The sequence below is a fragment of the Pseudonaja textilis genome, chromosome 5, assembly GCF_049901715.1.
Source record: "Pseudonaja textilis isolate UNSWEBS1 chromosome 5, rPseTex1.2, whole genome shotgun sequence".
NCBI classification, from domain to species: domain Eukaryota; kingdom Metazoa; phylum Chordata; class Lepidosauria; order Squamata; family Elapidae; genus Pseudonaja; species Pseudonaja textilis.
This window is the reverse complement of record NC_141994.1, coordinates 40,108,617-40,180,705: the sequence shown is the minus strand read 5'-3', so window position 1 is coordinate 40,180,705 and position 72,089 is coordinate 40,108,617. Positions and strand designations below refer to the sequence as shown.

Genomic DNA, 72,089 nt, shown 5'->3' with positions numbered 1-72,089 from the left:
CAGAAGACTGCAAGAAGACTATAGAAGACCCATGATCTGCAAAAAGGATGGCATTCTTTTTTGTGGGATACAGGAACCAAAAAGCAATTATATTTCCACAGACCCTTGATTAGAGATTCATTAATACAAAATTGGGATTAAAATTAAAAGGAGACACTATATGAAAATTCTGATTTGGCTATCCATGATGGAAGCTATGATACATCCCAATAATTTGGACTTATGTAAAATGACTAAATACAAAGATGTTTTAGATGAACAGGGGAAATTAAAATCTAATCAGGATTTGCAAAGACAAGGAATACATATTGACTGGTGGCCATATCTTCAGTTACAAACCAGACATAAAAAAGAAATAGAAGATTATGGAATATAAACAGAATTACAACAATTGGATAAAATTTAATAGGCCCCAATGAAAAAAAATACTACGAAAATTTATAAATATTTATTAGAACTATAACTAGAAGAAGAAACTGTTAAGGGATGTATGATAGCTTGGACATAACCTAAATTTAACAGAATGGGAAAGTATATGGAACCAAAATTATAAATTAACAAAATCCTCAACATACAAAGAAAATATTTATAAAATGTTCTACAGATGGCATCTACCTCCAGTGAGACTGGCAAAAATATACCCCAACATGAATCTGGCATGCTGAAAATGTAGTAAGAAACACGGTACTTTCTATCATGTAGAATATGATTGTTGTTCAGAAGCCTGAAAATATTGCTTAAAATAAAACAATTCTTAAGGTACGAATTAAGTTGGAACCTGAAATATTTCTGTTAGGAATACTCAAAAAGAAATATGAAAAAAAAAAAAATATTACACATCTTAACGGCCGCCAGAACATCTTACACACAATGTTGGAAATACAAATGTGTACCCCCTGATGAACTGATTATTCAAAAAATTATGACCTTTGCTGAAATGGCCAAACTGACCCTAATGTTAATGACAAGGATAAGTCTCAATATTATAAAATTTGGGATATGTGGTGTAATTGGATAAAATTAAGACAGATAGAAAATGAAGAAATTTAAGATAAGCAATTTATTGAAAATTCTATATAATCACATAATACCGTATGTATTTATAAATACGCACAAAAGATGGAAATGGATGAAATGGATGTCACAGAACATTTATTGCTAAGATTAAGTTTTTATTTTGTTTTTAAAAGACATGAAAGACCAATAAAGTTTATATTTTTTTAAAAAAATAAAAAGAGTTTATTGTCTCCTTTAGCTTCCTCTTACTGCTGGCATATTTAAAGAAAGTCTGCTTGCTAGAATATCATGCTTCATTTTGACTGAGATGAAAGGAAATCCCTTCTATATTTGGATTTTTTTCCTTTTCTGTAGGATATGACTGTAGGATATGCTGTAGGATTTTCTGTAGGATTGACTTGTACCATCTTTACATCACTAGTAATAATTTCGATCACATACCAGTTCTACTCCCTGAAAGTCTCCGATTGCTTCATCTGCAAGTATGCCATAATTTTCATTGTATTTTGGCTCCATATGCATATACATGCCTGCCCCGTTTGCCTGTTGGAAGCTATTCCTAAGCTTGGACAGTAACAGTAGTGTTGTGTAACATTATTTCTTTCACAAGTAATATATTGCTTTAAAAACATGGCACATATTATTTTAACACATAGTAATAGAATATAGTTTCATTAAGGTAAAGTAATAAATATATCGTGACGACCCAGGGTGGGATACAAAATAAACACAGTCACAAAAAACAGGTGAAGCCCCTTTGATTCCTTCACTTTGCTTCCAAGCTCCAAATATCCCTTGACTGGAAACAAAAAACTCCCACACAACCAGTTACAAGAAGGAGGAAATGCCATTTAAATTATAAAGAATGAAAAACAACACAAGCCAGGCAAGATAAGGGCTGGAAGATGTCCACAGATATCAGAACACACACTGGGAAGGATGCCAAACTCAGAGAGGAACAATAAACTAGAGCTATTTCCATGCTTTGTTTCCAGCACTGGTCTGTACGCATGTCCGTCCTCTTAGCCAGTTTTCACAGCTGCAGCCCATGAAGAGGATCAATGCCTTCCCCTCTCCTGCAGATCATGTCTCTCCCTTATCCTCTCCTCCCTGCATGCCCTAGGATGGAGAGGGGATGGGCCTGGGTCCTCCTCTGACTGCCCAGCCGGCCTCTGCCCTTCCCCAGCTTCCGCCGCAACCTCTGGAGCCACAGTTCCACTCCCTGTCGGCTGTTCCTCCTCTCCCTCAGAGTCACTCTCCACCAGGGGCATGACATATATACTTAATCAATAAAATATGTACTGATTCTAAGTACTATTGACATACACAGAGTTTCTATATGGTCTTGTAAACAATCCAGGTAGTCCTCAACTTACAGCAGTTCATTTAGTGGCCATTCGAAGTTACAACAACACTGAAAAATGTGACCTATGACCATTTTTCACACTTCTGACCATTGTAGCATCCCCATGGTCACATGATTTACATTCGGATGCTTGACAACTGACTCACATTTATGATGGTTGCAGTGTCCCAGAATCATGCAATCCCCTTTTGTGACTTTCTGACAAGCAAAGTCAAGGGGGAAACCAGATCCACTTAACAATTGTGCTACTAACTTAACAACTACAGTGAGTCACTTAACAAATGTGGCAAGAAAAGTTATAAAATGGGGCAAAATTCACAAATTTCTCTCTTAACAACATACATTTTAGACTCAATTACAGTCATAAGTTGGGGACTTCCTGCAGAGGGGAGCTGAAATGATTGGTGAAGGGGAAAGTAGAAATCTTAGAAAAGCTAGGTATTCGTGATTACCATTTTACTATTTTTGATTGATTATGTGCCATTAAGTAGATGTCAACTCTGTTAGAGATCATATAAGTGAACCTTTTCCAGGATGATCTGCCCCAAACTAGTTATTCAGATCTTCCAATGTTGTATCCACCGCTACTGAATCTGTCCACTTTCCTGTAAACCATCACCTTCTTTTCTTTTCATCATTATAGACTTCTCGATACAGCTGTCTTCTCATATTATGTTCCAAATTTATTCATCTTAAATTAATTAAAATTGTAATAGTAAAACTATAAAAATCCAATGTGAATAGTAAATGAATCACATTATTTTGATTTTGATTATATTTTATATTCCCAACATATGCAAAACTATTTTACTTTTTTTTAAAAAGAAAGACCATAAGGGCCATGCTGGACAAAATCAAAGTTTCATAAAGTCTGCAATCCTTCATTTAAACTGATGCCAATTAGAGACAAAACTATTTTTCATTAGTTTGTTTAATATTTAACATTAAAAAGGCTTGTGTTCTTTTGTAGAATTGTGAATTCTTTATTGGAGTAAAACAGTAATATATAGGGCCAGTACATAATAAAATTCAATCATGTGAAACAAGCTTCATATATAGAAATAATAAAATCATCCATATGTCTCAGTCAACACATTTTACCTGTAACATACTAGAATGTATCTATGCTTAGCATGCTGGAGTCATATATACATAAAATGGGCCAGAATGAATTTTAAATTTGCTTAAATATGGATTTATCATGACTTGGCATGTGCCACCATAAAATGGGAAAGCCAGGAAATGTGAAAAATGTGGATAAGCAATATGTGCAGTTTTTTTTCTTTTTTTCTTTTAATAATAATAACTTAATTAACTTAAATTTCCCCAACCCATAATTCTCCAAACTCCCATCAGACCTATAATTAAGAAATGGAGACAACATAAAAATGAATAAATAAAAAAAATACTTCTCATACCTTCACAGTAAAACTGAGCAAATATATTAAATACTTATAGAAACCTAACCCTAACCAGACACATAGCATAAGCTATACGAATGTTGTTGTTCATATATTTAATATTGTAATAAGTGAGATATTTTCAAGTATAAAAGTTGGTTTCTTAAAAGCTTAAATTCTTAGAAGACCAAGATCTTTTTGTAAGGGATAGGCATGTCCTTAAAGTCTTAGTTCCTACATCCCTCATGATTTTAACGATAGTTTATCATAGTGTTAAGGATGCATGTGATATATACTAACATGTGGTGGACCAGAGGTTAGAATGCAGGTTCTTGTGAAGAAAAGAGGAGGAAGCGGTATTAGATATTTGAGTTCTTTATAAAAATGTGATAAAAAGAAGGATCTCCCTCTCTCTCTCTCTCTCTGTAAGTGTTCTACTGTGCTTCATTTATATTTATATCATGATTATTTTGCAGTCTAGTACTGCCCTCATGTGTTAAGTCTATCTACCAACATAAATTATGAGAGTTGTATTCCAACACATCTGGAGGATGGGTAAAATGCTATACTATAGGACTGTGTCAAAATTTATATGCTCTTTGATGAACAAAGTATCTAAGGTGATGTTTCTCAACCTTGGAAACTCCCAGAATTCCCCAGAGTGAAAATCCAACATCTTCAAGGCGTTAAGAGTTGAGAAACACTGACCTAGAGATGGTCTAGAAAATAAAATTAAGCAATGTAGATGAAGTTAGAAAGAGAGAGGGTGAGAGAGATTCCCTGTATGTTTTTGTAAAGTTTCTTTTTAGGGGAAAGAAACAGAATTTGTTTTTTAAAATGATTACTTTCAGTTCTAGTGAAAACTGTCAATGCCAGGACATGCTAGAACTAGAATCTTTGCATCTCTTAACTGCCAAATTAGCAGAAGTTAATGCTCAAATGTTGCTTGGAATGTTCAGAATTATACATGTCCAAAATATACAACTAAATACAGGCAGATGATAAAGGAGATACATAATGAATGGCAGATTTTCACTCTTGTTTGAAAAAAAAAATCCTATAATTTTCAAAATGCCTTGCCTAAAAATTTTGTGGCTCAAGCACACAGGATGACATAGTATTTCCATTTCAACTGGCAGTGTATTTTATTTCAACAATCTCGTACATCAAGCTTAAAAACCAGACAGGTCATGTGAATGGCAGCTTGGTTTGGTTTAATCACTCAATATTTGTTGCCTGAGATTAGTGTCTTACTTTGTCTAAATACACATCTGGCTCTGGTTCAAGCAATAAATTTACCATCTATTCTAGGGGAATGAAAAAGGTTTAGCCCTTTATTCTACTTTACATGGAAGCCTAATTACTTTAGCTTGCATTTACTGGAATTATTGAGATATTTGATCATTGTTTAAGCCCATATTCTAATGGCTTGGACCTTATGTTCCTTGTGAAAAGTCTTATTTAAGATTTATCTTCCTGCTTCTCGAAGAAGTCTCTGTGATTCCTAAACCTAAGAGTTGAAGAACAGTTTGAATGAGATGCAAGGATCTACAAAGAAGATGTCAGCAAAAACAAGGGAGAAACATATTATGCTAAGTTAGAGTTCCAAAAATTATTTTGGATTAAATTATATTCGGCTAGAACATGTACATTAACATGCCTATTATTGCAGGTATATAGGACAGATGTTATAGAGTCTCAGGCAAATAAATAGGTTTTTCTTTCACAAGGTTTCAGACAAACAATACGACTAGCATTAGTCCTATTTCAGTTTGCTGACCATTGGAATGCCCAGTTTCAGCCACGCCCATTGCTTTATGATTGGTTCCCTGTTGTCTAGGGTGATGAAGATGCTTTGTTCAATCTACACAGCAGTCCCAAGAGGAAAGAAGTCACCAACGTCAGTGCTGTGACAACAAAAAACCCACTGAGTCTGGGTTGAAGCAATACCTCAGTTCAGCATTTCATTGTGTTACAAGCACGATACAAGGCTAGGAGGAGAGTCATAAATGAGAAGGAAAACAAAAAAGTAAATCAGGAAGTGAGACAGTTGGACAACTAATAGTGGGAGCCCATCTCATTAAAAGCAGAAGAAGCAAACTGCATTATACATAACAAACAACACAACAATAACAGCATAAGAATACCTTGGTAAGGAGATCTCTGGCAAGAGAGCAAATATAAATTGTGGAGAAGATCCTATTTGAAACAAAGTTCTCACTATTCTCCACCTAAGATGTGGAGACAAGGACGGCTGTGTTATCTGCAATTGTCTTTGCAACATGGATATCATAATCAATGGCCTGTAATGGCAGGGAGAGCAGCAAATGCAGGAAAATACAATCCTCAAGTGTCTCACTGCAAGCATTATAATACTAAAATTCAGCGGTACAAAGGTAATCTATCCTCACAATGGAAGAATTGTAGATTTTCTAGAAATGGTAGATTGAGGAAGAAGAAAAGAAGCTATTGGAGGGGAAGGAGATCACAGAAGAAGAATCAAATAAAGTATTGCCACATTGCAGCTCACCAGCGAAAGCCCAGATTCTTTAAGATCTGTCAAAAACAGCATCATAAAATTAATCGAAAGCGTTTCATCAGAAAACAGCGTTTGATGGCATATATGCGTAGTGCAATAAAGGGACGACTCCGTCCAATGAACCTATGTGAGTGGAGAGCTCCTGGGATGCGAGCCCCTCGAAATACAACACAATTTATCATGCATCAGGTATATCAAGATATGCATCGGGAGAAAAAAGCAGCAGCTGCAGCAGCGGCTGCAGCAGCGGCTGCCAGTAAAACAGAAAAAGAGAAATCAGATTTACATCTCTCCCTCGGAAATAATGATTACAACATGGGCTCAACAAGTGCCAGTTGCATGGCTACCATATTGGCTATAAGCCCAGAAGGGAACATTCTCTCAGGATATGAGGAGGTTGGAGAAAATGAAAACAGGCAGAACAGTTATGCTTGTGAGAATAGTGCTCTGGAATCTCACCTAAGCATTTCATGGGAGCCATAAAGCATACAATATTGAACAAAAATGCATTTGAAGTTGGATTCATCAGTAGTTTAGAGTTGCTGTTGATGTGCAGTGTTTTAAATAAATTTATACTGTACTATCTCTATGCCACTTCATGGCTGACTGTGTCTGTCATATATTTATACATAAACATAAGAAGGTAGTCAAGTAAAATTTTAGTTTAAAAATTGATTCAATTGATTAAATTGATAAGGATGCCAACTCTTATCTTATAATTTGATTGTCATTCATGTTTTGATATGCAAATTCCACTCTGTTCAGTAGAAGCTACACATGTTGTGTTGTAACCATCTTTAATAGGTTCATGTGATTTACTGCATTTCAGGTGAAGTATACAATTTTGTTATGGAGCCAGAATCTTCTGTTGAAAACCCAGCAGTGATAGAGTGCTTCAAACTTTATGTTCGCTAGGAAGTGCCCTAGTAGTTCTCAAAATTAATCCAAGAAGCAAAATGGTGTCTTAAAATCATAATTAGGATTCTATCAGACTTAAATCAGATAATAGTTATTGAGAGAGAAACTTTACATTTCTGAAGCTGTTCCCCTTCTGCAAAGAGCTTTTGCACAGACTTATGTATCATCATTCTCTTTTAATGACCCATAATCTCTTGCAGGTTGGAGACTGGCTGGATACCCTTCCTTTTGCCAATGCGGAGTTTTATTCAGCAGATATATTCTCAGTGTGCCCAGAGAGAGAAATATCTGCCTCTACCTAAGATTGAACTCACAGTCTCCTGATTGTGAGGCTACCACACCACTCACACAGACCTATGGACAGCATAGTTTTATTAGTAATTATACTTTTGCTATGAGTTGAAAGAATAACCTTTGCATCAGAACTATTGTATATAAATAAAAAGCCCACCTTTTGAAAAGGAGTATAAAATCATGAAAAAAGTGATTAAAAAGTACAGAGAAGAGCAAGATTAGTGCAGGGATACCCACAACCATACAATAAAAGTCAAACAAGGATATAAGGCAGATCTAGAATTAGAAACATATGAACAACCTCTGATATTTAGATTTACGCAAAATGAATAAAAAATTTCCCTGATATTTCTGCTGTAGCAGGCATTCAGGAAGGTTTTTATTCAGGTTTATTTAATGAAAATGCTTTTGAAGTCAGATACCTTTTAGACTACAATATATGTTGGATTCTACCGCTCTGTAGTTCACAGTGTCTGCATAAGGGATTAACGCTTCAGTTATTAAAAAAAACAAGGCCCATGGGCATAGTGGACAGTCAGAGAATGAAAGATACAGTCTAAGAAATAAATGTACATCATTTAAAAAACAGTTAATAAATGTTCATCATGAAGAAAAAAACAGAGCTGTTCAGGTGTGATTTAAAGTGCTGGTTATCATTTATAAGACCCTACATGGCATGGGACCTATTTATTTGAGGAACCGTCTTCTATGGCTTCTGTCTGTCCAGAGCAGACAAAATGGGCATTCTCTTGATCCCTTTGATTAAACAGTGTTATATTTAGGAATCTAGGATCACTACTGTAGGATCTGCTGTGAGGTTAGAGCAGTGGTGGTGAACCTATGGCACACATGCCACAGGAGCACTCAGAGCCCTCTCTGTGGACACATGTGCCATTGCCCCAGCACAGAGTTTGCCGATTGGGGAAGCTCCAGTGGGATCAGGCATCTCGTGGGGCAGCCTGGGAGTGGTCCTTGCCCTGGAAGAAAGTGAGAGGAGGGGGAGAGAAGAGCCTGATGGAGCTGGAGCTGCAGAAGCAGAGACCGATGTTTATAGCAGGCAGATGTAAACATCAGACAAATTCCCTCACCTACCCCAAAGAAACCCAAGATATATTCTAATGGTTCTAGCACTTAAAATTAAGACTCTTTTTGCCAATAAACACACTAACTTTTAATTGCTGTAAATCATCCTAAATCCATAAATTCTCAATCAAGTGGCTAAATTGATAGGGAAGTCAGCCATTGTTAGCCCATGTGTAAAAGGACCTGAAAATACCCTTTGTGGACTCTCTAGCACCAAGTCTTACTCTACTGTTCCCTTTGGACTGCTGTTTTGCATGGGCCAGCAATGTACTCCTTGAACCTGCACTATTATCATTATTCAGTGTTTCTAAATCACTGTCTCTTCTATGAGTGTATTGTTTTTGATAGAATTACTTTGCATGGAAATTAAGAAAGTTAGATTATTTTCATGATAACAAAAGACCTGATAGATATTTCTGCTCCAGCTATGGTACAAGTTTACCAATCCCTCTATTTTTTCCTTGGTATAATTTTACCCGCTGTCAGATTCTTCACTAAATTTTCATTTCACTGTTGGTTTATAAAATTTAATTCTTACCCTATGAAAAAATATATTGTAAAGAAGACTAGGTTTATGTAGAAGAGTGATTCCTTTTTATTCAGTAAGACTTCCACAAGTAGAAAATCAATTCCTATTTCCTGTTTTTCATTATAAAGAATAGATTATTGCAACCTTCAGGGCACTTATTCTAAAGCAGACTTCTTTAGACTGTTTATAAAGGCTTTTGTTTATGTGACTACAGTTTCAACAGAATGACATTTAAAAATGAACTTTAGATAAAAGATAACTCATCTAAGTTATCATGAGGGTGAAACAATTTAAGGAAAGGGATATTGTTCAGGGGATGAATATGTTGGTAAAACAGATCAATATATCACGTATATATTGTCCACATAATGTAGTTTGGCATTCACAAAGATTTTTTTTTCTTTAATAATCTTTAATAGATAGTGAACACCCACTGAAACATTCTTGAGGCAAATAGCTGGAAAAATTAAAAATACAAAGCCAAATCTCTTAACCTGGTGACCTCTAGATATAATGAACACCAACTCCCCAAACATAGATGTTGTTCATTGAACTGGGAGCTATTGTGCAAAAAAAATATCTACTTTTCATAACACAATGTCTTGAAATATGTTTTTATAGGGGGTGGGGGAAGTAGGAAACATGGAGACAAAACTATTTCCTGTGGAAGTTTGAGATCTAATCAGTTTTGAACCCCACCCTATCAATGTTCAATGTCACATTTGGTAAAAGCAAAATATCTTCCATTAATGATTTATCTCATGAAGAAACATTATTATTCCTCTATCTAAATAGACTGATGATCATTTTAATTGGGTGACCCTGAATTATGTTGTGAAAGAGACATTTTTCTTTGTACACTTTCACTACACTCTTATTTAATAAATGTTGAGGTTTTTCTTCCCTTTTAATATTTTTAAATGTTTCCATCATTCCATGTAGGGGAATCATTTTTTAATCTCTTGATCACTTTAATTCACTTGATCACCTTCTTTATTTAACGCTCTGTTTGGTTCTCCTTTTTCCTTTTTGAGAATTTTACACAATATAATGTAATGGAATATTTACCACACTAGATGAGTTCATCTTAAACATCTTTACCTGTTCAAAGTTGATTCAGCCTTCTATCTTTCTAAGGTTGGAAAAATGATGACCTAGATGTTGGGGACAATATGCTGATTCTGAAAATGACTTAAGAGAGGTAGCAAAGCACTATGAAGTGGTATAAGACTAAGTGCTGTGGCTATCTATTCTGTCTGATTGTCTTGCCTCTTCCCTGGTGTAACATACCAGGTATAAAAACAAGGCACTCCTTTGGCATGGCCTTGTTCTCTGAATAGTTAAGACAAGGTAAAATAAATTTCTCCTTATTTTGGCAAGGCAGGTAGCTATCTTGCTAGTGACCTTTATGAAGAAAGCAAGCATTCCCAGATGTGATTGATTATTGTCTGATTTATATAAATTGGTCAGAAGCGTCTCAGTATAGATCTAACCTGGAAGGTCCTGTTTTGAGAAGGGTTAGGTAAGGTCACTCTCATCAGAATTTTCTGACAGTCAAGGTTCCTCTCCAGGGGTGGGATTCAAATTTTTAACAATGGGTTCTGTGGGTGTGGCTTAGGTGGTGGACATGGATTGGTGATCATGTTATTGGCTGGGTGTGGCCAACTCAATATCACTCACATTGAGGTACACATCTCCTCGCCTGGCCTCTCATGACTGTGGGGATACTGCAACAGTCGTAAGTGTGAAAAGTGGTCATAAGTCACTTTTTTCAGTGCCATTGTAACTTTGAATGGTCACTCCACACAAGCAAAGTACCAGCAAAGGAGGGGAAAAAATCTCCAGAGCAGTTCCTGAGACAGGAAGTCTAGTCCTGCCAAGAATGTAATAAGGGTTAACGGAGAGGCAGTTTCTGTAAGCAACACCAGAATGTTTCCTTCCTGCTTTCCTTACAGGATTAGGTCAGTAATTTCTTCTAACAACCGGTTCTCCAAACTGCTTAGAATGTTAACAACTGGTTCTAGAGAATAGGTGCGAACTGGTAGAATCCACATACACACACACACCTGGTTCCTCTCTCTTTCTTAGAAGTTAGCATTATACTTTTAAAATTTTATTGCTTCCTAGAAGTTAGTATTTTATTGTCTTTCCTTATTTTTTCATAAACAAAAGGCTTTCCTTGACACTTCTGGTTGTCGGCTTTGCTAACAGCAGGGATTCGCCTTCTCTGCGATTCCTGCTGTGCTAGCCGCCTTGGTGCCTCCGATCCTGACGGATTTGGAGGCTAAGGCTGCCCTGTTGGGGCAGCTGAAGAGAGGGGGGATCCAGACAGGGATGAGAGGCATCGCAACCCCCCCCCAGCCGGCAATAACCCCCTTTTCTCAAGACGGTTCCAGCGGTGGCCTTTTTATGGCCACCATAAAGAAGCCGGCAATTGGATCAAGAATGCGCAGGAGGGAGAAGGAGTTTTCTTTTTTTTTTTAAAGAAAGTTTTTTCTTGGTTGAACTGGGACCTTAAGGATATATTTAACACCTGGGAAAGTAATGACTTGGAAGCTATTGTTCCCGATTGATGTTTTCAGCTGCGAAGAAAAGTGACGAAAAGGGGAAGTTACTCTCCCTCCCTTATGGAATTAACAAATGGACAAGGGAAACCAGCCTTTTGGTAGAAGGTAAAACCTAAACTCCTTTGTTATAAGGGGGAAGGGAGAGGCTTGGGAAAACAAGTTCTTACTCTAAGACTTTGCTGGAGGAGATGCCTTGAAGATAAAGAGAATTTTCTTTCCCTAATTTGACTTCACCCCTAGAAGACAAACTGTAAAAAGAAAAAGCTTTTACTCTGCCTGGATTGTTTGATGACTATGGGACTTTGGGATGTTTGGGAACTGTTTTAAGCCTTGAAATAACTGATTGGTTTAAGAAGAGGATACAGAAAGAGAAGAAGAAACTTTAAAATGGCTCTATCTCTTGATGAACTAAAAAAACAATATCTAAAAACAAAGAAAAAAGGCAAAGATGTTATGGAAGAAGCCCTTTGTTTCCTAGATATGGCGCTTGCTATGTGTCAGCAAATTAAACAGCAGCTGGAAGAAATCGAGGAAGAAGAAGCCATTTTTAATGAACTAAGCGGTGTGACTAAGAAAGAAAGGAGAAAGAGAGGAGCGAAAAGGAAGGACTTAAGAAATAAAAAAATATTTATGAAAGAGAAAAAGAAGATGCAAAAACAACAGAATGCTAGAAAGCAAAAGGAAAGAGGAATGCAGAAAGGGGAAATTAAGAAGACAGAAGTTTTGAGAGGAGGGGGTAAAAAGTTTAGGCAGGCTAAGAAGGAAAGGGAAAAGGGGGAAAAAAGTTACAAAGATATAAGACAAGATGGAGATAAGGAAATTTTTTTCAGGGATAATGGGTAATATATGGGTTTTTTTTTTTTAAAAAAAGGGGGGGATTCTGCAAAGTACACATGAGTATTGTAATAGTGGTATTTGTATTATAAGTAGATAACCAGAACTTTTTAAGATCTAATAAAAGGCTAAAATATCAAGGTATAACTTTTAAAGGTTTAATAATGAATGATAATAAGCTTTAATAAAATACTAAAGGGAATGTTTAAAATATTAGTTTGAATATAGAGTTTAATGGATTAATGTGTTGATTGTTATGGATTTACTATTGTAGTATTGGTTTTTGAAATAGTAGAATGTACTAAGCAGAATCTGATTGGGATTTAGGTGTTATTTTAAATTTTAACTTAGGGGAATGATAGAAAGGCATCATACTCCGATTAGTGATTCCAGGGGAAACTATTCTTTTTTAAATTGGAAATGAGACAGATGTAAATGGAGAAATGGACAAAAGATATAAAAATATTTTTTTTTAAAAAAAAAAGCAAGATTAAATATATAAAACAGAATTAAGATGAGGCAAGAGTGAAGAGGAGTTATATAATAGATATAGAATGGTAAATAAGATGGGTAATGGTATATAAGAAAAGCGTGAATACAACTGAGTCCATACAAAAAGAGGTAATCTGGGGCCAAGTTACTTTCTAGAAGAAAGCTTTATGTTTTTTATGTCTGTGTTTTATGTGTGTGTGTTTAATTAAGAATTAAATAATAAAATCTCGGAAGAAGACTAGATGAGAATAATTATAAACAAGCCAGAGGGAAATATAAAGTTGATGACTGGATAGTAGATAAATCAGAAAGGAAATATGACTGAATAATGATTAAAGAGAAACAATGTGGAATTTGGTAAAGGGAATTTATGTGTTTATATGGAAATGGGATAAATTATAAGTATGTGATATAAAGCAATATGTTACCTGCCTTGTAAGGATCTACAATGGAAAGAGGTTTTATGTTTTTAATGTTTAATGATGTTTTGTCTTGTTTGTTTGTTTGTTTGTAAAATCAATAAAACTTGTTTAAAAAAAAAAGGCTTTCCTTGATTACTATATACTGAATCCAAAGGTACCTGAAGCAGAAATAGGCCTCCAAGACTTTGATTACACTAAATAGCACCTCATTTTTCTTAAGTTAGTTTTACCATTAATTTGGTGATTTTATTATCCCTCACTTGACACTAGAACATTTATGCATAAATTAAACAGTGTAAAACCTCCCTTGAATTTTTACCAAAACACTACAAAAAGTGCATGAATAAGCCAACTCTCAAAATTTTCATCTTTTAATTTTCACAGTTGACTTATATGAGTATTTTCAAAAAAAGTATTACCATATTTACCAGCTGACAAACCAATCTGGGGGCTGAATGTAATGTTTTGGGTGTACTTTAGCATCCAAAATGGTCCACTTATCTGTGGATATGTGAGTATATGTGATATATGACTACATGTGGTATTAAGGTTTACCTACTTACTATTTACCAATAATGAAGTAGAAGAAATATTTCTAATATAAGGCAAAATTATCTTTCATAATATACTACGTATACTCTTCTGCAGTTATAATGCTAAATTAAACTACCAGTATTCATTCATTCTCTCTTTCTCTTGCAGGCTTCTCTTCTCATTATGTTTCAGGGACATAAGTATCGCTTGACTAATGTTAGAAATATTTCTACCTCTTCAGTTTGGCCATACCAAAATTTGTATATTTATTTTTCAACTGGATGAAAAAAATGCATTTTAAGTCAAATGGGAAATGGAATTGATTTCTTCATTCAATCATAGCATTTGATTATTCATATCTTTGTTATACATGCAGAAGTGTGAATGCTTGAATACATTGGTATAGATATAAATTTCATTCTTTTTTCCAAATGAAAACATAATGCTTTTAACCATGTAGATAACTATTAACTAAATATAATTCCACTTGGTGGCACTATTTTCAAAACAAAAATAAACTGATAATTTTGCAGGAACTATGCAAGTTTTAAAGAAATACCTTCAGCCTAAAAAAGAAATTCTGAATTTGATTTGCACACTTCAGCAAGTGCACAGAGAGAAAGAGAGAGAGAGATGTCATTGGTCTATACAAATTTCAGGCTTCCTGAATCTGATACTCTCTGAATATTTTAACTTCATCTTTCTCATTGTCTGTGTATGTGGTCCATACTATGTAACTTAATTTTGAGCCAGAGCTTCATTTATTCTTTGCTGTCATCAGCTGTACTCTGAAAAGAAGGCAGGACAAACTAAAGAAATGGTCAGGAAAAGATCAAAATTAAATTAGTAAAATATTTTCCTTGCTGATGGAGAAATTATGAATAAAGGAGACCCAGACACACCATTCCTTTCCATCAATATCAATAACTTTTCTATCTATCCTTCTCCTCTTAAAATGCCCCGCAGGGAGGTGGCCAGAGGTTTTTTTTTAATGCATGTAATTCAACCTTCCTATCCTTCTTGCAAAGATATTAGTAGATTAAGTACCTTTCTATGACTTGAAGATTAATTTTAAATTAGCATGTCTCACTGAGTATTGCATTCCAAGATTTCATTTCTGACAACTCATTTTTACAGGGTTGCATTTATTAAAGGGTATAATAAATGTCCTAAACATTTGCTAAATTTTTGTTTAAATTTTTCCTTAAATTCCCCCCCCCCCCAAAAAAAAACTAAAGAAAATAAATTTATAATCACTCTCATCCTGAGGGACCCCAGGGACTCAAAAAGAGTCCTGGACTGTCAAATATAAGCATCACTATACTTTGTAACTGTATTGAAGATTATTTCATTTTCAGAAGAATCTTTCCACAGCTGGTACAGTCATTCACCAGTGTCATATTTGGTCATTGAAAAATGGGATAAGACCTTAGAGGAGGATGAGGTGAATTCTCTTACTGACCTTAGTGTTTGTAGAGGTCAAGAAGAGATGGATAATCAACTTAATGCCAATCCAGCATGCTGTACCAATTGACGAGATCAGGAACAACCAAAGTGCTAAGAATGGCCTTTCTCATGATACCATGGCAACCTGTTCTGCAGTGCTTGAGCAATGGAAACATCAGCTGTGCACTTTATTTGCATTTCATTTCACCTCCCCTTTTAATGTTCTTTTCTTTTTCAGTGAAGCCTATGCAGCACACATTTTTAGAAACATATTTTTCCCTAGATGTTGCGCTTGGTATATAATTGCCCCAAGATGTCCCACAGCTGGAATAAAGATGTTCCACTCACACATGGATTTTACAGCTTTTGTTTTCAAGTTTCTTTCAGAAGAATGCAGTATTCCAAATATATATCCCAGGCATCATCTACCTAGATACTTCAGACACCCATCTAAGATAACTTGCTGAGAAGATATAATACTTTAGCTTACAATATATAGTGGGCTAATGGTGAAGATGCTTACCTCCCATTCGGAAGGTTGAGAATTCAATCCTAGGTAGTGGTCGATGTTTCTCTCCTAGGGCACAAAGAAAAAATATCTGCTGCAAACTCTGCATAGGTGTCAGGAAAGATATCCAGCCACTAAATGCTCCATTCCATCTATCTGTCACCCTGAGTCTATCCTGAATAGAATTTACAGTATGGGTGTCAAACTCACAGCATTACATTTCATCACGTGACATTTTATAACATTTTCCCCCTTTGTGGAGCAGAGGTAGGTGTGACCAGCACACGACGAATCTGGCCCATGGGCCACCAGTTTGACACCTCTGGTCTACAGGCTCCAAAAAAGAGGAAAAAGAGGGAGTCTATTATACTATAGGATTTAATGAGCAATTAATCTCCTCTGTAATGACTCTGATTCAATGTATTTCTTTTGAGGAGACTGCTTTAATAAATATAGAGTTGTAGTCACAACAAGAAACTGTCAGCCCTGGAGCCATTTTTCCTGGCCCTTGGCATCTCCAAGACGGCCACAGTAGAGGTGGAGTGAGCTGTGGGAATGGGAAAGGGGAGGTAGAGATAACAAGGGCTTTGTAAAAAAAAATAAAAGTCTTCCCTCTGAGGACCAAGGACATTTCCACTAGATGTGAGAAGGCAGGACGCTAGTCCAGGTGAACTTTGGATTGTGACTTGATTCAGCCATGTGATGGTCTGCATGGGCAGGGGGAGGAAAAATGTATTTTTAACTAGGGGGAAACCCAAGGGACTTTAGAGTCAGGTCTCCTCAGATGTGCCAACATGACATACTTAATAAATCTATGCTTTGAGAAATATGCCTGCCTCAGAGTTTTGATTCTCTTAGGGGATGTGACTTGGAACCCCGACAGTAACATTTGGCACTTTAATGCAATTTTAATGCAGATTTTTTTTCCTGATATGTAAAAGACATTAGTAGCTGGTTATACCAATTAATGAGAGTCTATATAACATTTTTTTCAAAGGAAGTCATCTTAATCTAGTAAAACATGCTTGTATAATTTATTCCTTATCATGATTTCAGGTTTGGGGGGGCATGAAAAAAATGTCACAAATATTTACAACTATTTTTTTCCAATGATGCACTCTATTCAGAGACTTTCTTTCAGAAGAATGCAGTGTTCCAAATATATATCCCCAGCATCATCTACCTAGATACTTCAAACACCCATCTAATTAATGAGATGGAAAGTTCCCCTAAACAGGCTCTCAATAGATAAAAATGCTGACTGATGCAACAGAAGCCCATTATTTCTTAATTTTATAAAAAGCTATTTGGGAGTATATTGGAATCAATATCCTGATTCTGACAAATCCTACTTAACACAAAGAGCTATCATTATAATTATACATAGCTTAAGATGCAAGAGATCATTTCTGTTTTTTCCTCTTCACTTCCCCCCACTCTTTTGGCACCAGGCCTCATGTATCTAATTTTGTTGCATAAACCTGAGAAATGGGATAAGCAGCTAAATCTTAGAAAGTTGACTGTATTCCAGCAGACTAGATACTGCCTTATCCAGAATGCCCTGCTTTAACCATCATTCCTATTGATTTTTGTCTACTCCACCAATGCCCAGTTAGCATTCCATGTGCACAGGGAAATCAATTTGATTTTACAGTGGTATCTGAACAGGTGTTCTTCTACAACCTCGTGTCTCTCCTGAATTTGCAACATGTAAGATGTTTTGTCTTGTGGACTCATTAGATTCAGGGGTGGGATTCTACCAGTTCGCACCAATTCGCTAGAACCTGTTGTTAACATTCTAAGCAGTTCAGAGAACCAGTTGTTAGAAGACATTACTGGCCTAATCCCGTAAGGAAGGCAGGAAGGAAACATTCTGGTGTTGCTTACAGAAACTGCCTCTCCATTAACCCTTATTACATTCTTGGCAGGATTAGACTTCCTGTCTCAGGAACATCTCTGGAGGTTTTTCCCCCTCCTTTGCTGGTACTTTGCTTGTGTGGAGTGATCATTCAAAGTTACAATGGCACTGAAAAAAGTGACTTATGACCATTTTTCACACTTATGACTGTTGCAGCATCCCCACAGTCATGAGAGGCCAGGCGAGGAGATGCGTACCTCAATGTGAGTGATATTGAGTTGGCCACGCCCAGTCAATAACATGACCACCAAGCCATGTCCACCCAGTCACATGAACACCAAGCCACGCCCATCACCTAAGCCACTCCCACAGAACTGATTGTTAAAAATTTGAATCCCACCCCTGCATAGATTCATGTTAATTTTATGAGCATTGCTCATAATGCTGTAAATTAACCTAATACATTTACAAGAATAAAGTTAATTGGGAGATGATATAGGTGACCTTTCACATTTGTTTATTTATTTATTTGTTTATTTATTTATTTACTTACTTAGCATATGGCATATAATGTCAAGGAAATCTATAAATACAGTTCTCACAACCCTAATTGCTAGTTCACTCTGTTTATCTTTGGTGCACCACAGGGCCTAAACCAGCTTTACACCAGCTGACTAGCAGCTCTTGGGTTGTTGGCTCATCCAGGCTCTTGTCTCTCCTCACCTTGCCTTATGTTGTATGGCCTTGTGTTCAGCCAGGTCCAGCACCAGCTTCCACTCTCTGAACACATGAATGCAACTAGGTTTTCCCCCGAACTGATACCCATTTATCTACTTGCAATATTGCATGCTTTAGAAGTGCTGGGGATTAAGTGCAAGGGTGGGTTCAAATTTCTTAACAACTGTTCTGTGGGCATGGCTTAATTTGTGGATGTAGCTTGCTGGCTGGGCGTGGCTTGGTGGTCATATGACTGGCTAGGCATGACTTGGTGGCCATGTGACTGTGTGGGCATGACCAACTCAATGTCACTCACATCAAAGGGTGCCTCACCTGGCCCCTCCCCTCCCAGCCATTCCTTGTCATACCCAGGCTCAACTTATCTATAGTTCTGTAAAAATGTTGTTCACCATTTTTTGACTTTATTATCTACATATAATAGATGTACTTTCATGGGCCACTTCTACTCGCCTGTGCTTAGTCGTCACCTCTTCAACTTGCCTGAAGCAGCTGGTCCTTCCCCTCTCTCCTCCCTCCATCTCTCTCTCTCTCTGTGTTTCCCTCTCTCTCTAAAAACCATGGCTGGGCCAAGCCAGCAAGCTCTCCTTGGCACTCTTCCCTACTTCTTTCATTTCTTCTTTTTGGAATCATCTTCCTCTTCCTCCTCCTCCTCCTCCTCCTCCTCCTCGTGAATAGAAGCCTGGGAATGGCAGCTCCCGGCTCAGCCGGCCTGAGGGGCTTTGAGGTCAGACAGCCTAGAGTGGCTGAGATCTGAGTGAGCATTGCACCATGGGTTCATTTGAACACCCACTTCTTTGGTGTTGGCTTTACGGAGCCTCGAAGTGAGGCCTGGGCTGATGTGCGGCAGCAGTGGCTTTAGCTGCACTTGCTTGTAAGTGTCCAAATAATCCAGTGAAGTCACTGGAGGAGTTGCTCGGGTAGACCTCCCCATCACAGTCCTCCTGCAGAAAATGCCTGTTTCCTGAGCTAAGAAGGCAAGGAGCTGCGGCTCGGCTCATCCAATTCCTAGGCTGAACGGTCTCAATTCGGCACAGAGAGGGCGGCTCCCCCTGGCAATCCCCCTTTCCCTCGATGCTCTGGCTTTCCAATGCCTACTGGCCTGAAAGCCGGGTCAGACCACTAGAAAACCACTTTCCCGCTTCTCAGTGGCACTCCTGTGCCAGCCACTGCAGGACCCTCTGCCTCCTTCCCCATCTTCTCCCTCAACTTCAAATGATGACATCTGTTGCTGACATGGGTGTGACTGGGCAAGCATGGTGAGGCCAACCAGCAATTGTTCCAGGTCCAACAAAGGGGCTGCAGGAGGGAGAGGGAAGGGGTGGCAGGCAAAGGTGCATCTGGGCAGCAAAGTGGTCACCCAGGTTAGGGTGGCGGCAGCAAAAGGCAAGTGAGGGGGTAAGGCAACTGGCAGTGGCAGGTAGGCGACTGGGCCCTAGAGCTTGCAGAGACTCACTCACCCATGGAGATCAAGCAGGGCCACAGTGGAAGGCAGGCAGCAATAGCTGGCGTGGCAGGTGGGCAAAAGCAGGCTGCAGGCAATGCCGTGCATGCACGACAAGGACTAAGTGGGTGGGGAGGGGAGGGGTGGGTGGAGAGGGCCGGGGCCAGCCAATGGTGTGATTTACCAGTTATCTGAACTGCACAGAATCATAACAACAGAACTGGTAGAATCCCACCCCTGATTAAGTGACAGCTCACTTAATCTCACAGAGCTGGGCTCAGACTGCCAGTGTACAAACTACTTCTGACCAGCAGTTCCAGCATCATTAAGCCTCTGCATTACTGTGTCCTCATCTTTCACATATTTCATGTGTGCAGAAAGGTTCTTTGAATCCCACACATAGAAATGCTTTATGGACATTTGTTAGCAATCTTGTTTGATTGAGTTTCTCTTGAAATATTTTGGCAAGTATCACATTGCTGCTTTCCCCAGATACTAGGGAAATAGATGTAAAACATATTTAAAAGTTTGTGAGCTTCATACAGTTCTGATACTAAAAGCTAAATCTACATCTGTTACACTAATCTGAACTATTTTTAATGTTGTACTTTATTGTAAAGGTAGTCCTCAACTTACAACCATCTATTTAGCAACCATTCAAAATTATACTAGTATTGAAAAAGAGTGACTTATAACCAATACTCACATTTAAGACCATCACAACATCCCCCATGGTCACATGATAAAAATTCAGGCACTTGGCAAACAGCATGTATTTACGATGGTTACAGCATTGTGAGAATATGTGTTCAATATTTGTGACCTTCCCAACTGGCTTCCAATAAGCAAAGTCACTGTGGGAAGTGTCAGAGAAAGAGGGAATCAAAGACTCTCTGGGCCTGGGAGAATCAGTCTGAAATCCTTACATAAGCTCACTGGGGCAAGGTCTGACCCACCCTTGAACGCCATTAATCTAATCTGATGATTGTGCAAGGGCAAAAGTATGAAGTCAAATAAATTTTGGAGTGTAGATGAAGGGACAAAGGCATGCATTATTTGATCCATTGGAAAGGTTATTCAGTCTCTGAACAATCCTGGGAAAATGCCAGACATGTGGACCCTCAGATTGGTCCATCAACTTTTTGCAGAAAGGCCACAGCCTTCCAAACTTCTAAGTCCCTGCTCTGTATTAGAGCAGGCAAAGGAATCTATAAGTGAACAGGTTAACCAGATAGAGGGGACCTATTTGAGGGAAGACATGGTAATTAATGAGGCCCTTCACTTTCTGAGGGAAAGGAACCTGCTGATTATTTAGGTGTTTTACAGACAGCAGCACCTGTTCCAACAGAGGCAGAGGATTCCATTAAAGTGGTTTACTTCCATTTCTCCCACGTTCTATGAGAATTCAGTCCATGAAGACATCATGGAAGAAGGGAAGAATTGTTTTGATGAGAAGGTGATGTCTGACAGACTGGCCAAATCTGGGAGAGGAGTCAAGCAGGGCATTAATCTTGAATCCTTTACATGGGCACAAGAGGGTAAGGTCTCACCCCTGCCCCCTTGAATGCCATTGAACTTTATCTAGTCTGGTGCAGATGTAGACTATCAATCTGGGACCATTCCTGTGTAATAGACATGACCAATAACATAGCTAACTGTATTCTTCACATGTGAACCTAGCTGTTCACACCTAAAACGAAGCCAAATTCATTTAACAAATGAATGATTCACTTAACAACTATAGTAATTTGCTTAACAAGCATAGCAAAAGGATATTAAAACTGACCAAGACTCACTTGCCTAGCAATGGAAATTCTGAACCCAGTTGTGGTCATAAGTAGAGGAAAACCTGTATACTGCACCTACAGTAGTTATAGGTGCAGGAAAAATAAAACTCCTCTTTTTATTAATGTTGGGTCACAATAATATATTATGAAGAAAATAAAATTAAAAAATGAGATCTGTTCACTTCAGTTCTAAGAATCTAGAAAACATCTAGGATAGAAATATTCAATGAGTGAATGATACATAATTTTAAAATATAATGTTGTATTTTTACATTATCTTCTAAAATTCTATATTTACAGAGAAACAACTTTTAATCTTTCCAAATTCATGCCCTGAAACCAGTGGTGGGTTTCAAATTTTTGTATTACTGGTTCTGTGGGCCTGTCTTGTTGGGCATAGTGTGGTTTGATGTGCATGGCAGGGGAAGGATACTGTAAAATCTCCATTCCCACCCCACTCCAGGGGAAGGATACTGCAAAATCCCATTCCTTCCCCACCTCACTAACCTGCTTTCCAGCTCCGCTCTCCTGTACAGGGCAACAAAAGAAGACCCAGCCAATCAGCTGGGACTCGAGTGGCAAAGAATAGATGGGGGCAGGGCCAGTCAGAGGTGGTATTTGCCAGTTCTCCAAACTACTCAAAATTTCTACTAACCTGCTGAATACCACCTCTGCCTGAAACTACATTTTAGGTTCCATCTTATGCACAGAGTCCATACTTTGCTAGGTTGCTATTATTCCTGATAACATGGATATGGAAGACCCAAATTGTTGGGGGCAAATCAGACTTTGTAATCCACTTAGAGAGGGCTGTAAAGCATTCTGAAGAAGTATATAAGTGCTATTGCTATTGCTATTCCTGCATTTCCTTACTGATTTAGCTGGTACATTTCTTAAAAGAATAGTAATTTATCACACAGAGGTTTTATTGGCTCACAGCCTCCAGAACAGATAACTACTTGGCGTGTATTTGGCAGAGGAAGGGAACATTCTATTTGGCTGGCTACATTATAAATAAAGTAATTAAAATAAGAAATGTCATCCATTTCCACACCTACAATTTTATATAATAGGTCATAAAAGTTTCCCTATTTCCAAAAAATATGGAAAATGCACCCAATTCTTAAACATTTTCTTAAATTATACTTGTGGGGAAAAAATTAAGAAATCTTGGGCATACCTAGTTGTTGTGACTCCGAGACTTGAACCTGATCAATCAGCAGATGCGGGTTCGAGCGAGAAAGGTGATCTGGCACTGAGATTCGAGCCTGCATTATTAAGTGACTTAGAGGGGAGTCAAGTAGAGGGAGAGGAGTTGGATTTGAGAGATGAACCTGATTTACTGGAGGATTCAGAGTCCACTGAATCTACTTCCCTAATTACACCTCAGGTGTTAACTGTTAATCAGGAAAGTGTATCAGAGGTTTCAAGCTGTGATGAAACTGCTGGATGCTGGATGGATGCCAGAACTAGGAGAAGATTGAGACGTCAATCTCAATTAGAAAAGAGACTTCCAGAAAAGGATTAATTAATGAGACTGACACGCCCTTTCTTAGAGGATATAAGGGAGCACACAGCTTTGAAATCTTTGCTGGAAACAAAGTGAATCTTGCCTTGGAAAGACTTGCATCTGATTACTGCATTGTGAGTTACGAACTTTACAGTATTGCCGGACAGATTCTAGGAGGATTGCCAAAGGACTATGATAACAGAGCAATTGAATCTTCTGCCTCTGGTTTTGTTTACGTAAAGTATTTGAACTATATAACTTGAAGTTTCATCTGTGGATACAGGTAGGACAGAATACCTAGTCATCTAAAAATGTGGGGAGATTACTTATTAATTCTACCATATCACTAATTGGGCTACATAAAGTATCCTACAGTTTCACAGATTTAATATGTATTTTCATATCTAGTTTAAACAGATGTGAGGTAATGGCACTCATATGGAAGACCATATTCATTTTATGTTCCAGATAAAATTTAAACTCATTTACTTTAAGTTTATGTTCAGCTTTTTTGAAAATCCAAATTCTGCTTTAACAATTTCTCCTTGGAACAAAAACATGTCATGGTCTGAAAGTAAAAGATTGCCATGGACTAGCTAGCTGGACAGTTCAGACTTATTCCAGTTTGTAATTATTACTTGGTTTTGTGTAATCACAAAGAATTAAGTTTCAAGAGAACATCACAATATACATTTGATAGGAAGAGCAATCAAACTTTGGGAGAGGATCAGAGGTGATATTCAGCAGGTTCTGACCAGTTCTGGAGAACCGATAGCGGAAATTTTGAGTAGTTCAGAGAACCGGGAAATACCACCTCTGACTGGAGATTTTACAGTATCCTTCCCCTGCCATGCCCACCAAGCCATGCCCACAGAACTGATAGTAAAAAAATTTGAATCCCACCACTGGAGAGGATTCTCCACTATTGGACGTTCCAAGCAAAAGACCAACTGCTATATTTTGTATGAACACAATAAATCTCACATTGAACTCATTTGAAACAATATAAACAGGAAGCTATTTGAAGGAGAGTAACTGAAGCTAGGCTATCTCCATTCAAATAGATTTATTATCTGTCCATTACCACATTTAAATCTTGGAACTGATCAGGAGATCACTAATCATCCTAAAAATAAAATATTACATGAAGACAGGCAAGGATTCCACATATTTTTTAATCATTTCCTCAGGAATTCATAATCCTATGTTTAGGAGAATTATCCACCTGCCCTAAGTATTGATTAGTGCTTTATGTACATGGATAATATAGAGGCATCATTAAGAGTAAAAAAAAAAAAGCCTTTTAAACGAACGCTCTGGCTCAGCCTCGTATCTCCGCCGCTCCACAACAGTATGTGCTAGCATATTATGCTAGCTTTTGTTTCTATTGCTACTATTGTGTTTATAGTTTTGCTACTTGTGTGCTAAAATCTTCCCAGCAATCCTGTCATACCTACCTGAAAAAGGCATCTTTTTTTCAAAATTCTGAAGGTTGTTAAAAGTTTCATTTAAAACTCTATTGGTGATATTTTGAGCTTACTTTATAGTTGAATATTGTTAAAGCAACAAGTTTCTATTTAAAAAAGTAATAAAAAAATCTGTCACAAAGCATTCCTAGGATATGACAAAATATAAAAATGACTACAACTCTTTCCCAAGGGCTCCACATTTTCTTATAAAGAAGCCAAGAGTAATTATTTAATAATGAATTCTTTATAATCAATCCATCACCAATTTCATTATGAACCCAGAATTATCAGGTCAGGTCAGTCATTTCTTCCAAACTTATTTATAAATAACACACTGAGTAGTTGCTGGCAAGGTTGATGGAAAATTCATGAGCTTCTAAAAATTTGAGCTCCAAAAATGCAGTAAATCTTAGAACTCAGATTGTAACAATGCTATTTTATTTTTAACAAAATGAATCACCTTTACTTCTTTGCTTCATTGAAATGATTGATTTCTACAATTTTATTTGTAGTTTATTGCCTGGTTATCAGAGGGTTAACACAATTCCTTAATGATATAGAAAACTCTTGAAACTGAGAACATTGTTGTCCCATTTCTAATCTACCCAGCAAATGTTTGTATTCCTGATATGAGTAGCATTTTTACCAGCTGTCAAATTCAGAAGAGTAATACAGTATAACCTCTGGTGATGACCGTAATCAGTTCTGAGAATTTGGTCGTCATCCAATTTGCTCACCACCGGAAGTGCATGTGCATAAAAAAAAAGACTCAGTGCAGAAGAGAAAATTGCTGCCCTTTGGTCACCACCAGAGTACCCATTTGCGACCAGAGGTAAGAACTTTTGTTTGTTACCCAGAGGTTCCACTGTATTTGGCAAATAACAGGTACCCTGCCCTCTCCTTGACTCATCCATACCTTATTGGTTTGTTTTCATAGATCAGGAAAATAAAAGGCCCAAGGAAGCAGAAGAATCATCTTTGTTCCATCAAAATAATAGTTGAAAATATGGCAATTTCCATAATCTCTTGATGTCAGCAAAGAAAAGAGATATGTGAAGTGGATTTATATTGCCACCTATTCACACATAGCGACTCAATGCGACTTACAGAATATAAAACCCCATATAAAAACAATGAAACTAATAAAAGAAGTCACAAATTAATATACTAAAATCACTCCCACCTTGGTGACAGCACCTCAAATGAGCCATTTAATGGGCTTCATCCTGCTCTGGGTTCCACTGGCCTGCTATGAGAACCAGCACCTTCTGGAAGAGTGCTAGAGTGGGAGCCATTCTAATCTCCGGGGGAATGATGTTCCAGAGAAAGTAGGCCATCACGAAGAAGGCTCTTCTTCTGAGTCCCACTAGGTATATCTCCACCTCGTCATCCTAGTGGATGGCACCTGCCTCTCTGTTCTGATGGATTGGGTATATGTGACCGGCAAGAGATGGTCCCTCAGATAACCTGGTCCCAAGTAATGAAGGGCTTTAAAGGTGACAACCGGCACCTTGAATTGCACCCAGAAGCAAATTGGCAACCAATGCAGCTCCTGCAGGAGAGGTGATAGACTGGGGTCTGGACAAAACCATGCAGGCCACTGCATTTTGCACTAACTAGAGCTTCCAGATGGTCTTCAAGGGCAGACCCATGTAGAATGTGTTGCAATAGTCAAGACAGGAAGTGATTAGGGCATGTAAGTAGGGACTGTTGGTCCAGGAAAGGGCATAACTGGAGCACAACCCAGAGTTGCAAAAAGGCCCTCCCAGCCACTAAAGTCCTCTGAGTCAAGGAGAACCCCCAGATTATGCACAGGGTCTATTTGAGATAGTGCCGCCCCATCCAAGACCAGACGTGACAATTCTTCCTGAGCCAACAAACCCCAAACCCAGAGCCACTTGGTCTTGCCAGGGTTTAGTTTCAACTCATTTAACATCAGAGTTCCTCCTGCCTCCCCACCCCCTCCCCCATGGCAAAGGTCCGGTAGACAGGTTGCAGAAGTGTTCTTGTACTTGGGCTTCTTTTGCATTACGGTTGTGCTATAATAAACTTAGCTTCAAACATTCAAAAACATTACAGAAGCACATAGTGTGGCACCAATTCTGAATAGTATAAATGTCACAAATGGAAGGGTAGCTTCTTACGATAGATTCAGGCCCTGCCAAGATGACATTCCACACCATCCAATCAGAGCTGAAGAAGCTTCTTGGATGGAAACATCTTCAGAGAAACAATGTCGGACTTTTGGGGCAACTATATCCTGGATGACTGAGAATCTCCATAGACATCTGTCAAGATGAAAAAAAATCAATTAAATTCCATTTTAATGATAAAGTTCATTATGATATTGGACAGTCATACAGTCTTAATCTAACTTGCCTCGTCATGGGAATAAAATGAGAGTGAAAATGGGACCCCTTCCCTGACAAACTCTCAAGACACATTAAAGTCCTGAGTTTCATGGAGAAAAGGCTGATTAAAGCAGAATTACAAGAAAAATGTCTCTGGAGGGGACAACAAGGACATTTAATTAAATGCTTTTTCAAATCTTGTATTTAAATGCTGTGACTCTAGGATTTTGATACTCAATCAATTCATAAGATATTATATTAAAGTAAGATAACTGGAATGCCATTCATTTGAAGTCCTTAGTACAAATTAAATACATGCTATCTATTCCCACATAAAGGTGTTGAAATAGATATTGGTCAGGCAAATAGCTAAAAAAGAAAAAAAATCCATACCAAGAAAATTTTCAAGAACAATTGTTTCTGCAGACTACAAATGTTTTTGCCAATGTTTCCAAGGATGGCCTAGCAAATTTAACCGTTTTTTTTGGCGGGGGGACGGGGGGGTCATAGAGATTATAAGTATTCCTTGCTTAGTGACTGCCTTGTTTAGCGATTGCCTCATTTGGAGGTTGCAGTTACAATGGTAATGAAAAATAACTTTCTTCACAAGTCTGTACAGCAAAGGAAAGCTGAAGTAAGATCATAAGCACAGTCCCGGTTTCACCTAGCAGCAGCTTAGTTTAATGTGTTCCCAGTCCCAATTTTGATTGCTAAATGATAATTATCTATATTCATGTCCCAAAAGTGCTTTTTCAGAAGGCAACTGGACTTTCTTCTTTTTCTTTTGAAGACATTTTTCTTGTCATCCAAGAAGCTTCTTCAGCTCTGACAGGATAGTACGGAATGGAAGGATTTAGATTCCTTGCAGACAGCCGGTAATTTGCATCCTTATCCTCTACAATTTTTTCTCTGGAAATCCATTCCTACTCCCACACCATTCAGAGGGCGTTCATCTGAAATTGTACAGTTAAAAGTCTGCAAGATATTCTCAATCATCCAGATCATGCTTTTTCATGGACTTTCTTGGTTTTTTCCTTTGAATCCTGAAAAATGACCTGGATGACTGAGAATTTCTACAGACTATCTGTATTCATCTATAAAAATACATCATGATTGTTTTGGAAATGCCAACAATTCTATTTATGCCTATTATTGTTACAAATATGTATTAAATTGTTCATTTTGAAAGAAGTAATTTTCAGCAACTTTCATAGGAGTAAATTTGCATATTTTCAGAGACTTTGGGATTTATCGTTATGAGAGCAAATAGTTAATTTTTTGTTAGAGAAAGTGTAGTTTTATTTTATTTTACTGCTTTTGTATAAAAAATAAAAAGGGGAGGATAAGAAAAAAATATTAAGTTACATATAATACATATTAATTTATTTAAACTAATTTTTAAATGCATGAGATAAGCATGGCCGTGCAGAATAATACCAATCAGTTTTGTTTTGTTCTGTTCTTTCATCATATTGCTGAATCATATTGAGAGAGAACCAGAAAGTGAACATACAAGATTGAAAATCTGATGTTGTATGTTTTTGCAATCCTGAAGCACAATTGTTTTTGCTGTTTCTCATGATCGGTGCATTATGTAATTTATCAAACATAACCGTTTACATAATGATTAGCATATCAACACACATTTTATACTTTCTGCTATGAAGATGTATAAATACCTGCATAGGAAAAGATGACAGCTAGAATCAAAAGTATACATTGAAACAGTGACAAATATAAATATGCAGAAAATACAACTTTGTCATTTTTAAACATTTCATTAGAATGGCCTTAGAATAGTTGCCACAAGGGCAATTCAAGATGGAAGAGAATTTTCCATGCATAAAGCAGGACGTTGTTCAACCTGATGACACCTAACTCACCAGATAAATTTATTTTGTATCTATTTTATATATTACACATATATACACATATGTACATACCACATATCAACGTTGTTTTGATTCAAAGCTTTAGGAAACAGCTTTGCACAGGAAAAATTTTGGGGGGGGTTGTGACAAATGATTATAGTAGTAGTGAATGAACCTCTCTAGCTATGATTTGCATTAGTTAATTGAAGATAGAACCGTATTAGTTAATTGAAGATAGAACCGTACACAATTCATTGTTAGCTTTCCACATCAACTTCCTCAGGGGTGGGATTCTTAACTGGTTCTGTGGGCATGGCCTAATTTGTGGGTGTGGCTTGGTGGTCATGTGACTGGGTGGGTGTGGCCAACTCAATGTTACTCACATGGAGGGGTGCCTCGCCTGGCTTCTCGTCACTCCCCCCTCCCAGCCAGTCATCACTTTCTCTTTCATGTTGTGGTGAGAGAGGAAGCTTTTTCAAAGTCATCTTCCCCTTGATATTAGCCAATAAAATCAGATTTTGCTATCAGAAGACCTGATGGACATTTCCAAATATTGTTTATCACCATTTTCTTGGAAAGACTGAGTGGAGAGTTTTATAAAGAATAACAGAGTTGGAAGAGAACCTTGGTGGTTTTCTAGTTCAACCCCTGCTGAAGCATGAGACCCTATACGATTATGGACAAATTTCTTCTTAAAAACTTCCAGTGATGGTCTATACATTTTTTCTTGCCTGTGTAAAATCTTACTTTACTCTCCATTAAATATTTAAATTGTTCTACAGTGGTATTCAGTTTACTACAATGATTTTTGCAAAATGCATAAAAGCTTGAAGAATACATTTCTGCTTATACTGATAAAAATTATTCTTTTTGTACACTAAAGCATACAGTCAAGCAAATATTTCCAATCCTACAATTAAAAACACCATTCTTTCTCTTCTCCTTTAATTAAATCTTTCTGCTTTGCATATTTTTTTTCTTTGGCCTTATTGCAATATTCCAAAACTTTCACAGATCGTTTACAAAGAACCATTTCTAATTTAACTGAAATATAAAACAATCTTTCTGGTCTGGAATTCCTTGACTCACACTCACACCTCTCAGCTCGTCAACACTTCTTAATGTTTTCCCTTCCTTTTTGTTATGTACAGAAATGTGCTTCTCTTTTACAGCTCTTTTCAAATTAACCCTCCCCTGATGCCTACACCTGCATTTAATTCAAGTAAACCCAAAAGACAATAATTCTTTCCTAAATTGTCAAAATGGAAAGTGCTCCAAAGGATTACACAGGAAGGTGATATTAGCAATTCATAAACATAATTATCTTCCTCTCAGAAAAGATGGGGACTTAACCAACTATTTCAGCAATGCATGATTAATTGCATAGCACCAAAAGGCAGATGAGTTGCTCATTGAGACTAACAGTGATACAAGCAAAAATCAGTCTTGTTAGGAAAGGCTGTCTAATAAAAACATACCTAGGTCTTCTCTTATTATAAAATCATCCTGGACAGCTGTGGAACTTCTTCCCCTCCCTCTTTTGGGAAGAGTTACAAACAACTTCCAGCCAGTTTTGCCCTGCAGCCTTGGCCATCCCTGCTGGCAACTCTTGCCTGGGCAGCAGTTTGGCTTTACCTTGTCCAACCTTCCTCCTCCCACAGCTGGTGGTGGGGAAGGGGAAGGCCAGCCCCCTCAGCTCCAGCAATGCCCTGTTTGCCAAGTCCTGATCTGGGGCTCTCCATACCTGGGATGTGTGTGGCAGGGTGGCGATGGCATGCTCCAGTTGTTTTCATCAGCGAGAGGGCTGCAGAGCCTCTCTCACCAATGGGAAGGCTTTTGCCAAGAAGGCAAGTGGTGGTGGCGCATCCCGGAACTTCCCGGCAGTGGGGAGTTTTCTTGGGCAGCTTCAGTAGAGCAGCTGCGGCAGCAAAAGGCAAAAGGTGAGCAAAGAGGAAGGCAGTGGCAGTGCGTCCTGGAACTGTGCCGGTGGGGGGGAATTTCCTTGGGTAGCTTCGGTGGCAGCAGAACACACCAGGGAGACAATGGTGGGGTGTTCCCCTGGGGGGGGGTCATTCCCCCAACTGGATCCAGCCACAGCAGCATCGGGGTGGGTGGGGAAGAAGAACATTCCCTTCTCCCCCAGCCAGTGCCCCACCATGGCCCTGCAGTGGCTTCTTCCTGGCCAGGGGGAGAAGGGAAAGTCCTCCTCCTCCCCCTGGCCAGTAAGAAGCCATCGGTGCTGGCTGGGGGAGAAAGGAACATTCTCCTCTTCCCCCAGCAAGCATGGACACAGCCCCATGGCTTCTTCCCTGGCCAGGGGGATGAGGAGAATGTTTCCTCCTCCCCTAGCCAGCACGGACATGTCCATGCAGTGGGGTGGGGGGGGCAGCTAGATAGCTAGGTCGCAGTGAAGCAAGCCAGGTAAACTCAGGGTGGGGAGACACCACAGCAGCCTAGGCCAGCCCAGGAATCAACTCAATCGGGGCTTGCTTGTAGGCTCACTCACCCAGGGAGATCAGTGCTGCAGTGGAAGGCAGGCAGCAATGGCGGGCAAGATGAGGAATGACTGGGCGTGGTGAATGGGCAGGCAGGGAGGGGCAGGACTGGTTCTCCAAACTGTGTAGGCTCTTAACAACCAGTTCTACAGAACCGGTCTGAACGGGTAGAAGCCCACCCTTGAACTTCCTTCTCCTGCATCAAATGTAGAAAAAACAATCCTCACTTTTTCAAGTTCACTGCTCACTTCATATTCATTTCAAGAAAACAGATACAAAAAAGCTTGACTATGATCCATTTCCCAAGATTCATCCCCAAATTGCTACATTCCTAAGCTATGAAAAATACAGCCAAGGCCCTGTTGGTCCCTGGCCTTTCCAAGATTTATCCATTCATTCATTGAGGCCACCCAATTCCAGATGACTCAGATGACTAAGGCCATAGACTGCTCTACTATGCTTGCATTTTAACTTAAAGAGACATTGTAACTTATTGTAATTTATCACTATATGAAAAATTAGGAGTTTATTGAGCATGGAGAGCAGCAAAAATATTCATGTTCAGCATTAGAAAGACAATGCAGGGCACATTTACAATATTTGTGCTTAAGGTGAGACCAGAACTGATGGTTACCTAGTTTCAGCCCTGATGCCTTAACCTCTATAACAAATTGGGACTCTAGAACTTTATTACTCTGATAGATTGTGTGTGAAAGGGGGGGGGGGGGAGAGAGGGAGAATCTCAGATTGCTAATGTTCCACATTTATTTTCTTTTGGTTTCTTCTCTTTTAACAAATATATATAGGGTATTGTATTACAGTGAGTTGTGCAACTCTGTGATTATCTCCTTTTGTACTGAATCTCTACATGCTAATTCTTAAAATTAAAAAAGGACAATGGCATTTTATCATTTTTTTAAAAGTTTGACATTTTATCTTTTGTGAGATTGCTTTATCTTTCAAGAAGGAAAGGAAGAACTGGATTCTCTAATCATCATGTGTCTGTGCTACATAACAAAAGGTGTCCCTACAAAGATTAAATTCACATACTCATTAGAAAGCAGTATAAGAACACTATCTGGTACATTTGGGTTATAAACATATCTAAGGTGAAAGACATCTTAGAGATAGGTAGTGTTAGCAAGAGTTATCATGTCATAAGACCTAAAGCAGAAAGTAGAACCAGTGTGTATGAAGACTTGGCATTTCCATTCTTTCATCCTATAGATTTCAACTTTACTATAAGCTCAAAGAGGTATTTAGTCACCCTAAATGACTAGTGTAGTCATCTAAATGTAATTGTATTTGCATATTTACTCATTTGGTTTAAAAGGCACATAATTTAATATCAATAATAAATTATTATTAGTCAATGGACAAAAGTAATGAAAACATATTACTAGGCAAATATGTGCAGCAACTAGGGGTTTTTATGGTATTGAACATTAACATTTATAGTATTGATCATTGGAAACAGTTTATTCTCTGAACTGTTTAATCACATATATAATTGGTGGTAGATGTAGCTAATTTCACTGCAGTTTACATAGAGATTATTAGATTTATTTGACAGTAATGAGAGAAAGATGACTTAATTCATTTACAAACTTACAGTCTGTTCTTCATTGGGTCTTCAAATTCACTCAGAATAAGTCATTTATCCAATTCTAGATTTGAGAAACAGAAGACCACAAATTCAGCTATAGGCTTATGCCCAAAATTTAGCCCAACATTTTTGTTGCTAAGCAGGACAATTGTTAAATGAGTTTTGCCCCATTTTACAACCTTTTTTGCCACTTTTGTTAAAGTGAATCACTGCAATTGTTAAATTAGTAACATGATGGTTAAGTGACTCCGTTTTCCCCATTGACTTTGCTTGCCAGAAGATCAGAAAAGGTGATCACATGATCCTGGGACACTGCAGCTGTTATAAATATGAGTCAGTTTCCAAGCATCTGAATTTGATCATGTGATCATGGCAACATTGCAACAGTTGTAAATGTGGAAAAAGTCATAGGTCGTTTTTTTTTTCAATGCCACTCTAACTTTGTCACTAAATGAACTATTGTAATTCAAGGACTACCTGTATTTAATGGCCTCACTTCATACAAGACATTACGATTCCAGACAATAGCCAAATGCCTTAAAATTATACCGTTGTGGAGGAGGAAAATGTTGGCCATTCTTACCATAATTAGCACATTTAATTCAAAACTATCTGAAGGCTGAGTACAAGAGCTTCATACAGATTTTAAACAACATGAAGGATAAAATATAAGCCTTCAAACCCCGTATCTTAACAATGAGGACTCATGCTGAGATCCTGGAATGCTACCATTTAAAACATAGTCTGTAATGTAGAGATGAAGCCAACCAAATGCCATTCTGCCAAGTTCCCACTTACTGAGATTATTGGGATCAGAAGAACGGGCCCTCCAAATCCTCACTTGATTGGGATAGCTACCATTCTAACTACAGCTAAGATGCCTGTGTCCACACAGATATAGGTGACTTTCTCTTCAAAGTACTGAGCAAATTTGTAATAGTGATTCATCTTTTTTCCCTCATTCTAGGAATTTAGAACTCTCGGTTAGATTATATTTTCAGGAGTTAACAGAGGGAATAAATTTATGGTATATTTGTCTCCCTTATTGTCATATAGTAAGTTCAGTAATTCTTAGCTTTTCATATATTAAATCCCACACAACACATTTATCAAACAACTATTTTCTTCTTGCTTTGATTTGGAAAGGATGACTGGAAAGTTAATATCAAAGATAATAGCAACAATAAAAGTTAGCATCTGGATAATGAATGCTAATTTATTGATGTAGAAAAATAATTTAATGTATTGTTGTACCAAAGTGCTTATTGGCAGAAATGCAAATATAGTTGTAAAGTACTTTCATTTTCCCAGAACACAATTTAATTAATGTTGTCATTTACCTCTGTGAATCAGACCACCACTCTAATAGTCCTCAAACACCAGAAGATCAATGGAACCCCATAGGCTACAATAGAAAGAAATTAAAATCTGCATCAAATTTATCCTTTATGTATTTTTAAAGAAGTTCTTTTCTATTATTCCTTATAAATGGCTGCTCAGTAAAAGAAGTAAAGTATAAGGAAATAAACTCTTCTCTGTAAAAGAATTGCAGAGTTTCTAGATAGATTCTGAGCAATAATGCTTTATACTGTACTATTTGCTTTAAGCATATTAAGGCTACTGCCTCTCCTTAAACTCAAACAGTTACAATCCTTATCTTCCATTTGTCCAATCTATGTGATTCTTCTCTCTTGCATGCTATGCAATGTTATCCTTGCATAAGATCTTTGGTGCATTTCATGGCGGTGATGCTAACCTGTTGCTACAAGTTTTTCTCAATCCTCGCTAAAGGTGGTATAAACAACATTGAACATTTATTTCAATTACTTTTAACATGACTTTAAGTATATTTTCTGATAACATCACTGGGTCATTTGAAATGCTAGTATAGCAGTGCTACATTGGAACATAAGAAACAGACTTCCAAGATGGATAAAACAAACTCTTCCCACAGAGAAAGATACATCCCACTTGGGATAGGAATTTGAAATGCGGGTAGCTGAACTTACAGCTCTGAAGGCTCTTTCACTACATGAGACCCATCAAGTATGACCTCTCAAATAATCAGGCAAAAATATAATATAATATAATAGAACAACAGATTTGGAAGGGACCTTGGAGGTCTTCTAGTCCAACCCCCTGCTTAGGCAGGAAACCCTACACCGCTTCAGATAAATGGTTATCCAGTCTCTTCTTTAAAATTTCTAGTGTTGGAGCATTCACCACTTCTGGAGGCAAGTTGATTAATTGTTCTAACTGTCAGGAAATTTCTCCTTAGTTCTAGGTTGCTTCTCTCCTTGATTAGTTTCCACCCATTGCTTCTTGTCCTGCCCTCAGGTGCTTTGGAGAATAGAGTGTGCCTCTAGCAACTTCACAGAATCTGTATAGCCCATATCCAACTTCAGATGAACCCAAGTGATTTTATCTGACAGATATTTGAAATAATCCTCCCAGGAGCCTTGCAAATGTTCCTTTGTCCTTCCACAGTCAAAAGGGGCCAGGATGTCTTGAAAAGAGTAATTAGTTGGCTCTCTGATGATGCAACAAGAGTAGAGAAAAAAACTTCCACTGCCCTAACCACAACCAGGAAATATTTAAGAAAAGCTCTTACTCAGATTTAGCCAGGTTAGCGCTTTGTCTTCGTCCAGTTGAGTTGTAGGAATCTCTTATTATTCACCCAGAGTTTCTCTGAAAATTATGGGGCCTTTTGGAATCTATGTACATAGAGAGTTCAGATAGGCAAGATCCAGTCTAAGGTCAAAGTAATCAAGTGTCGGTTAAAGCCTCAGTTGAACTGGGCTCCAGAGTTCCAGGAACAACCCCAGATTACCTCTGAAATCATTAAATGACATTAAGAGCAGGTCATTGGAATAGGTTCTGCCTCCCAGAAAAGATATGTGGAAGCAGAAAGCTCCAGAAGTAATGCAGAGTGCTCTGTCCATGGTAAAGGAATAAGGATAATTTTCTCCAACTCTAGATGCCATCAGCCCAAGATAAAAGCTAGGTCTAATATATGATCTCCCTTCTTCCCTTTTCCTAATTTTTTTTTGAAAAATTAAAAAAAAATGCATATTAAATATCTGTTTTTTTTTAGTCTCATTGTTTTTGTAAATACATCTCATAATAACCCTTTTCAATAATGCTACTGCTCCTTTTGTTTTTTCAGGTTGCTTGAAACCATGACTTACATTTCAAATCGTAGAGTTGCTCAGAGCAAGAAATCAATTTAAAGCATCTAGGCAGGTGCTTGAAGGCTTCTGATAAAGGAGAATTACCCTCTTCTCAGGTAATTGGTTCCAATGTTTGAACTATTTAAACAGATAGGATTTTTCTTTTCTAACTTTCAATGTAATCTGCCTTCCTGTAAGTTAAAACCATTATTCTGCATCCAGCACTTTAGAATGAAAGAGAACAGGTCTTGACCTTCCTTCAGGTATTTGAAAAACATTATGATACCCATCTCAGTTATTTTTTTTCAATCTCTCTTCACAATGCCTAGCTACTGATAATCCCTCTAATCTGAACCTGTTCCAGTTTTTCTGAACCTTTCTTGAAATATGAGTTCAGAACTAGACATGATAATCAAGGTGGGGCCTGATCAAAGCAGAATGAAATTAAATTACACCCCACGATTTGGGGTGATAGAATTATTATTCTATGTATGTCTACAACTGTTTATCTTTTTTGGCAGCCACACCATTGCTACTTCACATTCTGTTTGCAATCAATAGCTACTCCTAGACCACTTATAGAAGGGCCTTTAGTACCTGCCTTTAGTACCTGCTAAGCATGGAAACCTGCTTATTGTTCTCTGAGTTTATTAGAAATTGCTTAAATCCAAGATACAAGTTTAACTATCCTCTATAAGTGTTATTGGTCTTTGGGTTTTATTTAGAAAAAGATGTCTGCAATATTAAGTTATGCTGTAATCTGGTTGCAAACAAACAAAGGAAAGATACATAGTGGCCCAATTAGAAATTAGTCTGGATTTGGACAAATGTTGGATTTTCGGTAAAATAAGCTGATAAAAAGTTAAGATTACAGCCTGGAATAAATTCAAAAGCATGAAAATTCAAATATATAAATACTGCCATTTTGGTGGTCCCATGATGTGCCTCTGCAAATAATTATGCTGGCCACATGACCACAGAAGCATCTTCAGACAAAGCTAATTCCCTCAGCTAGGAACCAGATATGAGCACTGCCTTCTAGTCAGACACAACTGGAACAAACCTTTACTTTTTTACATGAAAGGCAAATTAGTTCAAATGACAATATTGCTCCCACTTCTTGACTTAGCTTAAAATAATAAAGTGAACATAATGAGAATGAACTTTTCACAACATCATAAACAGAAGTGTGGTAGTCACAGAGCTTCTACAATCTCAAGCTTGATTCAACAGAAGCTTGATTCTACAACTTTATTTTGCAATTCAAATTTCTTCTATTAAGTGAGTTAGGATTTGTAATAGACAATCCCAAAATAAATATATTCCTGTTTTTCATACAATCATCCAAAAGATACTGTGTAACTGTTTCCTTTGCTTACATCAACAACAATTCAACTGAGCATGGGAAAGCTTGATGCACTTCCTTCTGTTGAAAAATGACACACAGTTAAGATTTGTACCCACAACATTCACTTCATCACGCCTCTTGACTACAGACCTCTATAAATTCTGTGGCAATGTGTCTTTATTATGTATAAATCAGAGGGTTTGATTCAAGTGATTCTGTAGGTGGAAACTAAGAAATCTTTCATTTATCAAGCTCTGTGAATAATGCTTCTATATAATTAATATTAGGACTACTTTGCTAATGCTTTTAGTTTCATCAATCATTATAGAGAAAACATTAGTTAACTTTAGTTCCTGGCTTGGAAGTTTAAAATACCATTTCTGGTATAATGTGAATCATTTCATTTTGTTTTGATGAGTGGGTGTATTGTAGATGGCATAATCCATTTTCACTTTTTTTTCTTACTGAATCCATTTTTATCTGGCTAACACAGTAAAATGTTCAGACAGTTGCCCTTGTAAGCATTGCTTTCAGATTTATTATTTTTGAATAACCAGAATGCAGTGAATGTTAGACTAGTTGTCACCCTTTCAATGTACAGCTAATTCCCTTGAACTAAAACAATATATGAAGCAATAAGTTTCAACTGACCTAAAAAGAATGATATCATTGTGTGAAGACATTAGCATCTGATAGTTCTTGTGGTTGATATCCATGTTTCTTTGTACAATGAGCATGTGCATGTGCAGAAGCACTTGCAAAAATTGTAGCTGAGAACTTTCACAGTGTTTGTATTTAGATTAAATGGTGAAGATGTCATGGAATTCAGAATTATCCTTAGCCACATCTTGGGCAATTACATATTTCATTAAAAACTCTGGGGAACTAAGTTAATATGCCTATAAAAGCATAGGTATTTTTCTAGTAGCAGTTTTAAAATAAACAATAGACTTTCATACTATGATTTAAAATAGAAGAACTTAGTGTTTCTTGACTATAAAATCCATGGGTACAAGCATTACAATGAGGATTTTATGAAGATGCTTATGTGTACACTTTTAAACATTACCAAAGTTCTGACTTTAGAAATAAGAGAGCTATCCATAAAATAGATTACGTTTTTGTCTGTAGCAAGAAGGGGCGGAGCTAGCGTGGCCATCTTTGGTCTGTGCGTCCGCCGCTCAGTCTGCATCTAGTCGTGCTAGTGGGAGGTTTGTATCGTTGCCTGTTATTTCACAGCAAATGTTTGAAATGTGTGCTGCAATTGAAAATCCCGCGAGTTGTGAAGTGCAATCAGTGATAAGGTTTTTGTTGGCAAAAAAACATAAACTGATTGAAATTTTAATTGAAAAATTGAAAAACTAAGAAAAGCAATTCAGAACAAGCGTAGAGGAAAGTTAAGCTCAAAAATTTTGTTTTTGCATGACAATGCCTGACCACACACAGCAAATTGGACTCGAGAAGTCCTGAATGCTTTCAAGTGGGAGATTTTTCCTCATCCACCCTACAGCCCCGATCTTGCACCAAGCGACTACCAATTGTATCCGAGGATGAAGATCTGGCTTGGAACAAAATTTTTGAGCTTAACTTTCCTCTACGCTTGTTCTGAATTGCACGACCTAATGGTAAAGGAAAAATTTCAGTGACTCTTTAAAAAGTGTTTGGTTCTTTAAAACTGGAACTTGATACAAAATAAGAGGAACTTTGTTACAATAACACAGAAACCCCGAAAAGTGAAAAAAATAGAACACTATAAAGATAAAAGAAAAAGAAGTGTAAAGAAATTTCCCTGGGATTACTTGGTGACTTTGGAAAAAAATTAAGGACCCAATAAGAAAAACCTAGAAATAAAACTTATGGACATTGGATTATTTGATGACTCCAGAAAAATTTAAAGAGGAATCAGCAAAAGTTGATTGCTGGAAATAAATATTAAAGATTGCTGGAATATAAATATTATAAAATATAAATATTAAAGATTGCTGGAAATAAATATTAAAGATGCTGGTTGAATTAAATTACTGGACAATTAGATTGGACTAAAACATTAAACAAGGAATAAATAAAAATTAAAAGAAGTGCACAAAAATGGCAGAACTTTGTTTGGAAATAAACTTGGACTTAAGTATAAAGGAAGTGTTATATGAAAGAATGGAAATGTGCAGTATTGTTTTACATAAGTTAGAAATGGTGATACAGGAGAACAAAGAAGAACAAAGAGAGCCAGAAGGGAAGGGGGTTGATCAAAGAAGAAGCCAGCCTCAATGAACAAATGGAACAACGAACACTAAAATGAGGGAGAAAAAGAATGGAAATTAAAAACTGGAGGTTTGAGGGGATAATTGGAAAGTCAAACAAAGAAAAAGGAAACAGCAGAAAAGGGAATTACAAAAGAAAGCTCAAGAGAGGGATGGGGATAAAAACTGGAGCAAGAAATGGAGGGGAAAAAATCAAGGAAAAAGAGGGAATAAGAGAAAAGACCAGAAAATAAAGGGATATAGAATGAAAAGAAATCGCACAGTTAAGAGATTTAGAGATAATAGGTAGATAAAGGATAGGAAAGGGGATTCTGCAAGGTAATGTGTGGTGATATATAAGAATATAGATATTAAAAGTGAAAAGATTGGAACTGATATTTCCTTTTTATTTGAATTTCTATAAGGATTATTGTCAAATCACGTATAAATATAACTGGAATAAATGTGAAAATGGGAAATTATGATAAGAATACTAATTATATTTAATAAAATGAAGAATATAGTTAAAATGAATTATGAGGATTGTAGTAAAAAGATTAATATCAGTTTCTACAATTAATTGAATTGATTAATATATTTGAAATAATAAATGTTTAGAATGTAATTGAGGGAAAGAATACCATGTGGAATCTATCTTAAAATAAATATATGCTTATGTGACATGTAGTAGCTAGGAGATTATTGTTATTAAAGTAGAATGTGATAATTAAAAAGCGATTATACTATGGTAAATTTTTACTATGAATTAAAGGGGAGTAAACTGAGTGATGTATAAGACAAAGGGGTGGCACACTCGAATTGGTAATTAAAGGGGGAAACTTTTGGAATTATTAGAATTATGATGGAATTTACTGAATAATGAAATAGAAGTATGTGATAAAATTGAAAATGTGACAAATAAAAGTATAATGAATATAGAATAAGAAATAAGAATTTTAAATATAAGAATATTAGAGAATATGATATGAACTTGAATGTACAAGATAAATACGTAACTAAAGTCATGTTTGTATTGAAATGTTAAAATCTGGAACCACAATGTTCACCAAAAGAGATGTTTTTTTTTAAAGATAAAAATAAAAACTTATTACAAAAAAAAAAAAGAACCAGTTCCTGGTGCCCAAAAGGTTGGGGGGAATACTTATTTGTAAGACTGGAAGGCTACAAACTCTTACTTAGATCTCACAAATATATCTGACGAATGATGCAAGCCTGCTATTACTTTGTCCCTTTCATTTCCATCCATATTACTAAAAATTGTTTTAGTTACCTATGGGATCAAAAACCCAGATCATGCAGAGAAAGAAAGTTGCGGCTGTTCTTCAGAAGCCAACGGTGAAGGAAGAAGAATGCATTTAACCATTTTTACCTTAAAATGTCTTTCAAAATGAATAGAATAGAATAGAATAGAATAGAATAGAATAGAATAGAATAGAATAGAATAGAATAGAATAGAATAGAATAGAATAGAATAGAATAGAATAGAATAGAATAGAATAGAATAGTATTCTTTATAGGCCAAGTGTGATTGGACACACAAGGAATTTGTCTTTGGTGCTCATGTATAAAAATAACTGTTTAGTCCAGTTATTCGCAGTGACCAACTAGATGCCACAAGCAGGGGAAGGAGCTATGCCCCTCTCCTGTTATTGTTCCTCTGCAACTGACATTTGGAAGCAAGCTGCTGCTTCCCAAGAATAACAATGAGCCTCCAAGATGAATAGAACTTGATAGTCTTCCATGTCTTCCATGAATTTAGCCAATTCCATTAGTTAATGAATATCACTTGGTCTTGAATTGCCTGGGTTAATTATGCACTATGGACAATGAACTGCATCTGTTAATTATGTACTATGTCAAAAGTCTTCTCTTTCCTCTGTACCAAACCTACTTTCAACCAGTTATATTAGATGACCTCTGACTCAAGTGTTTTAGAGAGGAAATGATTAGGATTTTGTATATTTCTCTATTTAGTTGTCTTTTTAAAAAAACCAAAGATTAGCCTTTTCTCATACGGCAAGTATTAGAGTCCCCTGATTCTTTGGGCTACCTTTTTAGTACTTCTTCTACTTCCATTGTATCATTCAAGAATGCAATAATAAACTGAACATAATACTTCAGAAAAAGTAATGGGTTTCTAAAGGGGCATTAATACTAATTGGTTAGTATTTATTTTCAGCCCCTTTTCTAACCAACCCCAGCATGGAAATTGCCTTTTCACAGTTGCCACATATTGAGTTCTTTTTTTTTTTTCTGATTAGTTACAGACGGCGTGGATTATGTTAGTTTGGGTATAAAGCTGTGAGAGTGAAGGGGTCTCTGTCTCCATATATGCCACTTTACATTTTCTTAAACTGAATAACATTTGCAAGCTGGTTGATTATTCACCCAATTCAAGGAGATCTCTTGGGATTTCTATGCAATTACTTTTGACAGTTATCAGCCTGAATAATTTAGTGTCATCCACAAACTTGGCTAACTGCTTATCATTAAGTCACCATCTGATAGTGGTGCCTTCTACATTTTCTTAAATGGTTGTGTTCTTCCTTATAAATTGTACAAGGGGAGTCAGGTTAATCTATGATAGACAAAAAACAGCAGGAATCTGACTGTTCAGACTTTAAAAAAATTAGAAGGTATATTCTTTTATGAACTGTAACTTATTTTATTAAAAGCATGAGTGGCTAACCAATGTAGGAAGGCCATTCCATGCATCTGAACTGTAGTTTTTTATTAATATTTGTAATTCTGAAAAAGTACAAGACTGTTGAGGTATTCCATGTTAGGAGAATGAGTGCACTCAGGGAAACGTAGTTAAACAGTAAACAGTTGTCTGTATATGGTACTGTGTATTCACACTAATTCTCAGTTATCTGGGCCTAGGCCCCATAACCAGTGTTGAGGTATTCCCCATTAGGAGAATGAGTGCACTCAGTGAAACGTAGTGAGAGTGGTGTTGAATAACACTCAACCAGCATACAGATACACTGAATAGCAAAATGTAGGTTTTACTTCCAGTAAATGGGTAAACAAAGTCCAACAAACAGTCCAAATCATACACAGTTAAAACAGTTAGTATCAATCCAGGGATAATCCAAAAATAAACTCTAGTATCATAAACAAAGTTCAGTAAACGGAGTTTGCTAAGAGTTGCAAGACTCACAGCAATCCAAGCAGAACGACGATCAGGCAAAATGGCAAAACAGGAAATGCAAGGAGAAAGAAACCAGGTTTCTGGCTCCATCTTATGGCCATTGGCAGAACCTCGGCCAATCACAATTAGAGCATTTTCTTAAAGATAAAGTATTAAATTACTATCCTGGTTTATATATTGCCTACCCAACTATTAGGTGACTATCATTCCTAACATTCTCCCCTTTGGGTAGGACAATATATAAACCTTACATTTTAAGTCCATATTCCTCACAGCAAGCCTTATGTTTTACAGTGCCTTGTGCTTTCGTAAAATGATTTGCTATGTTATTCTCTGACATACAGTACTCCAGTGTAATCATTTTACTTCGAACACATTGTCTCACATTTAGATATCTTAGATCAGTGTGTTTTGATCTTGCCTACCCAACTATTAGGTGACTATCATTCCTAACAAAGACTCTTCATCTTTACGTAGTAATTGCTTTAATAAGAATTGGTTGAATGTAATGTGATTAGCAGGGACAATGCAACTAAGCGTGCAAATTAATACAATCATATCATTTATTATTTTTTCCTCAATGTAGCTTCAATGCCAATATTAATTTTAGTAAATGTACAAATAGATATGATGTAAGGCAGACTATATTTTCCTTTGTTTGAAACTTTTTATTCATCAGAGATGAAAAAAATATATAATTAGCTTTCCTATAAATGAAATGTATAATTGGTTTATTTTAAATAAGAAAAAAGAATCGTTCTTTAACCTGAAAACAAAATATCAGTAAAGCACAATGATATATTGCTATCAGTGTGAAATTTTTGATCTGTCTGACTTCAAAGCAGAGACTTTCATTTTAATTTAAAAATGGAAATAATGGAATAATTCAAAAAGTTGTTGTCCCAGTTTCTTTGAAAGATATATCAAGAATCTAAAAAGAGATCTATTGAAAAACATGCAAAGAAGTTATTTTTAGAATCCAGAATGTCATAAGAAAAGGAAAGCAATTCTTTCAAAACCACAAAGAGAAAGGATTCACTATCTTCAGAATAATGCTGCTTAGCAACACATATGGTTTTATCATCTCTAGTTTTTCAAGTTCCTTCCTCCAGATAATGTTGATTAATCAACAATTTAGAGTCCTAGAACTACCAGACTTCAGACTCTTCAGTTTCAGCCTACACTGGATCAAATTTACATAAAAATAAATAAAATATGTGACTTTGTGAATTTTGTGACTTTGCTATATCTATGGAGTAGATATTGACACCTATTGTCCAGTGGCCTTACTTAAGATAACTTTTTGGAAATGATACATAAAAAGATCTATCCAAAAGCTCTTATGATATATTTGTGAATCACTCTGTGATAAAATCACTTGTATTCCCACATAACTGTACATATATCATGGATGAATCTACTGAAATGATTAAAGCCATGGTTTGTTACATTATGTGTGATACTTTTGAATCTGTAAGTGTGAAGAAGTGGACAGGATCATTTTTTATTTATGTAAGCCACCAAGGAAAGAACAGATGTCTGCATTTGAGGGATTGTAAACATGTCTTTTAAAGAAAGAGGCGGGCATGCTCCCTCCTGAAGAAGGTGTCTTTTGATCCAGAGATCTAGACCATTTTGTTTCAGTCACCAACTTTCTGGAAAAAGCTATTGAGGAGGTGGTGGAAAGGAAGAAGTACGTACAGACAATTCTGGAAAAACTGGATCGTCTGAATCACTTGCAGCTAGGCTTCAGATCTGCATAGGACTGAAATGATCACTTTTGCAAATTCTTAAAGTGGACCTTGGATGGAAGATGAAGAAAGGGCTCTTGGTCTTGCTTGACTTCTCAGTGCCATTCAGTACCTTTTACTGTATTAAAGTATACTGAAGGCCACTTCTGAGACACTCTATTACATTTCTTTCATTCCTTCCTGATCAAGCTTGTCCAGTTTGTGATAATATGGAATGAAAGGTTGACATTGACTTGAAGACACATGCACACACATTACAGATCCAAGAACAACATTACTTTTATGAAGATTAAAGATTTGATTTTGTTCTTTGTTAAATTTATTTATTGCTTGCCTATCTACCAAAAAGTATTATGTAATTTGTTCCCTAGTATTAACAGTTTACCTTATTTGGATTTTCATAACAGTGGAATTGTTATTGGGAGCTTCTTGGTATTCTTTGAGCTCAGTTGTTTTCTTGCAGATGTTTCATTACCCAAACTAGGTAACATCATGAGCTATAAATATTTGTAACCCTTAGTTACAAATATTAAGAAAAAGATAGTTTAGGTAAGTAACTTTTAAAATAATAACAATTCCAATAAAGCATGTGCTTTATTGGAATTGTTATTATTTTAAAAGTTACATACCTAAACAATCTATTTCTTAAATAAATATGAATCTGCATTAAACAACAGTGATGATCATATTTACCCTCATTACATCCCTGTTTTGAGTAAGCAAAACAACTGGTTTTGTCTCTATGCATTTTAACCTTGCAAAAGGTGCTCTCATAAAAGACAACAATGACTTGGACAATACATTGGAGTTTTCAAGTACTTCTCTGACAATGAGAATCTAGTCTATACTTCTAGCCATAGCCTTGTCTAAAGCCACATGGCTTTTCCTAGAAGATTTATAAAAGGTTCTTATATTGGCTGTAAGTGTGCTCTGAACAAGGCCACCTTTGAGACACTTTCTCTGTAGGAACAGAAGGCTGATTCTTTGACTGTTTTTACATTTTATTTTATTATCCTTTTAAAATGAAGGCATAATGTCAGCAGGTCTTTGCACACATACTGTTGAGAGTAGACTGTGAATGTAATTGAATACTAAAGAGCCTTTCCCTCCTCCCTCCACAATGACTCCATCAGGTTTTTCAGATTTGCCATTTTTAAGCTTTTTGATAGCTTCAGCAATCTCTGTTTCACCTGACTCAGCTTCATATCCAGGGTGGTCCTGGATCATCCAGTCCCTGATCTAATGACACTGATGAATCATAATTTGAGAACAATAATAATTTAATAATAAGACTATTAAATCTATGTGCCACTGAACTCTCAATGACTCCCCACAACAATAAAACAAAGAAACTACAGTAAATTCAATAAAAGATAAAGATAAAAGATGACAAGTGTAAAAGATGGCCAGATGGAATGAAGTGAGGGATCCCCCTCTCCTTTGCCAAAGGCCTGAGTGAATGTGAATTGAATAGACCCAGATGCTATTATTTCCAGCACTGCAGCTTTTCATCAATCATTTTAGCAACTTGTACAAGCATTATGGATGCTTGTACTGAATCAACTGTACTTACTTCATGGTGATTTTCAGGTTGGCAAGAAGATCTTCTGGTTACTGCACTCAGCTGCTGCCTCCATTTCTGCAGCTACAACAAAAGTCTCCTTTTCCTCTTTTTGCTAATTGTTTTGTCTTGTTGGAGTTGCAAGCTTAGCTGTATTGCTTTCTTGTATCAAGTCAAAGGGGTCACCCATTTTGACACCATCTTTTCTCCTTGCGAGGGCAGAGTGTTTCTGTCACTGAGTAATGGTGTCTGCAAATTCAGATTAGTTCTATCTATTAATAGAACTTAATTATAATCCAGTAATTCAGAAGACTTAGCAGGAGTTAGAGACAATAAACCAAAAAGTTTTCATCAATAGATGGTATTACTAAATAAATATTTGCCACATATGCATATTCTAAATTCTAATAATTATACTCAGAATGACATACAAACTAGACATAGAAACTTTGTTTTATTTATGACTGAAAAGTATTAAATATTTGTTTATGTGATATTTACTTTAGCAATTAACTTAATACATCACATGACCCTATTCTTTAGAAATTCAGTAGCCAAGTTTTTCAGCCACTTGGACACTTTTACAGAGTCAAAATCATAGTTTTATATAGTACTCTAACATTTATATGCCTATGCTAAAGATGTGGAACAGGTACAGAGCAACAATTTGGGCCAAATATAAGACTAACATCAATAATATACTGTTCAGAGATTCAAGTAACAAAGGCACAAAGCAATTTTACACTTGGCTGGAACATAATGTGAGTGAAATCTAGAGTGATTTCACTAAAGAAGGAACAATTATTTCTTTTAATGAAATGATTCATAAGTCTATTGGTCAGTTTGCTCTAATCTCTCCAGATACAAGTTGTTTAGAAGCTTTGAAAAGTTTCTTACTATTACAATTGTTTAAAATGTTAATGTTCTTTACACACACACACACACACACACACACACACACACACACTAGAAACACTTTTAGATATGACCCATGTTGTTTCTTTTTGGGGGTAAGCAACGCTATGCAGAAGATGGAAAAGTAATAAAAGTACAATCAACGATACAAGAGGACGTGTTAATAAAGAGAATAAGAAACAGTTAATTTAGCGTGCACTAATGCTATCATTTACATTTCTCCAAATATTTGTAATTTTTCATGAAGTGAGGGTTCTCCTTTTCTTTTGCCAAAGGCCTGAGTGAATGTGTATTGAATAGACCCAATCCTTACTTTCACAAGTCCATGCGCTGCTTCAGACATTGTTCTTTTATTTAAACAGCTCCCTTTTGGGGAATATCATTAACTCCATCAAACCATGACTTTCTCAGTCTTCTTTCTCTTAAGTGTTTGCTTTTCCTTTACGTGTTTGTTTTATAATTGTATTTCCTTGCATCCTCTTTCATGACCAAGCCATATCAATGGTGAGCACATGGAGGGCTGTGTGGCCCCCTAAAGAAATGCCACCCCACACTATTACTGACCCACTGCCAAACCGGTCATGCTGGAGGATGTTGCAGGCAGCAGAACATTCTCCACGGCGTCTCCAGACCCTGTCACATCTGTCACATGTGCTCGGTGTGAACCTGCTTTCATCTGTGAAGAGCACAGGGCACCAGTGGTGAATTTGCCAATCTTGGCAAATGCCAAACGTCCTACACGGTGTTGGGCTGTAAGCACAACCCCCACCTCTGGATGTTGGGCCCTCATATCACCCTCATGGAGTCTGTTTCTGACCATTTGAGCAGCCACATGCACATTTGTGGCCCACTGGAGGTCATTTTGCAGGGCTCTGGCAGTGTTCCTCCTGTCCCTCCTTGCACAAAGGTGGAGGTAGCAGTCCTGATGCTGAGTTGTTGCCCTCCTACAGCCTCCTTCACGTCTCCTGATATACTGGCCTGTCTCCTGGTAGTGCCTCCATGCTCTGGACACTATGCTGATAGACACAGCAAACCTTCTTGCCACAGCTCACATTGATGTGCTGTACTACCTGAGCCACTTGTGTGGGTTGTAGACTCCTTCTCATGCTACCACTAGAGTGACAGCCCTGCCAGCATTCAAAAGTGACCAAACCATCAGCTAGAAAGCATAGGAGCTTAGAAGTGGTCTGTGGTCACCACCTGCAGAACCATTCCTTTATTGGGGATGTCTTGCTAATTGTCTATGCTTTCCATTTGTTGTCTATTCCATTTGCACAACAGCATGTGAAATTGATTGTCAATCAGTGTTGCTACCTGAGTGGATAGTTTGATTTCACAGAAGTGTGATTGACTTGGAGTTACATTGTGTTGTTTAAGTGTTCCCTTTTTTTTAAGCAGTATATTTCCCATATCTCATGCCAGAAGGAAAAATGGTACTTTAGGAACACTGTAATTTGTAGTTACTTATTTCTTTTTCTTAATGATTTATCATAAATTTTATCAGTGAACATTTCCAATAAATACGTTTTGAAAAATAGTGACATTTTTGAGAAAGGAGAATCAAAAATATAACTTCAAACAAAGCCCTAAGATTAATTGACCAAAATTATTAAATGCTTTTAGTTATGGTTATCCCCAAATAATTTGACAACAAATATATTATTCCCATATTAGCCAATTAATCACAGCCCAGTAGATAACATATATGTCCTGATTAAAATTATAGTAGATTCCTGGCATTCAGTGCTCTTTTCTTTCCACTCTGACTTTAATGGAGCCTATCCAGTGAAGAGGATTTTAACCAGAAATACATTTCCAAAGATTAAAGCAAGTCATTTAATTTCAGTCACAATTTCCTGATGCTACAGTCTTTACCTCTAATCCTTGGATGTGCACAAGAAAAATATACATCTTATGTCAGTGTTCCAAGTAATGCTTCAGAGTTGACATTTTGTACATAACCTGTAATAGTTGCTCTTCTCTTTTACAGATAATTGGTAGGTCACTATTTTGTTACTTTCCAATAAGCATTTTTGACAGCTATGATCTCATCTTTGCTACATGGAACAAATAATCTATAATAACTTTTATAATACTCTGTTTTTTAGTTAGCACATGAAATCAATATTCTTAAAAATGGATCAAAGTCCAGGTGGGAATTGAATTTTCTAGTCAAAGAAAATCTGAGCTCAATTTCTTCATCCATCGCTCATGTATAAATATCATATTCTATAACCCACCCCACCCCCCCACAAGCCAACCAAATGGTGTCTAGTTGTGAGTTCTAAGCCTAAAATTACAGAATAGAAATGGCTATTCCACTGAATAAAACTTTAGTCATAAGGGTTAAGACTTGAAAACAGATACCAGTGAAATTGGGGAATTTTCATCCAAAGATTACTTTTTTCATTTCAAATTCTGTAGTGAGCAAAAGAAAAAGGAGGAAAAAAATCAGATCACTTGTACAGTCATCACAACTGCATGATGATTTAGTCTTTCTTTCTGTAAAATCTACATGCATGATTAATATGTAACAGAGTTCCAAAAATAGGATTACATGTTCTACTATCACAAATTCTACTAGGTCTCTAGTTTGTTAACATTTCCAATTTTTACTTTTTTCCCATCAATAGCTATTTTAAATATAGTGAATGATTTAATAGAAATAATGCATATATTTATCTAGATCTTTTCATAGAATTGGTACGGCTTCAACACAGGAGCTACAGGACTATGGATGACCATTATATGGCAGCAAATATTTTTCTTTATATACTATCTAATCACCTTTTTTATTTTTACAGCCCAAATATAGGAGACCTACAATTAATTATGTTGTGATAGTAGGTGGAGACACTAAATACATTATGTGTCATTCAATTAATGTCAATTTTCATTATCTGTTACACCATATATATTGAAAATATACTTCTGGTTAAGCATTCTTTCAGCTGAAATCTGATCACAATAGAAAGTTAATCAGATTGGAAGTTCCAAAATACCAATTTATGTCACTTTTAAAGAAAAAATGTTCCCATTAAGTAAAAAAGAAGGAGAACGGCTCCAACTAACAACCAAATAACAAGAACCACAAATTGTTTCTCATTCAAGAACTTCTGGAAGTGAAAATGGTGAATGTTTGGGATACTCTACCGGACTCTATGGTTCCTTCCCCAAACCCCAAAAACTTTAACCTTAGACTGTCTACTATTGACCTCATCCCCTTCCTAAGAGGCCTGTAGGGGGCATGCATAAGTGCACCAATCATGCCTACCGTCCCTGTCCTGTTATTTATTTTTCGTATAAGTATCTATCTCATGTATTCAAAACTATATTTATTCTTATACCTGTATCTTGTAAGCGATTGACAAATCAAATAAATACTAAAATGCCACCATACTTGAAATTCTAGACCTAGAAAACTTAGAACGATACCGCCTTCAGTCTGATCTAAGTATAGTATATAAAATCATACATTGCAATGTCCTACCTGTCAATGAATACTTCAGCTTCAACCATAACAATACTAGAGCAAATAATAGATACAAATTCAAGGTTAATTGCACCAAACTTGATTGCAGGAAATACGACTTCAGCAACAGAGTGGTCAATGTCTAGAATACTTTACCTGACTCTGTGGCTTCTTCCCCAAACCCCAAAAACTTTAACCTTAGACTTTCTACTATTGACCTCACCCCTTTCTTAAGGGGTCTGTAGGGGGCGTGCATAAGCACACCAATGTGCCTACCGTCCCTGTCCTATTGTTTTTTTTTCTTATATGTATCCATGTATTCATAACTATGTTTTTACTTATACCTATTATCTTATAAGCAATTGACAAACCAAATAAAATAATAAAATAAAAAATAAAACTATATTAGCCTGAATTGTAAATAAATGTCAAAACTTCTTCTTAGCTGTAAACAAATGTTATCCTGGTTTTCCATGCCAGATGTCCATTTGGTTATGGTAACATGGAAGTATTCACACTACTATGAATTTTAAAATAGCAATCAATCAACACACAAAGTCTACTGAAGTTATATGTTCAGAAGAAGTAAGGCAAAACAAAACTATGGCAAATATGTCTCAGTACATGGGAAGGAATATATTTAAATCATTCCCATGTTAAAGTGAATCATAAAAAATGCACATTAAGGTAATTGTTTCATGTGGAAAAACAAATGTGAGAATCCAGGTCCAGATGAAGGCAATAAACTGACAAATAATACTGCCTTTTCACAATAGTAGATTTGCAAATGTTTAGCAAAAGGGGAATAAAACACAGCATTGAGACCTGAAAAAAATAAACATAAGAAAAGTAATTGAAAGAAAATTCATTATAGGAAACCATCACATTTCTCCGAATAATTCAACTTTTTTTCTTCCTTCAGGCAGATTAGAGGAACAGAAGAAAATAATAGAAGAAAATAACATCTAATTTCCACAGAAGAAACAATTTAAAGGTCATTGAACTGATTCTACATTAATGTGTCAAGATGAAATATATGGTAAGGATAATTTGACAATCTAAAATGACCACAATTGAGCCCAAACTTTCTGGTGCTAAATGTGACAGTTGTTTTTCCCCATTTCACAACCTTTATTGCCACATTTGTTAAGTGAATTATGGGAGTTGTTAAAATTAGGAACATGGATGTTAAGTGAATCTGGGATCCCCATTGACTTTGCTTGTTCGAAGGTCACAAAAGATGACCCAGGACAGGGGTAAGGAAACTTGTCTCTTTTATCACTTATCAATTTTTGACTTGAATAGGACTGTTTAATATACAAATGTACGATATTAAACAGTCCCAGTCAAGTCAAAAATTGATTTCCCCCACAACTGAAAAACCAGTAGGCCAGGGATGGAGAACTTTTTATGGCTCACTCAGGAATTCTGGTAGTTGAAGTCCATAAGTGATAAAAGAGCCAAGTTTCCCTACCCCTGACCCAGGACACTGCAATGGTAATAAATGAAACCTGTTGCCAAGCATCCAAATTTTGTTTCATGAGACCATGGGGATGCTGCTGTGACCTTATGAAAAATGGGTATAAGACATTTTTCAATGCCATTGTAACTTTGAACAGTTATTAAATGAACTATTGTGAGTCAAGGACTACCTGTATTAGAAAATACAGAAAATACTACCTTTATTAGGAAATCTATTAGGACTACCTGTATTAGGTTGGATATATGAAAGAACATGTCAATATTTGTACTTGCCGTCTCTTTCATTTTTTGCCATTAAGTTATTAAAACACAAAACACGAATCCACATTTCCCCATACAAAATTATATATTGGTATTTTATTCCAAGTTAGGGCTGCACATTTTCTTGATGTCTAATTTTCAGATACATTCTTCAGAAAAGGGTGGAATTCTTGGAATGGCCAAGATATGTCATATCAATGACATATATGTGAATTGAGTTCACTTAATTTATCTTGAAGCCTATGTATAAAGTTCAAAAATACCTTGAGTTTAGGTGAAGTTTGTATTACAGATTCTCCATTGCCTTTGTTTTTAGCTGACATGCTGACTGCAACTGCACAATAATTGGTTGAGTTATGGATCTTTCAAGGTTTATAATGATTCATTTACAAATTGTTACAAACTGGGATGAGTGGATGTTAACAGCTTCTCTCCTGGAATAAAATGACCATTTCAAAAAATGTCATGTTACCTTTAAAGCACTTGAACAATATGTGCTGATAGGTGATTTAAACTATTGCAATTTAACACAAATGTCAAGCTGATTAATTCAGGACAAGCTATATTAGGTACTGAAATAGATGGAATAGCCAGAGAAATTAGAGTCATGCAGGATATAATTTATGTCTGTTGAAGTATTTAGTCAGTTAAAACCTTTGTCTCACATAATGCCCATGAAGAAAATGAAATCACATTTTTAAAACCTGTGTTCCTGAATTATCAAACAAACAAAAAATCCCCCCCCAAATTAAAAAAAATAGAACACCTCAATAATATTTAACAGTTTGGTTGACATTCATATTTTTAATGATTATCCCTGAAGATAAAGATAGATAGTAGATTAAAAACAACAACAATTCTGGCTGCATAAGATTTAGTACTACCTGGACTGGGATAAATGGTACAATTGGGTAGAATTTACTTTCTCCAAAATTCTTTCACTTTGTTATCACTTTCTGAGCAAGGTTTGGCAGATAGATTGGAAGTGAACATTTAATTTGTTCTTACTGCCTGCTCCATCTATTACACTTCTTTCATAAACCTATACTTTTAAAGGGAATTGGATTTCTGCATAGATTTTAGCATATTTGAACTTCAATAGTTATTTCCTTGCTGCATATTTCCTATAATGAACTATTTAATACAATTTTTGCTATAAAATATATTATATTCAAATATCTATGCCACAGTCAAGACCTTAAAAGCTTTCCCCAAGTTTAAATAAAAGCAATGTTATCAATAAAATGCCTCAGAGAAGATATTAAAAATATTTTCCCTGAAAATATTTGGGAAATATTCACTTTCAACATGAAATGAGATATAATGAAACCAAGAATTTAAGCTGCAGCCTTTCACTGAAATTTCTTTCTAAAAATTGGGCTGCTTTCTACAAGTTCTGGGGTGCCTTTGCTATTTTGTCAATTCTGTCAACCATGTCAAACTGGGTTTTATTAAAGAGACTATTTGGAATGACAAGACTACTGTATACAAGTGATGAAAGGCTACAAGTTGCACCTACTATTTGAAGTGAAGTGAATGTTTGCTTAATCCCTACTAATCTTTTCCCCCACCTCTCAAAAAAGGATCTATTAGTGGCAGAAATATCTCAACCTAACTTGTGAGAATTATTTATACGGAAGAGAATAAATGCAGAGAATGTAAACATGCAGACACTTCCAATAGACAGGATGAGGATAAATGATTTTTATTCATAAGGAACATTTGCATCCTGCTTACTCAAAAACTACCAACTGTTTGATATGGCTGATGTGCATCCTATATAATAAGGAATATTTTCTAGCTGAGCAGCCCTTGGTTTTATAAATAGTCAGAGAGATGGTTTGTCCTGCTTATATTTCTGGTTTGAAATCTGAGTAATAGAAAAATCTGAAACAGAGGTTATATACTTGGGTACAGTTCACATTCAACAATTAGATAATAGCCACAGTACCTCTCCCCTCTAATATACATCCCCCATATTAGCATTTGGGGAGGTAGACAAAAATTACTAACTCCATAGACTGGCTAATTCTTCTCTCCTCTTGCTATTAAAATGTGTCTTGGATTTCTACAGTGGCTTAGAGTAGAAAAGGAAATTTATTAGGAAGGAACCACTAAAACCCCGAAACTTATGTTCTGAACTGAAGGAATGATGATGATGACAGTGAAGATGATTATAGCTTGTTCTTGAAAACTGCTGATACTGAAATGTCTCTTTAATTATCCTCTTCTGAATTTAAATTAACATTATCACTTAGTGCCATAAAGTAGCTCTAAACAGCCTAAATAGCTTAAATGCAATAATGCTGAAATTTTTGGACAGAGCTATTAAATGTTAAACTAGATAAATATTTCCTTAAAGTAATTTGAATGCATGGGAGGTGGGGACTCAAACAAGTCTCAGTGAAGGGAATAGCAAATAGATTGGAGGCTAAGAACACTGCTACTGGGAATTATAAATATTTTCAGAATGGTCCAGTGACATCAACAATTGTAATGGACATTTTATGGAAATGCTATTTTCACATACTGTGCCAGATATTAATAGAAAGATTTCATGCACACTTTCAGACAAATAACAAAGCTAGCTTTTAATCTGCAATTCTTAACAGTTCATTTGATAAAGGACAAATTCTGTTTCACTTCACCCATTTGGAAATTATTTCTGTAGACTTTCATTTGCCATAATTTAATTTCTTTAGAAAATTCGACCAATAAAAGGTTAGTTTGTTGCTTGTCCAAGATAACTATGATTGCCACAGTTAGTATCTACATATATTATCCCAAAAAGGATAATATGTGCCATTGAAATTGTTTGTTAAAAAATAATTAGGAGGTTCTACTTATACTATGTATATTTTTATGACCATTCAAAAGGAAGTGTCTATGAAATCTACGTATGTTTCATTGTAGTCATTAATTAATATTGAAGTAATAAAATAAGATAAAATAAAATAGCAATATAGCACATCTGTATATTCATGGAGATAGTCAAGAGTAATATAAACTGCCAACTGCCAATGAATTGATTTCTACCATATTTTAGAGTTAGACCAACATAAGAAGTTGTTCCCCTGTAGTTTAGTCTACTGTTAATAGAAATCATATCTCGTGAACTACTAATACAGATTTGGCAGTAATTAGCATTGTTTTAATGTTTTTGCCCAACAAGAGTTGATGTACATAAAATTAATTTGGCTGCTAGAAATGTAAGAACATCATAATGATAAAGGCCAATTGTTACAAAAGTCAAGATGGCAGTATGTTCAAAAGCTTACTCCTTTGTTCATGCATGTAATGTTGATTGATATATGTACAAAACAGGCCTATGCACTGCTACAACTGCTTTCCTGATTTTTTGACACTCATGGCAGATGCATGATTAATAGCTGTAGGAATCATAGTAATGTTTGATGTGAACAAATAATTCAGTGGAATTTAAACTACAAAGACAATTCTTTCTGAAAAGGAGATATTTCTGAATTTACCCTCAAGAACTGCTGATACTAAGAATTATGTGTGTTACATGAGGTGCTTTGGTAGTTTAAAACCATTCATTTTCCAGCTCAGATCATATACTGTCAAAGTTTTATTAATTTCAGTTTGAAATTACATGTCCAGGATCATTGTTTTAGCTTTGCCAAGGCTGTTAACCATGTGGTAATATTGCAATTTAACTGGGTTCCACTTTTAGAAAGTTTAATAGAAGTCAGCCATAATTAAAAGAATTATGTGTTGTGTTAGAACATTTAGCTTTAACCATCTGAAATTTGGTAGTTATTCATATTCAGATCTTTGTTTTATTTTACCTCATTTCTTTATGGAATGGTGCATTAAGCATATCCTGAAATAGATTCCTTTAAAAATTGGTTGAACCGTGTAAAATAAATAAAATCAATGAATGGGTATAGCTGTGCCTTATAATGGAGTTGGATCTGTGTTTCAGGTCAAAATTTAGGATATACATGGTTCACAAACTGTCTATTCAATATTTTCCACTAGTGAGATATAAAGCTGATGTTCTTCCACAACACTAGGAAAAAAAAAATTAGCAAGGTAGTTGCTAATTCTAAGCACTAATAATTTTAATGCTACTGAAAGATAATTTATACTGGAACAGTAGAGTAGAGTAAAAGAGAAGGATAATTGAATGGGCTTTTAAAGGTATTATGGATTTTTTCAGGCCCATGGATTGAATCATAATTTTTGTTTTCATCCTCCCTCTATCTTCATGGTAGATAGGAAGCTGCAGTTGATAAAATGATAGCACTAGGATCCACAAATATCTAGAAATTGTACAATTTATCTAAAAGAGATACTTTCACTATCTAACATACCATATGCAGAGTTTCCCTACTACTCTGTGATTGTAGGAAAAATACACAACCTAAAATTGAATGTGAGACAAAAGCTTCTGTTTGTCTCATTTATGTTTTATATTGCCAATAGAATAAAAATAATTATTTTTATATTCTTCATGTGTAGTTCAAGGAAGGGGCAATATATCAGTAAAAGAAAACTATGATTCAATTACTGATATCTCTCTTTTTAAGAAAAGCTCAATTCTACTTGAGACAATAAACGCTAGTGGCAGTAAGACTATTGAACAATACAAAGAAGTTTGGTTCATTTATTGGATTTGATATCAGACAGTTTCATATATCATCTATTCCATTAATCATTGTGATCCTCAGTAATATATCATTTGGGAAATTGCTATAAGCATAATATTCAGGGGATTTCCATCTTCACAGAATATAAACTTTTCACCAATATTTTACTATTGAAGTGTTCCTGTTTTAAATCATGAATATGTGTCAACTTGTAAATATGTGTCAACTTCTATGCCTGTTTTCAAGTTGCCTGACAATATGACATGAAGCAATAAAAATATAGTATATTATAAACAATAAATATCCATGACATGTATATAATGATATGATCATGGAAAAATTGCAACTACATTAAAGAGAAGAATCTTTTGAAAATATTTTTCCTATTTTTCTACAACTCTTCCTAAAGATGATCACTTTTGATGAAAATAATTAAGATGCACACATACTTACAAGATAATTTTTGTTTTTATAAAGTGTCTTTTCCATTAAGCAATATTAACTTGATTCATTTCTAACAAGTAAAATCTATAAACTGTTTATAATTCTTTACTTGCTTTTTCTAGCAGAATATCGTTTCCCAGACAACTGTTGCTTCTCTTTTGTTCTTTCCTCTTTCCAGATAAGATAGCAACTGCTCGTATTAGAATCAGATCCCACCATAAATACAGCCCTCTCTTGAAAACATATTCACAGAATATGTTTCCAAGGGTTAATCATTTAAAAATCCCAGCATATGAGAAATATCTTTGTAAGTGGAAAACCCATTAACCCCTTTTTCCTCATCCTGGAGCCAATGACTGGATGAAAATTTGGGGAGCTGAACCTAAAACACTTGCAGAATATCAGAAAGAAGAAAACTGAATTTAGCTTTTAACCATAAGAAAGATTTCTAAAGAGGGTGTATTTTCCAAGAAATGCATATGGAAGTAGCAAAATTCCCATGAGAGCTGTACAGGACATGTAATAAGCACCTATATGTTTGAATCAGTCTTCAATTGACAAGTATTTTACATATTTACCATCAATTAACTTTTAGAGTTATTTTAAGGAGCTGCTTCCTAAATGCTTTTTTCTGTTGTCCCTTTTACTTACTAAGAGTCTCTACATGTAATTATGGATAATAAAATGAGTCAGTAGATGCTGGGTGCTGGTAGGATTATTTTTAAACCAGACCTACTGATTTATGGAAATGCAGTAAGTGGGTGCACAGGGGAGGAGATATTTCTCCCACTGGAACTTTTGTAATGTAACTTCAGCTGAAATTATCTTAAACTCAGTAGCTCTCATGGACGAGGAGGTAACTGTCTTTTTATAGCTCTAGAGAGATTGCCTTTGGGACAACCTCACAGGACATAGAAATTTGCAAAACTAACACAAGGCTGCGCAATTATTGGCTTCAAAAAGAGGATGCCTGAATCAAATATTCCATGTACCAGCTGGACCGGGACTAGAATAAGCATATTAGGATGTTCTTGCCCACATAAAGTGAGGAAGGAGGATAGAATTAGGGAAGAGTCAAGTTGTCTGAGGTTACAAAACACCAAGAAGTTCATATAAAGTTTCTACTAAAGGAATTATCAAAATCAATTTATGAGTCAACTAATAACAGAATTATGAACTCAAAAGAATCAGATATGAGTGAAATTAATATGAAAAGTTGTATTATCTAGAAAAATAAAAAAATATTAAGTTTTTCTGGATAAAAAAAAATGAAATAGCTTGCTAAAAACATTGCCAATAAGGTGCTTAATTTGATATGCAAGTTCTCAAGTAAAATTTCTCCTTAGTCATGTTCACTATCACTTTTCTTAGAAATACATTTTGAAATGCTATTATTGGATGATGGCTACCAAATCTGGATTGCAAAAATCCATCTAGTTTTGAAGAATTCATCCTTGTGCTATGTAGTCATCATCTGCAAACTGAAAATCACTGGAAGCTGCTCAAACATGGCTTCATCTTTCTTGAATTTGTTCATTTGACATAATATTTCTCCAGAGTCACATCTCTTGTTATCTCATTTTTCTAAGTAGATGCAGCCAGGAATCATCATCCAACCAGCTGTATACAAAACATGTGATGTATCAGTTAGGAATAAGAGAAATAAGTGAGTTATATAAAGGAATTGTCCTTATTTGAAGGATGAAGTGGAAAGCTTGGTAATATACTTGAAGATTTTATAGCCATCCATTTATAATCATGATGATGCAAAAATGTATGCTGACGTGATGTAAGCTTCATCTTTTTGTATGTGCATCACAACATTACATGAAGGGATTTATCTTGAGTCATCAAACTATACAGCACATTTCATCATGTTCCACTTTACCATTCCAGCACATGTTTATTGGAGATTTGGCTTTTTCCTTTTAATTCCTAAGTCTAAGTTTTGATCTGCAGAGTCATTTTTTTTCAGTAATGATTTTAAATAACAGATACTCAAGCACGTGGAGAACATGAACATTCAGGAAGTGAACTTGAATAGGCAGATGAACTAGACACCAGATGTAAGTTTTCCTTATGTTGACTGCATATTATGAAGTAGAAATAAAAATAGAAGTATGCTTAGTTAAAGATAATACTATCAGAATTATGGAGGAAGTAAAATAAGGTGTCCTTGCATTTGCTTTCTGTCATTCAATTTGGCTTCCTAGGTTGGATTCAATAATGAAGAACTTTATCAGTAAGTCACATTTGGAAAGTGATTTTGCAGTGATGGCAGACACATTATTCTTTTTCAGAGTATGATTTTGTCTTGTATTTAATAGTGATCATTGGTAAAGCATTGCCCTTTATGTAATTATAGTTAACAAATTGTCTGTTTGAGCAATATCTGCAGAGATGTGAAGTAATATTTGTCAAGTGTGTATATTGCTTATTTTCAGGCTATATATTTTGCAGCTCTCTAAACTGTCACAAAATAACTTATAAATATTTCATCATTTTCAATAATAAAAAATGTAGAATTTTGTTTCAGCTAGATGGCATAATGGCTGAACTGTCTGTGATGATTATTATTAAACAATTACCAAGCTCAGCCAGGATTGTTTTAAATGGGGTGTTGGGTTTATATCAGCAACTGTTTCTGTTACTGGATATGATCTAAGAATATGCTTTAAAGCATCTGCACAAAATATAACATTCTCTGTAATTATGAAACATAATCAACAACACTGAACATTTAGAAGCCTAACTCTTTCTATTCACATGCCACTATTTTTAAAGGCACTCTAAACATTAAATGGTAAAGATATTAAAATCATTGAATTAAGTTATCTTTAGTCTTGCAGGGTTGAGGGGAGCTGCATCTCTCCTCCCCAGTTGGCCATTACTCCCTTTCCCGAAGGCAGTTGCAGCGGTGGTCAGAAATGGCCACCTCAAAGAAGAACTCAACCAGAAAAGAATGTGCAGGAAGAAGATGAGAAGAGAAAGTTTTTGGCTTACCAGGTCGAACTGGAAAAACAACAATACAAGGTACCCTGGTATTTGAATTATAAAGAACAACATTGTTCCCAAAGAAGACTTTGAAACTGCAAATGAGAGTGGGAAGGGAAAGGATTTGGTTTTTTTTTTCTTTTCTTCCCTATATTGACAACTAAGAGATTTAATCAAGAAATCAGCAAAAATCCACTTTGACATTAACAGGTATTTAAGCTGAAAATAAAATGTCAAAGGGATAATAAAGATTTCTGGATTCTCAAAAACTTTTAAAAGAAGGAAAAAAACAAAAGGGTGGGATCTGGAAAAAGGGAGGAGACCACCTGGAAATGAAAGGAATTAACAGTGAAACTTTAACAAGATTCCTAAAAGATACATTTTAACTGAAATTTTGTAACAAGATAAGAGAAACCCAGGAAGGGAAAGTGAAAAAAAGAAGCAAGAAGAAACAGCTTTGGATTATTTGGATTATTTGGTGATTTTTGGATTTTTGGCTATTGGATCTAAAGGACTAAAATTAATCGGGTTTTTGTTTAATTTTTTTTAAAAGGGTATCACTCTTGGAAGAATTGAGAATGGAACTTAAAAAACAGAAAGAAGATACACAAGAAGGAAGAGGTTCTTTTGGCTTCGTACTTCAATTTTTAGAAATGGAGATCCTGAACTATGAGAAACAACAAGAAATGCCTGTAGAACAAGAAGGCAGGACAAAGAAGAAGCCATCTTCAATGTCCAAGTATTCCTATGTGGGGAAAAGAAGGGAAAGGGGGGAAAGGGAGTGAAAAATTTAAGATCCAAAAAAACTACCCCCCAAAAGAATAGTTTGAAAAGTAATTATAATATTAGGAAGAAACAGAAGAGAGGATTACAGAAGAGAGAATCAGAATTAGAGAGAGAAGGGGTCAAAAAGAGAAGGGAGAAGAAGATGGAGAAGAGGGAAAGGAAAAGAAATTATAAAGGACAGAATCAGGACATAGGGAAACAGGGAAAACGTACAAGAGACAGGGTGAAAACTTAATTGAAAGGGGGATTCTGCAAGGGTACATAAGATAGTATTGTTATATTAGAAATATAAATGAACTTTGAAAAAATGAAACAAGTGTGATTAAAATGACAGATAAAATACTCATTGTAATGGAATGGAATGTTTAATAAATAAATGAAATAAAGAGAATGAGAGAATGAAATTAGGAAAGGAGGGGAACATTTTAATTATTATAAATGTGTTATAAAAATTTAAGTGAAGAGGAATATGAAAAACATGAAAAAATTATGGAAATATTATAAGTGTTTCTAGAAGTATGATATCCTATTGAAAAGGAATGTTAAAGTTGTTAAAAATCATAACTAACATTAATGATAGAGCTGAATTGGAATAGAATAAGTATTTTATTTATTTTTGTTAGATGTATATATTTTCTCTTTAAGAACTTAGTGCGTATTTTAAGAATGTACCAAGCAACTGGAAGTTATGTGTTATATTGAATGTTATAATTGTAAAGGCATAAATTGAAGTTTAAATAAGAGTTGAATGGATAAAAATTAAAAGATACAAAGGTGTCATACTCCAATTAGTAACTACAGGGGAAAATTTTGTTTAATAAGAAAAGAAAATATGAAATTGAAACAGGACAGACAAAAGTATAAAAATGGTGAGTAGAAAGATATTGAAACTTAGAAAAATGTATGTATGTATGTATGTATGTATGGTATTCAGCTTTGTTCGGGTATTTTCCCACGTCATTGTAGTTGTGCTTTTAAAGTTGTAGCAACGTTTTGGCAGAATCTCATCTACCATCATCAGGCTTCTGTATTGTGTTCGTCAGAATACAGAACACAATACAGAAGCCTGATGATGGCAGATGAGATTCTGCTGAAATGTTGCTACAACTTTAAAAGCACAACTACAACGATATAATAGAATTTAGAAAGGAATGAGATAATTAAAAGTAAGATTGAGAAAACTAAGGGAAGGGAAAAATTATTGAGAAAATGTTAAAATATTAATAAGATATGGAATAGAACACAAAGATGAATATGAAATTGAATTTGTGTCTGTATGGAGATGTGATAACCCATGCTATTCTCAAAAAAAGAAATTTTACTTGTATTATGTTTTGTGAAAACCCAAATAAAATTTTTATAAAAATAAATATTGAAACTCTGCTATCATGTCTCCCCTGGTCCTTCTCTTCACTAGACTAGCCATGCCCAGTTTCTGTAAGTGTTCTTCATGTGTTTTAATCTCCAGTCCCCTAATCATCCTGGTTGCTCTTCTCTGTACTTTTTCTAGAGTCTCAACATCTTTTTTTATAATGTGGTGACCAAAACTGGATGCAGTACTCTAGGTGTGGTCTTACTAAGGCTTTATAGAGTGGTATTAGTACTTCCCTTGATCTTGATTGTATCCCTCTGTTAATGCAATTTAGGATTGTGTTGGCCTTTTTTTGGCTTCTGATTAGGGTTCCAATGTTATGAACAAATTGGTTTTAACAACTTGAAATGTTTAGTTTCAGCTAGTTGGTGAGGAGGTAATCTGTCTCTATTATATTGCTTTTTAAGGCTAAATAGCTGTCTAATTATGGGATGACCATTGTTCCTTGACTGCTACTCAGTTAATGAGTTTTCTTTACTTATTCAATTTCTATAGTTACCCATGTCAGTCAATGTCTCTCACCAGCTTACTATTCCAAAATGCAGTATATATTCCAATTGAAATATTCAAACATTTAAAAAAAAACAAAAATAATAAAAGCGTTTGGACTATAAAAGTTTTATTTATTTATTATGACATTTATATGCTTCCCATCTGACCAAGAAGTAACTCTAGGCAACAAATAAAAGGAACAGAAAAAACATTAAAATATTACAATAATAAATGTAACGAAACCTTATAATTAAGAAAGATGATGAAGAAGGCAAGAAAGTCCTCATGGAATGAAAGCAGAACCGTCTTTTAGTCCATTAGCCACCTTAAGTATGATGCACCCCCATCAGGGGAAATTGGCAGAGCCCTTAGTTAGAGTTCTTATTCCCATTTTTAATTCAATAATATGTAATTTTCTCCATTTTTATAGAAATAGTTTGTGGAAAGCCAGTTTAGTGTAATTGTTAAGGCATCAGGCTAGCAACCAGGAGACCGTGAGCTCTGTTCCTGCCTTAGGCACAAAGCCATTTGGGCCAGTTACTTTCTTTCATCCCAAGAAAAGAGCCAGTGACAAACAACTTCTGAAAATCTTGCCAAGAAAAATATTGGGACTTCTCCCATCTCCAAGAATCAGACATAATTGAACAGAAGGAGAAAAAAATCTGAATAGCATCTTCAAATAGATTGGATTTGTACTTTCCTTTTCCTGCATATTTTCAAGATACTTTCATATTATGCCTTTTGTCTAAGGTTCCTCAATGGAACCATGTCCATTAAAATTGTATAAACATAATCCTAACCTCTACAAAAGAGAAATAATGGGAATTTCTTGAAAAACATGCTGCATTATGATATTATACTTCCTATCGTTCCCTTTTTTTCAATCCTGCCCAAAGTTCTTTGCATACACTCCTAAACTGGTTTATGTTTCATAGTGCGTGTTTATAGAAGATCCCATTATGATTTGAAGATAGAGTTCAAATGATAGAGATATAAAATACTGTTACTACCACTCTTATGTCATTAAACTTCAAGTGCTATATATTATGTTAGAAATATATAAAGAGACATGGTAATGCACTGTTACATAGTGCATTTAATGCATAAGGTCTGTATCAGATAATTGATCTGTCTTTTGATACTGTACTTTCCCCCTTAAATTGTCGCCTAAATTCATAATAAAGGGAAAGACATATATAAGATGAAAGGGCTTTTTTAATCCAAATATTTATTATTAAATGTCCTACAAATATGACTAAGTCAAGTTCTTGCACTAATCATGGCTGTCTTCCATGGTATGGAAGGCATGCCATTCTGATTAACAGAAAATCAGAGTTGGAAGGGACCTTGTAGGTCATCTAGTCCAACCCCCCACCCAAGCATGAGACCCTACACCATTTCTGACAAATAGCAGACCAATCTCTTCTTGAAAGTCTCAAGTGATGGCGCTCCCACAACTTCGGAGGGCAAGCTGTTCCATTGGTTGATTGTTCTCACTGTCAGAAAGTTACTCCTTATTTCCAGGTTAAATCTCTCCTTGTTCAGTTTCCATCCATTATTCCTTGTCTGGTCTATAGGTGCTTTAGAAAATAGCTTGACCCCTTCCTCTCTGTGGCAGCCCCTCAAATATTGGAAGACTGCTATCATGTCTCCCCTGGTTCTTCTCTTTACTAGACTACCCAAGCCCAGTTCCTGCAACCATTCATTTTAGCCTCCAGTCCCCTAATCATCCTGGTTGCTCTTCTCTGTACTTTTTCTGGAGTCTCAACATCTTTTTTATAATGTGGTGAACAAAACTGGAAGCAGTAATCTAGGTGTGGTCTTAATAAGGCTTTATGGAGTGGTATTAGTACTTCCCTTGATCTTGATTGTATCCCTCTGTTAATACAATTTCGGATTGCATTAGCTTTTTTGGCTGCTGCTGCACATTGCTGGCTCATATTTAGCTGTTGTCCACTAAGACTCTAAAATCCCTCTCACAGCTACTGCTATTGAGCCTGGTTTCACCCAGTCTATATGTGTACTTTTGGTTTTTCTTGACTAAGTGTAGGACTTTACTTTTCTCTACATTGAATTTCATTTTGTTAAATACAGCCCAGTGTTCTAGTCTATCAAGATCCATCTGGATCTTGAGTCTATCTTCTTGGGTGTTAGCTATGCCTGCCAGCTTAGTATTACCTGCAAATTTGGTAAGTTCCCCTTCTATTCTCTCATCTAAGTCGTTAATGAAGATATTGTAGAGTACTGGGCCTAAGATGGAACCTTGTGGCACTCCACTGCTTACTTCCCTCCATGTAGATTTAGACCCATTAAGGACTACTCATTGAGTACGGTTTGCCAGCCAGTTGCAATATTCTAATATATTATTATTATTTGGGTTACAATTTGGAAAAAATCCCTTGAAACAAACTTATATTTCATCTTTCCCCCCATTTTGTGATAGTATATTACGTATCAGAACTTCATACAGATTAGATTGTTGTCAACTCGATGTTGCCTTTACTGTGAATTCTGCAAATTATATACAGTGATGTTTATGTCACTGAAATCAATACACCAAAAGTCACCTATTGATTTAAGTCATCTGGTCTGCTTTGATTAAGTCTGTGATGAAGCCATAATAAAGTAGACTGTTTTTTTTAATTAAATTTTATTTTCAATATTTAAAAACATAAAACGTTATACATCATTATATCAACATCAAGACAACTTTTACATTTCTTTGTCATCTTTCTATATACATTTCTTTCATTATACAATTTCAACTTAATATATAAATAAATATAAATAGATATTAATATAGATATAAGTATTTATATAGTTTCTTATTCTTTACCTAATTTGTCATTTTGATTTCTTTTTATTCTTAACCATTCATACTGTTTTCAACTATTTCTATACAAGACAGAATGTGCAAAAAGAAGAAAATTAGGATGACAAACAAGATATAGAATAACATAGAATAAGCAGGTTGGGAAGAACAATGGAGGTCTTCTGATCCACCCCTGCTTGAGCAGGTTGAAATCAAAAATTACTAGGAAGAAATAAATCTTCAATGTAATTGTTACTATATAATCCTATACAAATTTTCAAGGACTTAAACTTTGCAGAATAAAATGTGGCTTATTTGAAGTTAGTTACAGCTAGTCCTTGATTTATGATCATGACTGAGCCCAAATTTTTCTTTCTTTTTTTTAAAACAAATTTTATTCAATTTTTCACATAAAAACAAAAATCTCATTTTAGTGGACAACATATTTCCGGGTCATCACTTTTGCATACAAATATGACAATAGTTATACATTCATATATGCATACTTAATTCTATTATTACCTTTTCCATTCCAAACTTTCAGAAAGGAGAGAAACAAGCAAATTAATCCTAGTCTCTTACATTGATCTCAATCCAAACATCCTTTCATTTCATTTCAATTATTTCAAATATAATCCTTTGATATTTATTTTAAAAACAAAAATAACAATATATGTTTGCCTAATAAAAAAAGTTACCAATGTCTCTCCTTCCTTTTAATAGTCTGTATTAACTTATTAATTTAGATAGCTCTTTAATCTGTCATATTTTCTTTCCATCACACATTCTTTCTACAGTCTACTTTCTTGCGATCTACGGTCTGTCAGCGAGGAGAGTTCAACCCGGAAGTCTCAGCCCAAATTTTTCATTACTAAGTGAGGCACCTCTTATTTTATGACCTTTTTGCCACAGTTATTAAGTGAATCACTGCAGTTATTAACCGAATCATGCCTTCATTAAGCAATTCTGACTTCCTCTGTTGACTTTGCTTGTTGGAAGCCAGCTGGGAAGATTACAAATGGTGATCACATAACTCCAGGACAGTGCAACTATCATAATACAGTTGCCAAGTACATGAATTTTGATCATGTGATCATGGGGATGTTGCAACAGTCATAAGTGAATAGTTAATAGCCCAACCAAAGAATCTCTAAGACCAACTCCACCAATACTGGAAGGTCAAGACACTAAAATATAAACTAAGAGCAAACCCCACTTCTTACCAGCACTGATGATGTTACATAGTTTGGGTAATGAACAGTCTGCAGGAAAACAAGCAAGTTCAAAGAGCACTGAGGACCCCTTAGTCAGAAGTGTGAAAACTGGTCATAAGTCACTATTGTAGTGATTTAATAGCAGTGTTTCAATACTGTTGTATCTTCAAATGGTCTCTAAATGAATGATTGTAAATTGAGATTATACATATATACATAAAATATTTTGCTTAACTTAACCCATTCCAAGCTATATAATTTTCTTTCCCACCAAAGTAAATTATAGAGTTAAACTCTACATATGGATAGTCAAAATGAAGTCCAGTTGAGTTCAATGACATTTATTTCTGGTTTAAGTTAGACAGCCATGACCTAGGCAAATTCATCTTGGAGAATAGAAGAGTGGGACAGAAGAATAATGGCTGAGAGAATATAAATTCCTATATCCCATTGGCTTAAACTGAGATAAGAACACATTTTCAGGCTTCCTGTTCATCTATATCTTTAATTGTTTCCTACTATTATTACTAAAAGAAGGTTTAAGTGTACTGCTTCCAAACCAAGGTTCTAGGAAAGCTTCCTGAATCCATTCTTCAGACCTCCAAGTGTCCTCTTTCTCCTCCTCTGCCTGTGGACCATTAATACTGAAGAAAAACTAACTATAAAGATTTCCAGTGTGGAACATCTAGATGCAGGAAATCAATATTGGTATATTCTAAAAGTGATCTCTTCCTGAGAAGAAAACACTGCAACTTTAATCCAAGGAGGGAAATAGTAAAAATTGTAAAAGAAATTATAAATGTATCTGTTACGGAATTACGACAACCAGGTGATTTCAAATCGACAGGGATAATCACTAGAATTAGAAGATGTGAAAAGGAGCAGATTGATATATAAAGATCACACTTAATTTGAACTTGTGTTAACCAGCATAGGTTTAACATTTCTAAAAAAAGCTTTTCTATTTCTATGCAATAAACAAGAAAAGGGGACCCAGATGCTGGCTACCACTTCAATGGATGGTGACAAGAAATTGGACCATATTTGAATGGATTTGACAAACATCCATGACAGGATAAGCAGCAAGAACCAAGGCATCTATCTTGGGAATCCATTATATAGTGACAGCAAAATCAGGAAGAAAGAATATGAGAAGCTGGAGAAGTACCAGGATTTAAAGGAGGAACAAGAGAGGATATGAAAAGTAAAGACAAAATGGTCCCAGTGGTGGTAGGAGCAGTTGAGGTTGTGACTCCTAAGCTGGGAGAATGGCTCCAACAGACCCTAGGAAAAACATCAGATCTTTCTGTCCAGAAGGATGTATTATTAGGAACAACTTAGATCATGCACATAACTCTCAAATTCCCAGACCTCTAGTAGAACCTGAGTCTGAGGAAGACACCTACCACTCATATGGGTAAGAAGGGATTTTTTTAAAGCGTCTCTCTCTCTCTCTGTCCATATTCCAAATCTACCATAAACTTTTAAAGTAAGAAATGTGCCAAATGAATCAAAAAGTATGCCAAAATCTCATCTATTCAAGCTCTGCAAAGTTAATGTTTGAATGTTTATAAATTTGCATACCTCTTTCTACCAAATCATTCATTTCCAATGTGATCTAAAGGCAGGCAAAATATACTAAAAGTATCTTTTTAAAAATCTGATCAGTTTAGGTTGACAATATCTCATTTCAAAAAAAGCTCTTTTTTCTATGAAGTGAAATAGAGTGAGCTATGATTAGAGTAAGCCTCATTTTGTTCTTTGAGTGAATACATTTTGATCTTTGCCTGTAAACAGATTATGACAACTTTTAAAGGGACAATTATATGTTACTTCAGTTGAATGATTCATCAGTTCAAGGACTTTGTCATGCTCTTTACATTCAGAGTCTAGAAATGGGACTGGCTATTTGAAAATAATGCAGTGGTGCTTTGGAAGTAACTAGTGCATGACTAGTCTCATACCCTCAAAATGTATCGGAATTCCAGTTCCCAAAGTTTTACGAAATATGGACAATGATAAGATCAGATGAAAAGATTCCATTAATGCTACCCTTCTCCCTTAAATAGCCTTCAGTCACAGCTGGAGCTTGATGTAAAGCCTCTTTATAAACATGTGGAAGGAGAAGTTCACGGCATTTTTTCCATTGTTCAATACATTGAATACAAGTATGTAAACACCAGGATTGCACAGTTTTTCCAGGTTGGGCTTGGACTTGTAATGGCATGGCAGAAACAGCATTCTAAAAAGCCAGGACAAATTGTAAATCTGACTTGACTATCAGCAACTTTATCTTAAATTTTAGATATATTAAATGTAATACTGAATAGTTTTCTCTTTTCTCATATTCAAATTCGGTTAGCAAATTTGGAAGACTCTGAATGTTTGGATGCTTTACATTGCCATGATGTGGGCACTAAATTGAGAGCCAGCTATTATTAGAGTTAACCAATTGTATCAACAACTAATCATTATCCAGCTTCAAAATTGAACTGCAGAGAAACAGTCTGTTACATAATTCGGATGGGAAGAAAAAAAAAGAAGCAAGCATAAAACTACTATGAATATAAAAAGGGAATTGCCTCTTCTTGATAAAGAAACATTTTAGTGAGTTTTTCTTTTTTGTTTTGTTTTAGTATACAGTAAAAAAAATATTTAGCCCTCCTATGTTGTACAACTGAGAGTGTAAGCTGAGCTCAAGCCTAAAGCTTAATCAAACCATACAAAGTTGACTATTCAAAAACTTTTGCCAAGGTCTATCAGTGAGGCTAATATCTGGGATCTATGTATCTTTCTACTAAACTTAACCAGTCTAAGTGCAGGTTAATATCAGCATGTGCTAAATACACAGAAAAAAACCCCTCATACATCTTGTGGCTTGGTCCTGTTATCTACTTATGGAAAGGACATTTGTGTAGGGATCCCTTTACAAAGATGAAGAGTAGAGTATATAGTAGCATCAAATTATGGAAACTAATCATCTTTATGGAAATCGTTAGGCTACATATACTTGAAATAATTAAATAGGGATAAAACTAGGATAGCATGAAGGATGCTATTGTGAAAATAAGCTGAATAAACTGTTGTGGTTGATAAAGAGTCTTGAAATAAAGAAGAAATGAACTTAAAGATAAGGAAATTACTTGATCTGTACATAAGGAACTGTTTTCATCTGGCTGTTTCTTTGTTGTTCTTTTTTAAAATACTGCCTCATAATTTCTCTAATGTTCTCAAGTTATTAATACCAAATCAGTCTAATTCAGGGCTATCAAACTCATAGCCCCAGAGCTGAATGTGTCACACACTGGACATACTTATGCCTGGTTTAGTGAAGGGGGGGAGGTGTCACGCGATGCCACCGTGATGCCACAAGTTTGACACCCCTGATCTAATTTAATATATATCAAAGAATAATAGTAAAAAAATCTTTATATAAACATGTTTGGAAGGAAAAAGAGCTGTTAGAAAATAGAGATTTCATAATATTGACTACAAAACTAGTTAGCTTTTAAGTGACCTTAACCAACACAAAGTAATCAGCTCCTTATTTCCACAAGACTCTGTAAATAAAGACATTTAGTAAAGGCAAATTGGGTCTTCTAAAGTAATCCAAAAACAATTATGGGATAATGTCATTGAACTAATAATTGGCATTAGCCCCTACATTTAAATAGGTCACCATGACCAAACTGCTCACTCGAAGGAATAATCAAACAAAAATAGTTTGACTAACACATGTGAAGGCAAATATCATTGGAAAAAGATCCTGATACTTGGAAAATATGGGGGGATTTGAGAAAGACCTGACAGAAGAAGTAAGGAGGAAGTAATATATAGGAAAATAATAGTAAAATTCCGCCTGTAAGGCCAAAAAGAGTCAGTGTAAGTGAATCAATGAACAACATGTGTAGGAAATCTTTTAAGAATTAAAATGTGTTATTTTAAATATTTCTAGATACTGTCTAAGAAAATAGGGTCACAGCAATCCCTTGACTGCATTGCATATATGAACTTGTTCCTGTAAGATTTTTATTGTTGAAACATAGTTCCTACTAAGCTTATGTTATCAATTTGCTAATAATATTTGAATCCCACCTTGGTTATCAGACCAAATACTGAGCCTGGCATCTCACTGCCTCCTTGGGATAGTGGAAAGTTTAAAAAAAAAGGTGGGGGGGGGATATTTGATAAGGGTACTTTGTGTGTAGAAGAAAGGATTTCATTTTCTGATCTCTGCAGGTTGGCTTGAGAAATGAACCAATGAATTTCCAATTACTTGAAGATGAATATGGCATAGGGAAAAAGAATGCTGAGCTTGCTTATCTTTTTAGAGTGAAAGTGAAAGTTCATAGTAAGAGCATGTAATGATAGGAATAGTCTTTTAATGGTACATTGACAAATAGTGGTACCTTGGTACTCAACTGCTTTGAAAGTCATCAAATTTAGTACTCAATGCATTTTGACGCAAAAGTTTTATCCCACTACTCATCATTTGTTTGGTATTCAACACACAAGCTGGAACTTGTTGGTGTTGGCTGCCTTGTGATTCACTACATTATTCCTAATAAGAAAAATTTGTTTGGTACTCATCATTTTGGTACTGACCGTGTCTCCTGGAACCAATTAATAATGAGTATTGACATACCATTGTATGCAGATAGGGACCTCTGCGATAATTCACTTCTAATGATGGAAAGATCATTCCTATTTCTTTTAAATTAATTTTGAAAAGCATGTGATTCTGAAATAAAAGTGTTCCCTAGAATAACAGTGCTAAATTTTAGTGTTATAACTGCTAAACATAAGTTTCTTACAATTTTATTATAAAAAACATGTAAAAGCAGCTTACAATAGACAGTGCTTTTTAAAAAAAAAATAAGATGAAAATTGTAAATCTCTCCAAAACTGGAGGTGA

At 35.7% G+C, this 72,089-nt stretch overlaps 1 long non-coding RNA gene across 1 annotated transcript; it reads right to left on the bottom strand.

Moving 5' to 3' along the window:
• Window positions 1-27,000: 27,000 nt before the first annotated feature.
• LOC148125605 (uncharacterized) lies at window positions 27,001-31,544 on the bottom strand. The gene is made up of 3 exons (XR_015744006.1): window positions 31,481-31,544; window positions 30,719-30,892; window positions 27,001-27,040 (listed from the first exon to the last, which is right to left on the bottom strand). It is a non-coding gene; the product is annotated as an uncharacterized LOC148125605 (long non-coding RNA).
• Between the last annotated feature and the right edge of the window lie 40,545 nt (window positions 31,545-72,089).